This window comes from Nothobranchius furzeri, chromosome 13 (genome assembly GCF_043380555.1).
Source record: "Nothobranchius furzeri strain GRZ-AD chromosome 13, NfurGRZ-RIMD1, whole genome shotgun sequence".
Classification (NCBI taxonomy): Eukaryota; Metazoa; Chordata; class Actinopteri; order Cyprinodontiformes; family Nothobranchiidae; genus Nothobranchius; species Nothobranchius furzeri.
Window position 1 is genome coordinate 40,771,819 of NC_091753.1, and position 60,948 is coordinate 40,832,766.

The window sequence follows — 60,948 nt, forward strand, 5'->3', positions numbered from 1 at the left end:
TAATAAATAGTAAGTAAATAAATACCACAAAATTATGTTTAGAATTAGCTTTTTCAATGATTTCATGAATCTGGCACTATATTTTTTGTCCCTGCCTGTGATTATATTGCCAAAGAAAGCCAAGACCCCTCATGCATGCACTATGTGCATGCACGTGTAACAAAAACAGCATGCTGAGTGTGCGGCTCTGTTTTCTAATAACACTCTAGCAACTTTTATTTGCAAACATCATCTTCTTCTTCACTTATGCATAGATCCTTTCTGCATATCCTATTTGAATACCAGAGCACCTGCCTGTTTGTGAGGCCATCAGTGCAGCGCTAAAGATTTCTATTGAGAATCTTTTCTGCACCTTTCCCAAAGTAGAATCTGCCCATAAATAAGCTTTTAGCGAGTTCATCTTGCAGATTTTAAACAAAACAAACTTTTTTGGTTGTAAATCTGTGTTACACGAAGTAGCACAAACATTAGGTTGACATACCAACACTCAAAAACCTGTGTTATTTCCAAATCTGCTCCGCAGTAGCGTGCTATTGCAATGTGCTGCTCTGTTCTGTGGCTGACTATAAAACTTCCGCAGACAGCTCAATCTGCACACCCATCAAATGCTTTGATGGACTCTGTCACACCATCTGTCAGAGAGAAATCTGAGGAGAAAAGGATAGCACAAAGAGTAGAAAAACGCAGAGAAAGATTCATATATGCATGATTACGTACAGACAGAAGGAAAAGACAGACAGAGGATTAGATGGAAAGATTCTGAGCACAGGAGGGAGCTGGCTCACAGAGGAAGCTGAATATAAAAACAGTCACCATATTGCAAACCCTCATTTGCATAGATGCTCAGTCAGCGCCATCCCAGGCTTTGGGTTTGTAGGTAACTAATGACGGCAAAGATGGAGAGCAGCAAGACTGTCATCCAGCTGAAGCATCAGTGGGTGAGGGAGAAATTCTTCTGTTGCCATCTAGTGGACAGTTGAGCTACTTCACCCACATTATTTAAAGGGGCTGACATTTCAAAGGATTCATGCAGTAAAAAAATTAAAATAAGCTTTTTGTGCAGGTTTCGTTCTACAATACTCCGTGGACAATACAGAGGAGTGGAAGGATGTTTTCATCAGCTCCAGTGAGCGGTCCTTTAAACTGGACAACCTGCGGTGTGGGACCTGGTATAAAGTCAAGTTAGCAGCCAAGAACAGCGTTGGAGCAGGACGCATTAGTGAGATTATTGAGGCGAAGACTCACGGACGAGGTAAGAGGGCAGAGCAGAGCATAAAAGACAATTCTGGATCGTTATAAGGTAATATAGTGATTAGAGATTATTTGTTATTTTTAATGTACATTTATTAAAACATCACATGTTCTGTGATGCTCTTTCTGCTTCAGATATTTAGTTACGTATTTTCAAAGGTTTATCCAAGAAAGCTCATTGTAATATAGCTTTTATTGATTAATGTTTTTTTTACCTACAAAACCTTTGATTTGATTATTAAAAACATTTTTAATTGAAATTTCTTCAGGAATTTTTTAAAAATAAGCTTATTTTTCTTGACATATTGAGAGAAAGAGTCGTTATCTTGTGATCTTGGGGGAAAATTCAACAAGAGCAGTCAGGCTAAGTATGACCAGTGTCTAACATGGGGCCTAAGACACTTCTGCACTATGGGTCCCCGGAAAAACAAAATTAAAAAAGCGCTGTTTTCTAATTTTGCTTGTTTTGTGCCATGGATTTCACGTATGTTGTCCGTGAATTTTAAAGACACATTTTGATACCAAGAACGTGCTTATTTTTGAACGGGGGGGGGGGGGGGGGGGATTTTAGGTTCTATGTGAAATTAAGTCCAGGACTACAAATGTGCTTCATGAAAGTGACGTCATCGCACCAGACACAGACAAACTGAGGGAATAAGGCTGTAAGTTCAGCAGACTTCCCACCGGAGGAAAGAACCACCATAAATCTGGTCATGTGGTAAGTAGCAGATCCGTTAGGGGAGAGGAGATTATGTGGTGACGCCACATATGCGACGTGCAGATTTCTGGTGTGTAGTCATGCTAATTACAAACTTTGATATGCTGATGAATCTCAAAGTACATGGCTGGCATGGTCGAAACACCCAACATTACTTTTCATTTAAATGAGAGTACAACATGTGTGATCCAGGGCGTAAGGGAAAGCGGGTTAGAAAATAGCTTTTTTAGCCCCGTTGACTTGCAGTCATTTTTTCGTTCTTCCGGGGACCCATGATGCGGAAGTGACTTAGGCTCCCTAAAATACTTGTTTCAGCAGCAAAACACAGAAGTTAAACACAGGAGGAGGCCTCAGGTTTCATCTTTCCAGCACCTTTAATGCAGCTCTGAACCTAATTTCCAAACAGTTTCAGTCTAAGTCACACCTCTGATCAATACTACCATCCCAACACAATAGAGCCTAATGACTCCAGCGACTCATCTGGAGATGGGGAGGAGGGGTACTCATAGCTTGTGAAGAAAGAACAGAAAGCTACAGTTTATAAGCTTGACCCGTCCATATTCCAGTCAAAGTTGACAAAGCTCCTCAGATGAGAAACAAAACGGCTTCAAGAAACCAAAGAAGTCCAGTTGCCTTCCTTCAACCCACTTTGGATTACCATGACCTATATGAATGAGAACCTTCACCAGCACAGTTTTATATATATATATATATATATATATATATATATATATATATATATATATATATATATATATATATATATAAATAATCTGTTTTCACAGAACTTTAAATATCTTTGTTTTCATCAGCTTTCACAGTAAAGCGTCATTACTCACTGATGTGGTTGTGCAGGGCCGGTTCTAGATGGGCAAATTTGAGGGGGCAGACAGAACTACGAAGGGGGCTCATCTTAACAAATGATGCTGTACCGGTTTGATTTAGGGATTTAATATGAATATGACAATGGATGTATTTGACTGTACAGTCCTGGAGTGTATTTGTTGTGTGTGTGAGTTTATCTTTATATATTTTTTGCTTTCTTTTCCCACGGTTTAAAGCATGATATCACAACTTGCAATTAGACTGTTTGTGAACAAACAGCTATAATTTTATTTTGCCTTTTTTGCTTTTTCAGAGCCCCAATTCAACAAGGATCAACCCGTTTTTACCTACATTAACTCCAGCCACGCCCGCCTGAACCTGCAGGGTTGGGCCAGTGGAGGATGCCCAATCACTGCCGTCACACTAGAATTCAGACCAAAAGGTGGGTTATTTGTTGGAGATGTACCTAAATTCTATGAAAAGCCATTTATTTAAATGTTAAAACATAAAAGCTAATAAAAAAGAAACTAGAGTTGATGTTAGCTTGTGTATTTGTGCAGGTACGTGGACCTGGCAGACTGTACGTACCAACGCCACCTCAGACGTGTTTCTGGCTGATTTGCGTGAGGCCACCTGGTATGAACTGAAGATGAAGGCATGTAACAGTGCTGGATGTGGAAACCAGAGCTCCCAGTTTGCCACACTGGACTACGATGGCAGTAAGTAGAATATTTGCTTTATTTGTTAAAGAAAAAAAGTTAGTTTTTACTGTTTTAGTAAGTTGCCTTCCTGTATGTGTACAGGTACTATTGCTCCCATTAAATCCCCCCTGAAAAAAAATGACGACGTGAAGAAGCTGTTCTCCATCGGTTCTCCGGTGATTCTGGTCACTCTTGGTGTTGCACTACTCTTCATCATCCGCAAGAAACGCAAAGAGAAGAGACTAAAGAGACTAAGAGGTGAGCACCGATGAGGAGAAGTCCCTTTCTGAGGAGAATAAAAGACAAGGCAGCCCTATTATGTACAATTCATTGTGCTTTCCATTAGCGAGAATAGCACAAACAAAAAGTAAAATGACAGCGCAATCAAATACACAAATTAATTTAGATCAAATTAAATACAAAAATGACAAAGTTAAAGTTAAAGAGTGAGCAGTTACAGTGCAGAAGGCGCAGCATAAAAAACATTCATTCAAAGGCTGATGAATCCATGAAGGTTTTCAATTTTGATTAAAGTTACTAGAGTTGGAGCACATTTGAGGTCACGAGGAAGCTGATTCCACCTGTGCATAGTAGCTAAAAGCAGCTTCACCCTGTTTGGTTCTGACCCGGAGTTCTATCAGCTGACCGTTTCCTAAAGATTTCAGAATATATACTGAAGGAGTATATATAGGAAGGAGATCTGACATGTATTCTGGCCCCATGCCTTTGAGTGATTTATAAACTAGTAGAAGCACTTTGAAATCAGTTATGTAGTTGACTGATAGAGATTTAAGAACCGGAGTGATGTGCTCAGTTCTCTTGGTTCTTGTTTGCAAAGAACTTCCAAAATTCTGTAGAAACACTAAAAAATTTTTTATATTATTTAAAATTTTCAACAAAATGCTTCTACCTTTGACTTTCTTTAGATGCTAAAAGCCTGGCAGAGATGCTGATCAGGTGAGTTTTCTGCCGTTCAACACAAAATTGAGGCTCACATCCAAAAGGCTTCCCTGCAAACGCATTCAGCATTTTCTCACCTCAAACAACTACGTTTTTTTTTATCTCTAAATCAGCAAAAACAACCGCAGCTTTGACACGCCAGTGAAGGGACCTCCGCAGGGCCCGCGGCTACACATCGACATCCCCAGAGTGCAGTTGCTAATTGAGGACAAAGAGGGCATCAAGCAAATTGGTGAGAGAAAAAGACATAAAGTCACACTTGTTCACCTATTTATGCAAGATACTGAATTCAAAAAAGTTTTGTTTCAAATGTATATTTAACTAGAAGACTGTTTTTTTTTTTTTGTTTGTTTGTTTTAGGCGATGACAAGGCCACTATCCCTGTGACAGACACAGAGTTCAACCAAACTGGGAATCCTCAGAGCTTCTGCACTGGTGTTTCTGTCCATCACCCTGCCCTCATCCAAAACACAGGTCCTTTGATAGACATGTCTGACATCAGACCAGGAACCAGTATGTGTTCTCTCTCATCACTGTTCATTCTGCTACTGTTGCACAGAAGCCTCTGCAAATGCTTTAAATGTCACAGATAAAGTTATCGGTGTAAATTCTGCATATCTTCTCAAATCATGATCTCATTTCAAGTTAAAGTTAATGGGGTGACACAGTAGTTGTTTTTATTTTGTTTTTAGGGAGGTCCATTTATTTATTTGGGCTGTAAACACTCTGTCCAAATGCACATTCCTTTTATTTCTTCATCCGTTTGCCACCAGACCCGGTATCGAGGAAGAGTGTGAAGTCAGCCCACAGCATCAGGAACCGCTACTCCAGTCAGTGGACTCTGACCAAGTGTCAGGCTTCCACACCAGCTCGTACTCTCACTTCAGACTGGCGCACAGTTGGCTCCCAGCATGGCATCACTGTCACAGAAAGTGACAGCTACAGTGCCAGCCTCTCGCAGGACACAGGTTAGCGCAAGGGTGAAATGACACTTACAGCCATTTACATATAACTGTGCGGAGGAGTGAAAGCCATTTTAGGAGCTTGATCTGTAAGAGGCTTTTAAAACTTGGACAAAATGTTCTCACCTTTCTGGTTCCACAGATAAGGGGCGCAACAGTATGGTGTCCACGGAGAGCGCCTCGTCTACCTACGAGGAGTTGGCGAGAGCGTACGAGCACGCCAAGCTGGAGGAGCACCTGCAGCACGCCAAATTTGAGATTACAGAGTGTTTTATCTCTGACAGCTCATCTGATCAGATGACCACAGGTACCAATGACAATGCAGACAGTATGACATCTATGAGCACACCGTCAGAGCCTGGGATCTGCCGTTTCACTGCATCGCCACCCAAACCCCAAGACTACGATCGTGGCAAGAATGTAGCCGTGCCCATCCCACACCGCGCCAAGAGTGAGTTTTCCTTTTACTCCCAAAAGCATTCGTTCTTGAAAAGATGAAACTGATTTGCAATAAAGGTCAAACTTGTGTTAAAACCTCACAGAATGAAATGTTTTGGAGAGTGGCTGAATTAAAATTTTCTTTTCCCTCCAGGCGACTACTGCAACCTTCCCCTCTACATGAAATCCGATCCCTTTTTCCGAAAGCAGTCGGAACACCATGACCCATGTCCAGTGGTTCCTCCACGCGAAGCCTCAATTCGTGGCCTGGCCCAACGGGCGTACCACAGCCAGGGTCGTCACGTGACTATGGACTCTGCAAAGCAGCAGGCTCTATCCATGGGCCACTCTGGGCTATCCAACCTCACTTCCTCTACGGTTTCCTCTGGAGGAGCATCAGGAGGCGGTGGTGGAGGGAGTGGAAGTGGAGGAATGTCCGCTAGCTCTAGTAGCTCCACGCTTCCCCAGAGGACTCTAACCCTGGCTGGCTCCTCTGCTGCTGTGGCTCAGAGTGCAGCCGCAGCTGCTGCAGCTACTGCCGCGGCTGCAGGGGCGTCATCCTCCTCTGGTGGAGGTGGAGCAGCAGGGGCCACAGGTGGGACCCCTGGAGGTGCCTCCTCTTCTTCCTCCAAGATTGGAGGGTCCAGAGACTCTCTCCTGGAGAGCAGCTCCTCCGGCTTAGGTAGACTACAGAAGCAGAGGGATGGGGGCTCAGGGGCCTACTCCAAGTCCTACACACTGGTGTAGCCTGCCATGACCGAGGCCTGTCACTGTAACTCTTAATGCTGGACAAGCCAGCGCTTGCCTGGAGTCTGTGGTAAATCGGGGTGAGGAACATAGACATGCACAGCTTAGCCGTCAGTGCCTGTGCTGTGCCAGCCTGCAGGGAGCTGCTTGCGTTCCCGTCAACAATACTGTTCGAAGGGGTCAGAGTTGGACCTCCACAGTACAGGGGCTTGCCTTTCTTTCAGCCTGATTGCTTTCTTTTATTATTGCCGTTATTCTCTCTTGTTTTTGATCACCCTGGAAATCACTTGCCAAAACGTAAACAAGTTACCCGTTCACTCCACTTTTTAGTTTCCTGGCAAACGACTCAGTACTTATGCACAAAAGGCTTTCTACGCGCACTGTCTTGTTTTCCACATCGAGACAGCTCTAGAATGAACCAGGTCACAAGGGACATGTGTTAAGGTTTTAGGTTTTTTAAATATGTAACTTTTCGTGGTGTCTGAGGGAAAAGGAGCTCATATCACAGCATTGTGCCTCGGCAGGGTGCTTTTACTGTATGCATAAACCACTAGCCTTGGTGTTACATTGGTTCTGCAAGGTTCCACCGCAGATTGGTCCAGCAGAGGCAGCGAGGAGGACTTTTGTCCTGTTATACATGCAATGGATGCCACAGTGTAGTGGTCATAAAGGATTCCTTTTAAAAAGACAGACTTAAAACAGAGAAATTATAAATGTTGAGCATCAACGAGTGATTTGAGACGTTTTGTTTTCGGCCACTTTTGTGTTTTTTTTTTTTTTTCAAACGAGGATGGAAATATAATCTCATGTGCACTAAGAAAAAGTTAGAACGGATCCAGGAAGCTTCACGAGCCTGCGTGTGCACGTGTGTGTGTGCGTGGGTGTATATGTGTAAATATATATGTATACATGTGGCAGGCACACACTAACAATGGACCTTTTTAAATTCAATCTGTATAATGAACTCTTGGGCAGAAGTCTGTGTTAAAAATGAAGCCCCCTCCCCCGCTGTTTGTTTTATAAAAAAAGAAGAAAACCAGAAAAAGAAATGGGGAGAGGACAGTAATGATGATGGTTTTACAATAGGTTCAGAATTTTTGAAATTTTTTTATAACCCTAAGTGACGACGTGGTATGGAAAAGGCTAAATTCTAAGAAGAGGGTTTAGAAGAGAGTATTTGCAGACTAGAGACGGGTTTTTCTTTCTGTTTCTTTGTTTCTTTGTCAAATCAAAGATTTTAGAGACTGTTTTATTGTCCATTTACCACCCCTTCCCACTTTTCCTTCTCCCATCCATTATATGTCCAAATAGAGTCACTGTGACATAAGGCTGGCACATTGACTTGGCAAAGACAGACAGACCTAAAGGAACGTGTTTTTGCACAGACATGCAGAAATACCTTTAGGGTACTCGAGTTATAATCACACAGAAAGGTGAGATTATTACAGAAAGCTGTTGCTAATAAAGACTTTTATCTATTTAGTCATCCCTACTAAACAATAGTTTAAAAGCTGGCATCACACGTCTGTGTTCAATGATATCTCTGTAACATTTAGTGTGGCATCGACGTCAGTGATGCTGGCAACCTTTAATCCATTAGCAGAAGAACTTTTATCACAATGGCTTTAAATCTCCAAATTTAGATCAACGTTCTGATTCAACCTTTATTCATACACGTATGTCACACTGAGAAGCTATCTCGTTTTCAAGAGGGACCTGATTTACCCTAATACCACTAGCTAAATGCTATACTTTGCTCCGTCTGATTCCCACATGGCAAAAAGGAGTGAATTAATATTATAAAATCTCAAAAGTCTTCGCTTCACTTTTGAAGCAAGTCATGGGATGGTTAAATGCCTTTCCAGCTTCTGAGAGGGTAGAGATTTGTGTGATTTAATTTTAATTTGTGTACTCTTTCATAAGAGTACTATTGCTGGCAATTCTGTTAAAACCTGGTGCTCATTTAATTAGATTTAATTTTTTCTTGTTTATTTTTTAAGTGTAAGTTGTGGTGTATTTCAATAACCGCCACAGGGGGCTTAAAGGCTGGCAGCACCCTCCTTCTTGCCCTAGGTGGACACATGGATTTAGAGATGTGTATGGAAAATCCTGTTTGAATATTTTGGATAAAACAACAGACGCTGAGATTAGAGTCAGAGGGGTCAGAGCGATATGACTCACTTCAGAAATAAGGGATTTTTACATGTATTTATCATCAGGCACGGTACTGTATGTTTTACTTTTTTTCTTCTTCTCCCAAAGCTTACTCCCATAACAAAGACCGTTCCAAATGATAAATGTAATAACAGACTAAAGTAAATTCTCTCAATAGAAAAAGATATCATATATGTTTGTTTTCAAAAGTGTGTACATATATATTTCTATTTAAATATAAAGCAAATATAAGAATATTGAAAAAGCAGAGACATATAAAAGCTGTTCTAATTGAAATATATATGAAATATCACAAGACAATCGCTTAGAGTGAACCATCTCACGAAAGAAACGGCGAAAACCAAGAAGGGAAGTTTAAACAGGTAGCACAACGATGGATGGAAAGAGGAAGTGATGTGAGAGAAAGGTAATAGAGTAAACGAGATTTGAGAGATGAGACAATGACAGCCCCCACCATTGTGATATTGTAAAACACAAGCACAGTAAAGGAGCAGAAAGTGTGTACTGCTGATTAACATTAGTCTCAGTGCAGAACGTGTGGTGTTGACAAAGAAGATGGCCGATACAGTAAGTGTGTCATGTTGTAATGTACGTCCCAAAGGTGCGTTCGCTAACTCAATGTCATTACCCAACTCTAATTAACACATAAACAAACCTAGATTTATTTATATTTCCCATCTGCCAGTGAACATACAAACAATGGAAACTATACCTGCAGAGATCTGTATTCATTGTTTCTCTTTGTTTTAGTTTGATAAAGATTCACTTCCCATGATGCCTTTCATTTTGGCCTTTATGTTTCAATTGTTGCAAATGCTTATCGAGAGAAATAAAATGTGAGTTTGGGAAAAGAGTGAGGTCTGTTTTTACATCCAAAAACAAGGGCTTCCCTACTCCAGTTGTATGAGTATTAGTTTAGACTGATTAAATAAACTTCTAACCAACCCGCTTCCCCTGGTTGTTTAGTGAAGTTGATGCTGGTCAGTTCTTCTGAATTTGAATGCCTTTTAATGACCTTGATCATATTAACCCACTGGTTTCTCTGTCAAATCAGTTGAGAAAAGCTGAAATTTGTCAGAAATTAAAGATTTTATATTTGATCTTCTGTCTCTTTCTCAAGAATAACCAGTAAACGTGTAATTTTAGGAAAATAACTCACTTTTCAAGAAAAATACATCACTAAAGTAAAGCATTTCCAAATTCATTTATTATAACATGCATCTAATCTTAGGTGGAATGTTCATTGAAATCATCAAAATACTATAAAACCTTTTAAATCGTACCCCCTCCCAACCTTTTTTACATGAATTAGCCAATCACAACTTCTCATTTCCCTCCTTTTTAGCATTTATCTCACCTTGATACAATTACTTCTCCACCCTAACTGAATACTTGTGTACATAGGGAGGTGTTTTGTATAAATGAGTACTATTTTCGACATCTTCACTAAAAACCAGGGCACAATGTAAGTTTTGGACTGAATTAAACATGATGAAGAAACAATAAAAATCCATAGAAATAAAAGAGAATAACTGTTTTTTTTCCCATTTAGGAACCAGTTCAGTTTTGCTAGAGTGGATCTTGCATATTTAATATATTTATCTCATTTTTTTAATTGGGCCCTTTGGTTGCGGTGTCTCAGCTTTAATTTGTTTTCTATCAAAATTTTTCTCTTTGTTGTTTTTTTGGTTTGTTTGTTTTATTCTTTGGGGAGAAGCAGCAGCAGCATTGCATGTTCTGAACATTTTGTTGGTTATAAAAGGAAAAAGGGTGATTTGAGCTATTTGAAAAAAGGGTTCCTAAAAACAAGATTTTAAAAAGTCTAACAGTTTTTCTTTGAACTTTTATGCAGAAACATTTGCTTCGATTTACAATTGCTTGTGTTTAACTCGACATTTTCTTTGCTATGAAAACAACACAAAAGCAGAAAAAAAGAGTACTCCGACACCTTGTGCAATAAAGCTATCTTTTTATAAACTGTGATGATATTGTTTATTCTTTCTATTAGATGTTTTATCCAAAGTAAAATGTAAGAGGATGAAACTCACCTTCAAGTAGAGATATGGTGGCAGAGGAGTCAAAAGTTCGCCCAGGCTCGATCCCTGCTCAGTCTGCTGCTGTCGTGTCCTTGAGCAAGACCCTTAACCCACCTTGGCTGCTGCTGGTGGTTAGAGAGACTGATGGGGCAAGAGCATGGCAGCCTTGCCTCTGTCATTGAGCCTCAGTGCAGCCTTGGCTGCATTTTAGCTCATCACCACTAGTGTGTGCATGTGTGTGTGTATGTGTGTGTGTGTGTGTGTGTGTGTGTGTGTGTGTGTGTGTGTGTGTGTGTGTGTGTGTGTGTGTGTGTGTGTGTGTGTGTGTGTGTGTGTGTGTGTGTGTGTGAATGACTGACTTTATTGTAAAGTGCTTTGGGGGGCTCCATGGCTCTGGAAAGCTCTATATAATTATTGCTATAGTCTAATCATGTATAATGTAAAAACATTGTTAAACTAAAGTACCCACTTGGACCCCAAGGTCCCAAGGTCAAAGTGGGTAACACCCCCTAAGGTGGTAGAGAACGAGAGAGCCAAGCTCCTGTGGGACTTTCAGATCCAGACTGACAAAATGGTGGTGGTGGACAAACAACAGATGACAGCTGATGTGGTTGATGTGGCAATAACAAGTGATGCAAGATCAGGAAAAAGGAACACGGGAAACTAGAGAGGTACCAGGGCCTCAAAGAAGAACTTGAGAAAGCCTGGAGAGTGAAGACATTGATGGTGCCCGTGGTCATTGGGGCACTCAGGGCAATAACCCCCAAATTGGAGGAGTGGCTAAAATAGATTCCAGGAATGACACCAGACATCTCAGTCCAGAAAAGTGCAGAACAAGGAACAGCTAAGAAACTGCAGAACCCTCAAGCTCGAGACCACCAACAGAAGATGAGATGACAATTTTTTATTATTTGTATGTATATATATACATAAATATATATATATATATATATATATATATATATATATATATATATATATATATATATATATATATATATATCTGTGATGGACTGGCTCTCTCTCCAGCGTGTACCCCGCCTGATTGCCCATTGCTGGAGATAGGCACCAGTCCCCCCGCGACCCTACATAGACAAAGCGGGTTCAGACAATATATATATATATATATATATATATATATATATATATATATATATATATATATATATATATATATATATATACATATATATATATATATATATATATATATATATATATATATATATATATATATATATGTATATATATATGTATATATACCTATATATATAGTATTAAAAGCTACTTGTTTCTTTTTTTTTTCTTTTTTGTTTCTTTTTACTGATGCTGTTCTGATGCAACTGGGCCAGAAAACAGGCTTTGCAAATGTACAGCAATATTCCATCAATTAAATTAAAGAAAGGTGAAATTGGTTTCTTGTTTAGATGTTTAATTTCAGCTTTAAATAAATCAGGCTGTCTGCATGATTATTATTGTTATGGATTGTATAAAGAGCTAAATTAAAAAATGAAGCCTGTGGGTGGGAGCACCTAAAGTTGAGGGTCATTGGTCTGGTAAGAAGAGCTCATATCATCACGTACTATGTTTAGCGCCTTGGGCTGCCCGACAGGGTTGCGGAAGGCGCTATCTAAATAAAGCTTTGATTGATTGATTGTTCACCCACTACTGTACATCAAGCTCCACTCAAATGTGGAGTTTACCTTTTAAAACACTAGAGGGCACTAACATGCAATAAAACAGCAGTCTGACAGATAGTTTAATTCAAATGTTTTGATCAAAGTGCAATAAGTTTGTTTTAAAGACAACATGTGTTCAAATGCTTTCTGCCACGATTAAATATTCAAAATAAGTCAAATATAAATACACAATCACACTTTAGAACCGTAGCAGCACATCAAACTACTCCACAGACAATAAAAGACAGTTTTCTTCACAGGAAGATTATAGCTTTACCTTACAGTTTAGTTTCTGTCTCAAGTCATGGGAACTAAAGTGAATGGATGTACATTGAACCCATTGTAATGTCTACACTCTCTCCACCAGCTTCCCGTTTTCTCTCAGACTTGCTGCACCAGCTCTGACATCCGTCTCTGTTCATCTATTTGCCGTTCTTCTGCTTCTTCTGTTGGAACTTCCTGAAGTGGCTCTGGATGGTAGAGGCGGCCTTTTCTACTTCAACGGGGCTGAGCGGGGGAACTAAAGGCGTGGTGCACGTGCCATTAGTGATACTGGAGCCTGAGCATTACAACAAAGAGAGAAATTATGAGACTTTAATGAAGGTATGGTCTGAGTGCCAACATTTTAATTTCCTGATTTTTTTAGACCACCTTTATCTACACAGGACGACGACCCCACTTCTCTCTCCACGACCTTTCAGAACACGGCTGAGTCAAAACTAATTTTAAAAAGCAATCACGATGCAGCTGACTTCTCGATGATCTCCTGCACCCTCTCACAAACATATGCACGCTCGCAATCAGATCCTGCAGAGGCACAACTCTCAAACCAGAGACAGCTTTGTGCTAAAATATCACATCAGCCAAGTAAGATGCTATTGAATGATGATGTTTCAGACTGGATATGAGATGAACCAAGCCAGGCCTGTGCCAGCAGACCCCTCATCATGGATTCTCCACCACATGTCCTTTACACTCTACCCAGGATCTTGGTGCACTTCTACAACTACAATAAAACCACTGCAACCGCACTACAGTGGATGTGTTCAAAGCCATCATAGACATATCACACTTGCATCAGTGCACATGAAACTTCGCAAAAACCATAGACGTTTCGGCTGACTTTTAGCATCCTGTAGGGCTTGGGAACGTGTCACCATCACTGATGCACACGCCATGTTGGCAGCCCCCGAGTTCATACTTGTTGCTTGTTACTCCAAACAACAGCGTGCTCAGTCTCGTTCTTGCAGCTTAATTTAATCTGGTATTCATTTGATCGGTTTTATTACGCAACCCTGGTAAATCGCTGCTGTGTTGTGGCTGTATTGGGGTTTCCATCCTGTCTGAAGTTGGCTTTGAACAGAATGAGATGCAAAGTTCTTAAAACCTAAATCTGATGGCTATTTTGAGGCACTGGCTAAAATAGTAGTACTTACTCTTTCTGTACACGCCTATGCTGTTCCTCCTGAGACCATCAAACTGCAAAACAAAGAAATAAACTGATGTTAGAACACATTCAAACTTATCACACACTTGTTCACATACTTGCTGTTGCACTGCATGTAGTACTAGATGATTCCACTAGGAGGCACAGTAGAGTACTCAGACCAGATAGAGAGCCAGCTGGGGTACAACCAAACAAATATGGCATCGATAGAAGAAATCACTAACTGGTTAAATTTGAGGTCGCGGCAGACAAAAAGACAGCAGCGGTATTGTAGCATGAAAGACCTCTAAACCAGAGGCGGAGTGTCTCACTCATTTTGTCAACTCCGCCTACTGGTTACTCGTATCTCAGCGTTTAAATGTGTCATGTTAATTTTGGGGGACACACACACAACAAGTTATCATCCCGCAAATCATCAAGTTACACGTGGCAGCCATTTTTCACACGCGTATGCATCAGCAAACAGCAAGCATACAGTATTTCCAACTTAGAGATCAGAAACATAGTTTACCACACCTTATTTTGCAGAGTACTTTGTAACAGAGAGCTAATGGTCATTGTACATGACTGACTGCGCCCGTGTGTCCTTTTTATCTAGAGCCTGAACATTGACCTCAAACACAAATCCGCCCTGATTGGGATTACAGCTCAAGCAGCGGAGCGGCAGGGAAGCGACTGAGGCTGAAGACTGGGCTGACTTTGCATGCTTACCTGTGAAACTGGCAGCATGCCAGCATTCAGTCCACAGCAGCGCCTCTGTGACATTGACAAACAAGGTCTGGGCTTTCATGAAGCTGTAAAGGTGACCTGTGGCCAGTCTGAGATGGTTTATTTAGGTTACAGTGGGATTCCTGCTAACAGACTTGTTCAGTCACTTTCTCGTTTTATGTTTTTCTGCTTTGAATCTGCCCACAGCAGCTTCTATTTTATTAAATATTATGTTCAAAAGGAACTTTCTTGTACAAAATGTACAAGTTCAGACAGAATTACTACTATTTGTGTCGCAGGAGTTGAGATGTTTGCACTTTAGGGTGAACTGAAATCCTCAGTGAAAGTCTGAGGGGCAGCCAAACACCTGAGAGGCTGTGAGGCATAATAAATCCTCACACAAGGATTTCCTGATTCTCTGAAGGTCACAGGTCTGCCAAGGCAAAACTAGTTTTTATTTTTGGTGTTATTGTTGAGTGTTCGGCCGCCAAAAGTCACATTCCTCTGCTTTTGCATGCGGCTCCCCTTTGAGATATAAACGCACAAGCAGCTTATAATATGCTGAGTCATGGGTGACTGCTGAACTTCCCACCAACTGCGTCTCACAGATCGTTTAACTAGTTTATAAATAAACTTTCAGCCACGCTGACTAGGAGATAGGTGAAAAAAGTCTCAAAGAGCCTGAATTTCACTGAATTCTTAGAATCTAGGAACACCGACATCTTTATGTGAAATCACCTGTCTGGGTCTTGCTCAGACTCACCTCTTCTGCTCTACTGCTCTTCCGGCTGAGGGACACAGAGTGAACCTGCCAAGGCAACGGCTGAGAGACCATGTAAGGTAAAGGCTCTGGTTTCCGTGCAAACTGGAATCCTATCTGAAATATTTAAAAAAGAAGTCTGGGTTAAATTCATCATATTTTGAAGATTAAACCAATTCAATGTCTGAAGTCTTTTTTTATAACAATCTTACCGATTTCACGACGTTGACCATTACATACATGGCGGTTAGCATTGTGATCAACATCGTGTCCACTACTCCCCGACAGTCGTCCTGAAGCTTCTCCCTGGGTATCTCTCTCCTGCCTCAGTCCTGCTGAGACAAAGTTTAATCCACGGGTCCGAGCAATCAGGAATGTGATGCAGCAAGAGCCGCTTGAGGAAACAGTGTTGATTATGTCCACTTGCACATACAAACACTTGCACTTCACACTCAGTCTCTGACACAGGAGGGTAAGACTGCTAAAGAGCTTTGCAGGACAGAAATAGAGAAGCTGTAATCTTTCCTCTGCACTTATCCCTCAGGTGTGCGTACACCATTAGTAGCTGCTGTGGCAGGTACGTTTTTTTAGGCATGTAAAAGAAGGAAAGAGGAAAATGTCTATAATCTGCCGTGCTAATATTGTTTCCCCCTTCTAGTTTAAGTAATTCCTGGAAGTTTTTCCAGTCATTTTAATCCTGGTAAATAAGCCAATTTTACACTTCAATTTTTCAAATCTGTTAAAAATCAGAAGTAACGTCATTGTGAAAGATTTGTTTCCTGGAAGGTTGTTTAACCTGGCAATCTGAGTAATGTGTTTTTAGTGAAAATAAACAATGGTTTTATTTTGGTTGATATGTACTGGTGCTGGGCTGCGCAGTGATGTAGTGGTTAGAGCTGTTGCCTTGCAGCAAGAAGGTCCTGGGTTCGCTTCCCGGCCTGGGATCTTTCTGCATGGAGTTTGCATGTTCTCCCTGTGCATGCGTGGGTTCTCTCTGGGTACTCTGGCTTCCTCCCACAATCCAAAAACATGACTGTTGGGTTAATTGGTCTGTCTAAATTGTTCTTAGGTGTGTGTGTGTGTGTGTGTGTGTGTGTGTGTGTGTGTGTGTGTGTGTGTGTGTGTGTGTGTGTGTGTGTGTGTGTGTGTGTGTGTGTGTGTGTGTGTGTGTGTGTGTGTGTGTGTGTGTGTGTGTGTGTGTGTGTGTGTGTGTGTGTGAGATTGTTTGTCCTGTGTGTCTCTGTGTTGACTTGCGATGGACTGGCTCTCTGTCCAGGATGTACCCCGCCTGATTGCCCATTGACCAAGCTCTTCTCCTGCCAGTTTCTGAGGATCAGCTTGTCTGGGCTCCCACTCCCACCTGCCAGCCAGTTTTCTCTGGATGGACCTGACTTATGCTCTTCCCTCCACGGGTGATGAGCCCTCATAGAGGCAGATTCTTGTTACTTCTTTGGGCAGAATGCAGCCAACCCCCAAGAACCAATGCTCAGCCACCAGGTGCTTGCTGATGACCTCCCCTCCATAGCTAGGCTCCAGGAAGATTCCTTACTTCCTCATTTTTGGACTGATCCCTGCACGTTGAGGTTCTGACCCCTCCCATAAGGTCAAGGGACTGCTGTCCCAAACAACACAGCTCCCATATTCATACCCAAACATCTCCATTAAGGTGGTGATTCAACAGCGAGAAACATAAACCTGTTATTATTCACAAATAATTTTTATTTTCACTTTTAATGTAATTTTTCAGTAGTAAGTTTTCTAGTAAACTTGAATAAGTTAGTTGATTCTGAACAATAACGTCAGAGGAATTCCCAGGAAAACTCATGTTGGAAGAAAAAGTGGGTTAGAGTAAAATATAAATAAAGTTATTATTTCTTCAAGATAATGACACAGAGCTGAATCTGAGAGATCGCACATGGCAAAGGGTTTGTGTGCGTCATTGTCTGGATCCTTTCCTCTGACCCCTGCAGAGAAATGATAATCCGTTTGGCAAGAGACCGAATGCCTGTCAGCTGCTGTGTGAACAAGCCTAACTCAGCCGTTATCAAGATTGAGTATTAAATCAGTCAAGGAAAGAATGTGTGCGTAAATAGTCATGTAATGTGCTTCCCTGATGCGTTCAGTGTGGGCAGGTTGATGAACATTTTGTTCTCGTAGAACGGGAGCACATGTGTGTGTTTCGTCACTCAACAGATGGATATAAAATCAGTCCTGATGTGAAGAAATACGACATCTGTTCATCATCATTCACAGACCAGGTTGATAAAGAATGAGGTAAGAATGCAACAATTAAAAAAATCTATTTTTTTTATCAGAGATAAACGTTTAACAACACGAAATAAAGTATTTTTCTTTTTTTCTCTTTTCTTTCTGCTTTGAAGTGAATATTTACAAAATACAAAAACTGTACTTTTAAATTATATTTTTCATTCAAGACAACATTTTTTAAATCTAAATTTTAACATAAGAGCATGAAATTATTAAAAAAAAGATGGATGACAACATTTTCTTTGTATTCAAATAAAATCTTTTAGTAAAATCTTCACACGGTAAGTAATTCAGATATTTTTCATATTTGCAGCGCAGGAAAAACTTTTTTTGCCATTTTCCCATTATTGTTTTAGTCTCAAAAACTCTCCAAACTTAAATTGTTACATTTTCTATCAATAATCTTCAAAAGCATAATTTAAATGTACACCAGATGCATTCATGTAATTATATTTTAAAAACCATTTCAAAGAGCTGTGAGTTTAAAGCTATCTTTTGTGTTTTATCCTGTTTTATCTCAGCCTGCAGGTATCAGAACATGATGCTCGTTTTGTTCATGAGAAGATCTTAGTGTAGTGAAAAGCTGAATGAAAGAGGAAGAAGTTTAGCCTCCTCCACACTTTTCTATAATGAGCCAGTCCCTGGAACAACAAAGGCTTTCACATTGTTGCATTGTTAAGCCCCAAAAGCTTTTGACCCTGTTGAGCTGCCTGTTGTGAGTCAGTAGCTTTATGATTTATTTCTCATCACAGGGTTCCAGATGGTTCTCCACACTCGTGGTGATGTCCCCGAGCAGGGAAGGAAAAATCCATTTAAAACAGAGAACAAAGCCGCTCAGAGGGAAACAAAATGTCACTCAAGCTTACAAAAAGGCCCAGCAACTGTTTTTATTATGTTGTTTTTATTTCTGAAGTTAATGCGTTATGGTTGTTATGCTGATATTTTAAACATAATTGACAGACTAGTTGAACAGAAGTTTCAGCTGCTCAAAAGACCAAAAAGTCTTAAGGATTTGTACTTTGCACCGCATCTGCATAAATGTGTATTTTAATGATGGGAAACAAACAAGCAGAAACTAAAGCCTACTGTTCTGTTTTTATCATTAAAGTATTCAAAACTGCAGTAAATCTGGTTGCAGGTTCCTGATTTAGTTTTCTGGGACTCTGTTGTAGCAACAAAATCCATCACAGAATATAAAATCCAAGAAATGTGTTTGTGCTTCTCCTAAATCTCAATACCAAAGTCAATGGTGCAGCCAATGATGTTAATTATGTTTACGACCAACCAGATAAGGAAGAAGCTTTGTGGAGTTTCAAATCAGAACATCTATTCAAAAATGTATTGAAGCACACGCCTTTAGTGAGCCTTGTAGCTCAACTCTAAATAAGCTCAAATGTGTCGTGTACTGATGGAGGGTGTGTTTAGTTTCAAAGAAAAAAGTGTGATGTTGACTGGTTTTATGAGATTATCTATTCACAATATTTGGTTTGGTGGTGGCAAGTGTAAATTCTGGTGGTTATAGCACCTCTGTTTTGTTTCCAAGTAGGGATGCAACGTTACCACTATTTTCCAAACCGATACGATACCGATACTTGGATTTGAGTAATCGCCGACTCGATTACTGATACCGATACTTCTACCACACAAAAAATGCTATGAATTGTATTAAAGGTTTTATTTTCTTCTCTGCTTTCAACCCGAAAGGACTGTGGGGTAGATAAAAAGTAACATTTATGAATACAAATTATCACAAAACTAAAATATTAGGTGAACAGAAATGACAAGTTACAGTGAAGCCACTTTTCAAGCAACTGCATTGGTATCAGTTACTGGTATCTTTAACTTTTATCGATACGATACTGCTATCAGTATCAGTATCGGTGTCCTATACTGATATCAGTATTGTATTGTATTGCATACCAGTATTGAATTGGTGCATCCCTATTTCCAAGTATAGCTGGGAGTCTGAACTTTAATGCAAAGATTTGTTCATTATGGAGATAATGGCTGTTTTGTAGCAGTAAAATGACAAGCAAGTCAACCCACCCTTTCCTTCATTCCACTGACCTAGAAGAAGAGATGTTGACCAACTTTCACTCTAAGCAAAAGGCCCAATTTCAGCAGCTTTGGCCTCCAGAAACTTGATTCATAGCTCTGGCTTCCATGTTTATGATGCGCTCTTTAGATATCAGACCGAAACACTTTGAAGACAACAAAAAGCAACAATAATTAGAAGCGCGGTGCAAATTATAGAGGAGCAGATAAATGTAGCTCACCAGCAGATTATTCAGCCAGTTACATTTAGATCAGCTGGAAAACGTTGAAACACTTGGAAGGAAAAATGTGTATCAATCAGATCAGATTATCTCAGTTGCCCCAAGACCATCTCTTTAATGTAGTGAGAGGATGAGAAATAATTAGAAGAAATTAGATGTGAGGCTCACAGATCTTTCCGTTGTGTCCAGTGACGACTGCTCTCTGTTGTGTTCAAGCTGCCCTGACAGTGCAAACTTAAACCACAAGTAAGCTGCAGGAAATACCTGACACGGTGAGCATCAGCTCCATGCACAACGCAGCAACTTAGATGGAAAAAAAAATTAACAATTACTGGAGGTATGCGTCTTCCTCATTGAGTATGTTTATATGTGTCCAGAAGTCACGGCTATGAATGAAAGACAATGGCCTTTATTTTGAATGTATGTTCTGGTAATGTTCAGTGAAAGATCAATTGCCCTGCATCCAACATGCCTCCATCTAAATAGGATAGGTTATCCAGAGTTATCTCTGTAGTTATGCTGCTATAGGCTTAGACTGCTGGAGGATACATTGACCACTTTTCACACCCTACTACTTTCTTCTACAATCTGCTCTTTAACTGTATTATTTCCTGCAATTTCAGCTGTTAACTTAATTTTTCTCTAAGTGTTTTTCTCCCCAGAAGAAGCTACATTGGTGTTCTGCTGAGCTGTGGTGGCCTCATGGAGGGGGCCATCATCTTGAACACTGTTGCTAACCATTTAATCATACTCCCTCTCCTGATAATAACTTTTTACTTTCCTTGACATTGAATGTGCTACTACTTGTTTACCCATTTAATTATAGGCTCACTAGGATAAATACAATAAAGTTTATCTCTCATCAAATAGAATATTTACTAAGAAATCACAATGTAACCATAGAAACACTGCTTGGTGTGTGTGTGTGTGTGTGTGTGTGTGTGTGTGTGTGTGTGTGTGTGTGTGTGTGTGTGTGTGTATGTGTGTATATGTGTGTGTGTGTGTGTGTGTGTGTGTGTGTGTGTGTGTGTGTGTGTGTGTGTGTGTGTGTGTGTGTGTGTGTGTGTGTGTGTGTGTGTGTGTGTGTGTGTGTGTCTGCTCTGTCTTCTCGATCCCCAGTGAGTCATGGTGGATGGCTGCTTATACTGAGCCAGGATCCTCTGGAGGTTTCTTCCTGTTAAAAGGGAGTTTTCCCCTCCACTGTCGCTGAATGCTTGCTTAGTATGACGATTGCTGTAAAATCACTGACACCAGTCAGTGACTTGATAAAATTTGCTGGGTTCCTTATATAAGAAACTTTTTTATGATTGGCTTAATGAACTGAACTGTACTGGAACGTTTATTAAGTGAAGAGCCTTGAGACGACTCTTGTCGTGATTTGGCATTATATAAATAAACTTGAACTGAACTGAATTGAGTCTCCACAAAAAAAAAACAAGCCTGGAGGAGTTCTGCCTTGTGAGGAAGTTACTAATGCTAACAGTTAGCCTCTATTAGCTGAGACATTTTCTGCTGTTTTCTGGATGCTAAAATAACAACAGCTTTCCTTGTTGTGAGTCCAGCTAAGTCCTTTAGTGTGACGTAGATCTATCAGGCTCATCAAATTCTAGAATTTCACCTTCTATCAGAAGCTAATGCAGAAGATAGGTGTAGGAGTCCATTTTTAATGGTCATCCTGCATGAAAAATGCTGAGTGACCAAATATAGAAATATTTATGTTTTTTAGTGATCCACATCTTGAATAATGATGTATGATTACTCAAGATGAGGCCTTATAGAGTCTGACTGAAGTTCACCAAACAAAGTGTATTTTTAAATTGCTAATTAGTCAGTCACATGACAACAACTAGATAGGTTTAGGCAACCAAAGGTGCTGAGATTCAAACGCAGTGTCAGAATGGTTGATTTACTAGGATTTTGGCCCACAATCATCCCTACCAGTTTACTGAGAATATTCTCAGAAGAAAATATCAAGTGAGCAGTGGTTGAACATATGCACATAAGTGATTCGTTGATGTTCCATTTGTCACCAACATCTTGCATTGATGATTGAGTCTGACCACCATATTTTCATAACCCATTACCTATACATACAAAAATACAAATATAAAAATCCTAATTTGCATCTAAACACCAGATTAAAACACCCGTAAGAGAAATCCCATTAGAAAACTTCCCCCACCCTCTCCTTCTGGCCTCAACTGGAACCTTTAAATGGTGCTCGGACCCCCAGGGAAAGATTTGCCCGAACACCCTGGTGAGGAAACAGGAAGAAATGTGAGTGAACACACTTTCAACTTTACTTCTAAGGTCTAGTCCACACGTAGCCGGGTTTTTTTAAAGTCGAATATCCGCCCCTCCAAAAACTTGCATCCACACCACCGCGTTTTAAAAACAAACTCTGTCCACACGTACCCGGATAAATACGTTGTTAAGGACATGCCAGACCTTCGTCTGTGGTCTTCCTCTAGGAGCAGTAATTCTGCTTGCAAAAACAAACAAGCAAAAAGCGCTTGGACACTTGATAAAGCGAGCGCAGCTCTGAGGGCATCCATGCTGTCGGCTAGTGTAAACACAGGTTGCACACGTGATGTCAGCATTGTTTTGTCGCGGAAAGTGACGTTGCGGACCTTAAAACTCTGGTTTTGTCTGTCCACACGCAGACACCCAAAACGGAGAAAACGCAGATCTTCACTTTGGCCGGAGTTTTAAAAAGATCCGTTTTCGTGTGAAAATACTCCGTTTTCGTGTGGATGACAGGCCAAAACGTAGAAAAATATCTACGTTTTGGCAGATCCCCGGCTACGTGTGGATAGGGCCTCAGTTTAAGACTGAACTTTTGTGCATTTTAACCCCATCGCTTTCCTACTTCCTGAGAAACCCTTTTGTTGTTTCAGGTAACACTTTCCTCTCTCCAGACTACTCCACATGGCTTAATGAGGAGCAGCTGTGGTTCTCCTGAACAAAGGCCCATCAATCTATAAACTCTTCAATAAATATCTTAAAACATTAGATGTACCACTGCCTTCTTTCACCCACAAATGCACTTGAAAAGACAGTGATAATAGGGGGTCAAGTTAAAGTGCTTCTATTTCACAGTGTAAGAAACATATCAGTGACAAAATACTTTACAAACATGAGTAATGAAAGTCCTCTTCATTACAAGCTCATTGCACCAGCTGGGGTTAAATAACTTGTTGCCAGCCAAAAGATAATCGCCCATGCACTATTCATCCAATAGGAGGCTCCTACCTATTTGCTTAAAGTCCAGGTGGTTTTTGGCCGGGCAGTGTACTAACAGTCATGCAATACTGGCAGCTTGTTTTAAACTGTTTCACACACCTATATTGTCAATGCTGAACACACAAACAGTTCCACACAGACAATGGAGAAATGCTCTATGGATTAAAGACCATCTCACTGAGTGATCTATAATTGCTTTGAATCCCACATGAAGACAGGGAAGAAAGGAAGAGGCACTTTTGCATACAAGATGTGACTGCAGCTCACTAAAATTAAAATCTTATAAATTCAATTAATCTAGAATATTGATTTCATTGAGATGCTGTCCTGTTAGTCAATACTTCAAAAGCATTTAAGCTCCAAAGTACAAGTCCTTCAATCTGACTCCTCATATTAGTTCAAATATCAAACCTGATTCCATTTAAGGTGTTCATTGCTTTGACAGATTTCTCCTCTGACTCTGTCACCAGTAGCCAGCTGTCACCACACACAGCCTGTGATATACGGCTTCAACCTCGTAGGGGTGGGGGGGAACAGACTGAAGCGTTACACAACATCCAACCGGAAAATGAAAAGGGAAGATTTACGCACATGCTAGATGATTTCATGCCAATTGTGATTGAAAACATGCTGGGAGGAAAGGAAACATCATACTGAATGCACATTCTGGTCATCAGGAATTTAAAGCAGGCGCATCATAAAACATGCAGAAATGTCAAGGTGTGCATTTTCACAAAATACAATGCAATTTCTCTAAATAGATTACAGTAATTTCTGGAAAGATGCATAGACGTGTTGAAAATTAATTAAATGATTCCCAGTTGTTGAAACATAGTGGTGGCTTTATAACTCACAACCATAAAAACCAGGTCTAAAATACATGGGAGTAGGTGTAAGACTCTGGGAGACGCCATGTTTCCTTGTACAGGAGCCTGTGAGGACAAAACGCTTTTACTGATTTGTAACAAGCAGTTACAAAACTTTCACCATTCATAAACATTGATTAACACATTTACCTCTTCACTTGTTGCCACTGATGAAAAGGAGTTTGATGTGCTTGTCATTTTGATGGCGGTTCAACAAATTCACAAAGTACTCATTCGTTTTTGACCCTAATAGCCATCCGTTGGTGAGGTCTTACTCAAACACAAAAATACTGCTTGTTTGCAATGATTTAGGTATGTACTGCCCTCTATTGCCATGGAAAATACACACTGTCACTTTAAGGGTGTTGCTAATGCATCACAAACTGGCACAACCATTAGAACATCAGATAGAACCACAGGGAATAGTTTTACAGTATCAACGTCTTCGATTACAGAAAAGTAGGACTTATCTGCAAACATATAGATTTGTCACTCTGGAATTGTTCTGAGGTAGTTTTTTGTTTGTTTATTTGTTTGTTTGTTTGTTTGTGGAGAAAAACACAGATGTGGTGCTAAAGCTCATTTATAACTTGGTTTCATCAAATGGTTGCACTTAATCATGATTGTTTGTGAAATAAATCAAGAAGGCTTGTTCCATGAGTTTTATTTGAATATTTTAAAGCATGATTGAAAAGCAATGTCTGACTTATATTGCATAAATTTAATAGAACTTTTATTTATTATCACTTTTGTCAGATTCAGTATTTTTCAGTGACCATTGTGTGTTTTTTTTTATTGACAAAACGTTACAGTATTGTCTATATACTGTAGGGTCTCAGACTGCACTCTCTACATTTCTGCACAAGTTTAACCCTCTCAGGCTCAAAATAAGTTTTGATAAAAGGACGAACAACTAAGTCCTTCAGGGGTACTTCTGAGTTAAAAAATGCTCATGAAATACGTACGTGGAGTGACCAGAAAGGTAGGTTTTAACTGTTGCAAATCTGCAACGCCTGCCTCCAGAGGGTTAACAATGCAAATGAGTCTGCTAATAATATATTACGGGGCATTTAAATGAACACAATGTTCGGTCTGGCTGTCTGATAATCTTACACAGACATTACAATGAGTCAAATGAAAATAAAATTACATGAAAATTCATTTTTTTAAATGTTAACAGAAAAGAAAACGGGATTCACAAACAACTTGTCACTGTGTTTGCTTTTAGATGACGTTAGTCGTTTGCTTATAGGCTTTTATTTGTTGTAATCCTTGACATGTATTCAGCTCTTGGTTCCACAGTTCGTTTTTCATTTTCAGTCTCTTACACTACGTTGAAACTACATTTCAAAGCTTGATTTACATTTTTGCTGAGACTGTTGTTGTTGTGAAAAGTCCTGAAAAGACCCACACCGCTGACATAACATCACACAGATGACGGCATGCTTACTGAAGTCAATACCGACGGTAAACATGTCAGTGTGAGATCCTGCTGCTTCCCGCCTGCGGTGTGGTAGAATTATTTTGTCTGTCAATCCTCGGTGACGTAGAAACGGGATGAAATGACTTTTCCTACCGAGACTGTTTTGCAAAACCTCAGTTACATATTAGGACCACATGTGAATGTGGCCTGGGTTGGGACTGTTCAAACCATCGTAGTAAAATCTGATTTAGGTCACATTTAGGCCAGGCAGAGGCAATAAGATGTGCTTTCCAGGAGCAAGTGCAGCAAAATCTTCGTGACAGCATAAATTAAATACAAAAAATACATTTAGGTCAAATTAACTACACAAATCAAATTCAGATTTAACAATCTGATTATAGGCCAAGTGAAATGGTGAGCAGTTACAGTGCAGAAGGTGCAGCATAAGAAACAATCATTCATAAGCTAATGACTGCATGAACGTTTCTCATTTTGATTTGAAATTTAGGCAAAAAGGTTGATTTTGACCACTTCTGTGTTTATAACAAAACCTTATTCACTTTTTTCATCTTTTACACTCGACCTGCATCATTCTAACTGCTCAGCCGTTCTTAGTCAATTCTTCGGGTTATTATTCTGCTTTTGCAAGACTGTTGTTGTCTGTTTGCTGCTCTGTTTAGAGGTTCAGTCATTTAAAGGTTCAGTAACTCAGAGTCAGCATCTCCACTACCTCAGGACACACATTTGAACCAGTGCAGGCATTTCAACAGAAGCAGTCACAACCTAGATGACTGAGTGGTACGTTTCTAAACGAACCACTGCATTCAAGTTCTGCAAAGCACTCTGCACTCACCACATTTAAACTAGGAAAAGGTAGGGAAAGCACAGGTGCATTAATGAGGGCTGCATTTTGTTTCGAGGATGTTCTGCTCATTAGCAGTTTCATAGAATGATTAGCAGCTGCAGAAATGGAATGCAGCCCTCATTAAGGTGAGCTACATTTATCTGTTATTTCTGTATTACATAATGCCTGCCTGTTCACACACACTGGTGTGCTTTCATCACTATATTTTTAGTTTGAAATATGTTTACATTCTCAGTTGTCCATCAATAAGCATTTGCAGGGGGACGAGCAATGCCTCATCCAAGGACAACTCGGAATGCTGCAGATGCTAGAAACTGCTGATCCTTCTGCCATCGAGCTATATCTGTCCTTGTGAAAGAAAATTACATTTTCTAGTAAATCACTCACAACCAAAATTTATGCTGAAACTTGTTTTGTAAAAATGACTTAAAGAACTAGCACAAAGACAGTATTTATGTTGATCAGGAGGAAAATTGTTTATCAGCAGCAGCAGAAAATAAAATCAAAGTGAAAAGGGCTAAAGAAAATAGCAAAAGTCAAAACTAGCCAAAATAGCTTTTAAAAATAAAGGAATGGTACCTACAAGGGAAATAGAGAGAATGCAACAGAAACTTGGGTTTCAGAAATCGTCACCGATGTTGAGCAATAAAAAAGTAAAACTTTGGAACTTTTTCCTGCCGTTAAATATTTTTTCTGGACGATAATGTCTCTGACCACTAAGCAAAATGCCCTAAAACAGAAAATCATGAAAAATGTGTCTACCTAATGATTACATCTGCAGCAGCAGGATCTAATGTACTTGAAAATGAATAAAGGCACGGTTTAAAAAGAAATGACAATGACACGACTTCGCTGATCAAATGATACGAGAAGTATGGAACCTGAATGAAGTGCTTTAAATATTTCAGAGTGAAGAGATCAAACATCTTGGATTTTTACAGGTAGAGGTAAATGTAAGGATTGTTTTCTTTTCAGACAGCTGCAGCAGAGACAGATAAAAATACACCAGGTTTGAGCATAACAGCAATGATGGGGGAGAACTTCTACATATTCCTCAATTCTCTAAAAGTATTAGGGTTTTATCCTGGCTGGGCACCTCATGTGCCTACAGACATGTAGAGGTCAAAACCACAAAGGGTTGTGAAGTCAATCTAATCTGCTCTGAGTGTTCGCTATTAAATGTTCCTTAAGGGGCAAAAGTCTGTGACATTTAGCGTGGCAGACACACTGCACTGTGAGATTCTGAAAATATCACCACTCACTGTTAATCAGATATTCCTCACACTATGAAACAACCTGGTTTTACAATAGAAACGTCAAAAACAACTCCATGTTTAGATTGCACCTTTAAAAGACTCTTAGAGAGGCTCGTTGTTAGTGACTTAAGATGACGTTTGTGAAGATCAAACCAACCCCGAAGGCGTGGATGGCCCATAAAACAGGCAGGCTGACCCGTTGGTTTGTGCTTGTTTTTTCTAAATGGCACCAAACTGAACCATTCACACCTTTAAACCAATTCACTGATGTGCCCATTGAAGGAGAAGGAGTGCAAAAGCTATTACGGGAACATTTTGAAGAGGTGCAATGAGATTGTGAACTTAAAAATAAAACAGTCATGAACCGATGCTGATGCAGGATTTTACTTTTCCAAGATGTGGAGAAATCAAAGGGATACTAGGCAGTTGTTATTGTTTATATCACCCCCTAGTGTCCGTTATTTATTCAAACTTATCTCCTCGCTGTGCGTTTGTCTATTTAACACCTTAATCCATCGACTGAAATGTCTCCTCATCTTTCATTAGTGTCTACAGGATTGGTTCAACGCTAAATCAAACATAGCAGCTGTGTTCACGATGCAGGAAATGTGTTAGAAGCAGACTGCAGCTCAACCTTGTCAGCTCCGCTCTACAACTCCCTCCACCAGCAGGGACCAGACCGGTGTTGTGCCAAAAAGAGCATGCCTGCCGATATGTGCACCCCGTTGAAAAAAATGCAAATTGCAGAAGCAAACGATTAGAATTATGAGCGATGAGTTTTTTTCAATAGATTCAGAATGTGAACATGTTTCTAATCCATGTTTCTCATGAAATAGTTTTATTTTTGACTAGAAATGTGATGAAATATTGTTGAAATAATTAACATTTTTGACACGTTTCTTTTAAGTAAGTCATGTTCTAGTGAGTATTTTTTTTTTTTGTTCTTGCTTAAGCCGTGACCCCGTGAGGAAAGTTGACCATTGAGCAGTATTGATGGTTTATCCCTTGAGGTCCACGTGGCAGGGGTGAGGTGGTGATCACTCCTCACCCCTGCCACATGGACTCAAGGGATAAAACATCAACCCTGCTCAATGGGCAACTTTCCTCACGTGGTCACACTCATTAGGACAGTGGGAGGGTTAAACTATTTGCAGTTAGTTTTTAAAATGCAGCAATCTGACACACAAACCTTTTAAAGATTTGTCATTTCTTCAAATAAAACTTGTAAGCAGTCATTTCTCTCATGTGCTTGCCCATAAACCTTCATTTTGAAAGGAAGTATGCAGATAACAAACATGTTAATAGTTATAATTTATTAAAACACTGCCTCGTTACTCATATGTGTCTGGAGATGCAAATTTGGGGCAGGCTCTTATCGGCACAATACCAGCTCTACTGAAACTGTAAGTCTGGTATTCTGGCCACTGAGGGCGGTGGAGGCCTGAGTGACATTTCATTAAACCTGTAAATGGTCATTTTAGCATACTGGCTCAAGAAAAGGGTTTAAAAATATAAAAAAGTTTCCTGTAGTATGGCTTTCACAAATAATGAACTTGGAGTACTTCTAATACATTGAGCAGAAGAATCAATTACACCAATTCACACCTTCATGACATAATCTCAACATCTGGTTGACCTTTACCACCCTCAGGTGGAAGTGACATTACTCACGGCTCAGAAAATGAATGGCCCAAGATTCTGCACTTTCCTGTTTTTATCTGAGAAAGTTCCTCAGACGCAAAACTTTATGAAACCTTAACTCCTCCAGCATTGTTGGTGGATGACGTTTGTCAGGGTTGCAGGCGAGCTGAGAAAGTCTATCGTCACAACTTGTAAAAGTCCACCCACGTCCAACAAACATTTTTTCATGTCTGCAAAAGAAATCAGATCCCCTTTTCCACAAGTTCATAGATTTTTGTTTTTGTTTGTCTGATGAAAAACCATGAACATGATTTTGTCAGAATACAACAAATTACAGCATGAGAGCATTTCATTCTAGTTTAAAGGGATTATTTAAAACAGTATCATCCTCGAGCTTGTTTGAAAAGATCTGAAGGATAAAGAAAGGTCGGAGAAATTTCTAAGCTACTAAAAAGAGAAGAAAGTAAATAAATCTGAACTGCCTTACAAGGCAGAATCTCACCTGAATGGAGTTCAGCAGCGGTAAAATTAAAGGTAGAAAATAATAATAACAATTTAACTTAATATGCATGACAAACTTAGACTAATCTGGTCTTGCACCAATACTCCAATTAACGTATAAATGAAGCCATCAAATTAATGTAATAAAAAGTAACTAAATGGACTAAGGGAATGTTAAAAATAAGCAAAAACAAAATGTTTTCAAAGAAAACAATTTTTAAAATGTCATCTAAAATCAATCAATTAACTATTTTAACTAATTTACAGTTGATTAAAATGTGCAAGATTATAATTGTAACATCCAGAAAGTGTCATTTTTCACCTACATATTTTACCTACTTTCCACCGGTCATCTGCAGACGTAATTCCATTCTCTAAAGTGGATTTTAAATTCTATCTTCCAACAAGCCAGAAGGATACTGCAGTGCTTGTTGACATTTCAGGGGGACAAGATGTCAGCCTATGTTCCCAAACAAAGCTTTCTTTTGATAAGACTGCAGGATTGCACACTCTCATGAAAGGATGAACTTTCATAATAAAATCATATATTGAAATGAACAATAGACCCTTTTACTGTTTGTAAACAATATGACGTCAGCGAGAATGCGCGCGCAGCTTGGCAACAGAGAATGGCGTCGTTTCAGGCTTTATCAAGCTACGCTGCGGGGTTATCACCGGCAAATCTTGAATGTTATATTATTAAACTCACTTTAAAGAATGGCAACAGACTCCTGGATCCCTGTGGCATTACGGAATGGGTGGAAGATGTAGGTGCGTGGCCAGATATCCAGTGGCCCGATATATATACATTTTTAGTGGAGAGGCCCAGTAAGTACACACGTGAGAAGCTACGGGCATACAAATCGTTAGATGCATACAACTATGTTGTCTGTGGCCACGTACAGAAAGTAAAATATCACGACATAGACTCTGAGTTTTGCGTCTTGAAGGCAGAAGTCCTTCCTAGCCAAAGACAAGGACACAAGACTGCTATGTACGAGGCTTGGGTCATAGTAAACAAACCAGAGAACTACGTCTTCACAGCCAACTGTACCTGCATGGCAGGGTGAGTATAGCATAGGTTTCTTTTTTTAGCGTGCTCAGAGTACAATCGTGTTAATTTTAGAAAAATACAGTTTTACTAATATGCAGTGGGAAAATACAGATGAATTAGAATGAAATGTTAACTTGAAGCATGAAATAAAGCGTATAAATTTGTTTAATTCTGTCATTTTTATGTTCCAGACTTGGGTCATGCTGCAGCAACGCAGCAGCAATTTTATTCAAAGTTGAGCTTTGTGTTAGGATGGGAAAAACAGAAAAGGCTGCAGTTACATCTCAGGCATGTGCATGGAAAGACCTGAGCAGGAAAAATGTAGAACCAGCTCCACTGAAGAAGATCAGTTTCCACAAACCGAAGAAGTTTTGCATACAGCTCCCAGCTGCTTCCGAAACTGTCAGGAGGAGCAGTGTCACACTAAGAGGCATGTAACGAATGACAAGTGTAATCTAAGTTCTGGTTTGTGGTTGCACATTGAATGTATTATTTCTTAATCAATTGGTAATAATTTATTCTGTGTCTTTAGATGAAGGAAAAGATAGAAACATAAAATGTATTAAAACTGCATTCTAATTATGTCTTATTACCCTTTCCCCAGCCTTGACAGATGATGACATTCTGGAACTAAAGGCAGTGGAGCCAGAAGCTGCAGTCCGGACAAGCATGGACAGCAGTGACACAGATACAGCTTCATCAGACACGGATACAGGGGAACAAACTGGCTTGCCAGAGCCCTTGACTGCTTTATTTGACACTACACTCAGGGAGCTCTCACCACAGCAATTAAATGTAAAGTGTGAAGAAACATTTCAAAGACTAAAAACTACAACACAGCATCATCAACTAGAAAAACTACAATGGGTAACAAGGAAGCAGTCAAAGTCACATGACTGGCATATCCATAGGGCTGGTAGGATCACAAGTACAAAATTTCACCATGTGGCCACAACAGACAAGCTCAGCAAAAATTACATTGCAGGTTGACATGGTTTTTATGAAGCCCAGCATATCTTTGTTGTAGGCCACCATATTCCCTCCTTGGAACAGGGAGGTCCTTTTCAGCTTTAACACAGAAATATGAAAAGTTAGCAAATGCAGCAACAAGTCCACACAAATATTTTTATTGTAACAGAAAATACAAAATCCTTACCGGCATGGTGAGCCAATGATGGTTGCTGATCTGTATTCTCTGAAGCATCCAGCTGATTTGATGGCATGCAAGACGTTTCATCCCTTCTCCTTTTCCGTTGATACCTTAATGTAACAGGTCTAAGTTACTTAACAGTTACACAAGTCAAGAGCCAAGATATAATAACACTGAACATCATGAATAGCAAGAATTTCTAAATATTAAATATATCTGTGATGGGAAGGTGTAAACATTACCTATCCATCTTTGCATGGGGGTTTGGACTTCGCTTTGTGTACGTAAACACAGAAGGCACAAAATCAGGACTCGAGGAGTCCAATGACACCTCACCTGTAAATAAATAGACTGCTTAAAAGCAAACCAGCAAACGCAACTTACTTTATTTAATAGAACACACGTTAACCAGCTTTCTGGTGTAATCTTAGTACATAATTACCTTACCTGATATAAAATGGGCGCTACAAACTCGAGCATTTCGGATTGTGTTTTCAGTCCAGTTTTCATCAACCCTTTTGATGGCCTGCAGCCACAGACGCCTCCGATTTTGTTGAAATGGATGTGCTCCCTTTGGAATTCTGTAAAGTTTCAGTCCACTGCTTGAAGAGAAGCGATTCTGGCATCCATACACGCAACAACCCGACATTTTTATGTGCTCAGAACTTCGAAACAAAGGGTTTAAAACGCTGTTTTAGTATCGAGTGTGAATGAGGAAGCCTTCACTCTCGTTGCCAGGCTGCGCGCGCAACTTTTGATGACGTAGGTAGAAAAAGGGTCTATATGGTTAAATGAAATGTTTTGATTAATCTGTGCTTAGATTAACAAGGATGAAATGAAATATGTGACCCATATATTTCATCAGCGTACGTGACTGGGCAAGGACACACTCACCATATCTCCATGATGCAAGTTAAAGTTAACATCACTGCACATAGATATTTTCTGATCCACAAATCAGAGCTCCTGTATCTGAGGGAGGTGTGTATCTGAGGTTGGTTGGTAAAACCCCTTTACATGTCAAATTCTGGTTGGCCATGTAATCATAACATGGCAATTGTTGAAACAGAATCACTTGCTGAGTGAGTCAGTTAGTTTGAGCAGAACTCCGGACCAGCCAGCTGGAGCAAAACTCTTTGAACCATCAAAGCTTTCGAGAAGCCAAAAGCTGCCTGCAACGACACCGAAACTTGCTCCTTCAGCTATTCAGAAACAGCTTTTCTAGATGCAAACTAGTTCCAACCCGTTTTGCCTGGTGACATCTCTGGACTGGAGTAGTCGGTGCTGCGGTTAATCTACTGAACCTCGGTGCCCAGAGGTCATCCGACATTCCTGACCTCCGGATTCGCGAAGAGGGTCTCCAAAAAGGTAACACAGCATAATTGCGTCTGATGTCGTTTTGATAAGATAGTTTAATGCAGACCTAATTCTTGTCACACCCAGAACATAGTTTCTTCTAGATACAAGGTTCTGATAAACATCACACACCATTCCATGATCATACATCACATTCCATCCACTTATATTCATCCATCACATTCGTCTTATTTATAACTTATCTTGTTTTAATTTGTTTAGAAAATACATTTCTTGCTTTCTATAAACTTGACTTTGTCTGAATTAATACGAAGTGTGTTATGGTCACTGAAAAAGCAAAGAATCCTAGAATCTTCTGATTAAACATTCAAAGATCCATCAGATTGATGTCCTATAATTATATAGAATATCACATCTTATTGGTCATAAGTAAAAGTAATATATTAAGCTTAAAAGCAACAATATGATACCCTCTTTACATAATAATTCACACAGTTATTGAATTTATTTTTCTGGTATGTTTTTGTTGTAACAGACGCAATAAGAATTTACATAAAACGTTATGAAAGCTGGTCCATTTTAAGAGAAGACAACTAACATAAATATGAAATATCTAAATGGAAAATATTCAGATAAATAAAAATAAAAAAGAAAGAAAAAGGAGGTAGAGCTGTCAAAGCAACTTTTATGATGTGGTCAGACTCAGTTCTGAACAGCAGTGTTTGTCTGTGGTGCATTTTAATATTTTCAAACATCTTCTCTGGTTTCTTGTTGGATATCATTAAAATGTGTTTAATTCTTACATGCAAGGTTTTGATTTGTTCACTATGAAGAAGCTCATCACACGTGGCTTTCTTTGTGATAGGGTTCAAAAACACACTCCAAGGGCCAAATGAGGTTGCTTTCAAAGTAAATAAATTGGGATTTCCAGAAATCCTTTGAATAATACAACTTTTGCTCACATTTCTCCTCTCTCTACATTCATCTCAGTATTATTTTTCATTTTTCATAAAAATAGTTAAGGACTATGACTAGATAACAAATATATATATGTGTGTGTGTGTGTGTGTGTGTGTGCGTGCGTGCGCGCGTGCGTGCGTGCGTGCGTGTGCGTGTGCATGTGTGTGTGTGTGTGTGTGCGTGTGTGTGTGTGTTAATATGACATGTTATGAGACATTAATTTGAACACTGATGGATGTCTAGTTTTTACAGCTTTACTTTATCTGTTTTGTTAGTAATGGAGGGCTTTTTTTCTTTGCACATCCTTATTAGGTAGAGCAATAATTCTCGACCTAATTGCATAAAAATAATAATGCCTTATTAAAATGCATCTCAACACATCTTCTTGATTGAGGAAGTAGAGAAGGAGTGATGGACGCGGTGAGAAGAGAGCAAGCAGCAGATGGACATGCTGCAGATGACTTTGTCCACATTGAACAATGCTGGTATTTTTAGACCAACAGACGTTTAGATATCCTGGAGTGCAGGGACTATTTACTCGTAAAGATGGCAGCAACAGGATGTTGCTCATACATTGGGTTGTTTTGGATGTCTGACATTTGCAGAGATGACTGCTAGAGCAAACTGTTCTGTCAGGTTGAAGCATATTTACAAAGGAGCAGCGAAAATAGCATTACTGTATGTTTATTGTTTATTTGGCTGGTCTGGTTGTGAATAATCATCTGATATGAAGTCACCCCTTTACATTCTGTTATCAAATAAGCAACCTAATGCTGTTTTTGTCTAATGAAATTATATGTTAAATGTAGCTAACTGCATAGTCTTAAAGGTTAAATCTGTCACGCCTAAACAAGTTGGTTGTCTTCATGACTTTTTTTGAACAATTCCCTAAAGCCCAACTAATTACAGGCAACCGATGTTTCACAATCAAAGTCCTGATTGGGAAAAGGCCAATAACAGAAAGCTGTGTTCTCACGAGTCGCTGAATTCAATACTTGATCTCATAATCTAAAGTTGTTAGATTAGAAGGAACCGAAGCTCAAAATGCTGCCAGTACTTGAATTGTGTGTTTAAAAAAAATCCTTATCCACAAAGTCGATTGATTCCTCAACGTTTTACTGCAACAGCAATTGCTTGAACCAAATGAGAAACTAGTTGTGTGCTAAAAGCTCATCTGTCAGTCTGACTAAAGCCAAAGCCAGAACCTCACTGTTAATCATTGTTTACAACCATACACATTACAATAAGATACTCATTAAGGTTAATATTCACCTCACATAAGAGTTTTAAAGATTCTCATTCACAAAGTGTTCAAACTCTTTGTATCTGAAGAAGGCGTGGCTTTCTGAGGGATGTTGGTAAAGACTCAAACGTGTCAAACTCTGATTTGCCTAACTTGGCCAAAACTTATAACATTGTGGTTTAATAGAACAAGAATTACTTCCCGATTTATTCAGTTTCTAGCTGACTCTCGAACCAGCCATTTCGGGAACAAGCATTTTTGAGACATCTCTTTTGACCTCCAGTCAAAAACCTCTCTGCGACGTTGCAAGCTGATACAGCCAAACAGCTCTTTTCAGACCTATGTCACCTGTCAAACATCCACCTTAGATGCAAATAAGCATTCCAGCTTCCTGCCTTCACCTGGAGGGATCTCAGACTGGATGGGTCCTGTCGGAGCTATCTACGGGCTCCTGATATCAGAAGTTAACTCCACTGGCAGTGGCCAGCACGACCCCCCGGATCGAACGAGAACCTCCACACAAAGGGTGCGTAGACATTGGCACAGATTGTGTTGGATAGTTTTTAAATAAACAACTCTCTAGTTATAAACAACAACAAATTATTTTACAACCCAGACTTCACAATCTCTTTCAGATATAAATAATTGGCTTTGCTAAACATCTAGCTTCCATTACAACATTTCACACATCACATTAAATCACTCCATATCCAGTACACCAAATCTCATTATTCATATCTTGTCATGTATAAATTATTGGTTTAGGAAAAATAATTACATTCATTTTATAAACTATACCTGACTCTGAATTAATACGAAGTGTGTTTATGGTCCCTGAAGAAGCAACGCCATATTAGATGCCAAGTTTCCTTCTACGGGAACCCATGAGAACAAAATACATTTACTGATTAGTAACAAAATGGTTACAAATTTTTCGTCATTCTTAAATGTTGTTGTTTAACACATTTACCTCTTCACTTGTTTCCAGTGATGAAAGGGTGTAGCGTTCAGCAATGGTCAGTTTAGGCACTGTTTGACCTTTCACCATCTATTCAACTTCTGGTCAGAAAGGAGACGCAACATTGCTTGTGTTCCCTTTAAATGAGTCTGCTTCACACCAGCTGGGATTCTCTGCTAGTCTGAAAGATAAACAATAACTTTCTTTCCCCAAGGTCCCATCTGTTTGCCTCCAGAAGAAAGAACTCCATTTTGAATCAGTTGCTAAATTCAAGAATGATTTAATTAATAAATATGAACTCCTTCTATGACTTATAATCCAGATAATCATTAAATAAACATTTGTTTATTACTACTTATAATATTATAATAAAATGAAATGCTTCATTAATCTGTGCACACTGAATGGATGTTAGATTATGTTGTCTACTAGAACCTGCAATGTGTTCACCATGTTTTGACGACAAAGGTCCCACACCTGCATCCACACAATAACAAGTACAGTTAAGTTAAATCCGTGACACATACTTAACCTTTTACCCAGATCAGAGCCTTTGGATCAAAGAAGGCGTGTTTCTGACATTCTTGGTAATATCCTCAAACTTGTCAACTTTTGGTTGGCTACACAATCATAACATCATAACATTAAAACCAGATTACGCTGGTGATTCTTCAGTTCAAGAGAGAAGCTTCAGGCTGGCCATCTGTAGCAAAACCTCTTTAACCATCAAAGATTTTGACACGTTGTCAAAACCTTTTTGCATCTACAAAAGCTGAGACAGCAAAATAGTTCAAGCTGAAACAAGCTGATATTGTTCTACTCCTTAAGAGTTATTCCTGAGATGCAAGCTGATCCCAACCTGTGCTGCCTGGTGACAACTCTGGACTGGAGAAGTCGGTGCTTGCGGTCAATCTACCGGACCTGGGTGCCCAGAGGTCATCCGACCTCTCTGACCTCTGGATCCGTGACGAGGGTCATCAAAAGGGTGAGGTAGAAGAACACAGAGAGATTGCGCCTGGTGTGCTTCTGATGATATTAACTTCATAGCTTAAGCAATCCAAATTATTTTTCATCTGGAGATGCCGCTTTCAGAGATAAGGAAGTTCTGACCCACACTATGTTCACACATAGGTTCCTACATCACATTTAGCTTCATCCACTCACAGTAAATGCTTAGTTCACTTGTCAAGTTGTAATGGTTATAAAATAAATTCTTACTTTTATAATCCTGACTCTTTTCTGAATCAAAACGAAGTGTGTATAATTACTTAATAAAGCAAAAATCATATAATCTTCCGATTAAGCCCTATAATCTTCTGATATTTACAATAAAGACCAAGCAAGGTAATATTGTATATTTATACAGAATATCAAATAAATAATACATTTGCCTCTGCTACAAGGGAGTCTGATGCGCTTGTTATTTGGCTAAAATTTGCACTCCCCAGGCTTTTTGACCCTAATGACTATCTATTGGTAAGGTCTTACTCCAACAAAAAAATATTGCTTGCTTGCAACAATTTAAGTATCTACAACCAGCTATTGCCAGGGAAAATACACACTGTCACTTCAAAAACACAAATGCACATGATAGGTTTCATTTTTTGTTTGTTTGTTTGTTTGTTTAACCACAGTGAAAATAATAACATACACTAGGGGGTGCTAAAAGCAAGGACACTGCAAAGTGTGCCTTTAAAATATAAATACATAACAAGTGTAATCATTATAAAATTATCATCCAACCATTAAAAGTTTTGCTCTATCCAGTCCTTTCTCAGAAAGTCAAGATGATAAACTCTCATGAACATCTTAAACCAAAGCTGAAGACCTCTTTTCACACCGTTTTTGTTTGAACTGCTTCAACATGCAGCTTTGCCTTGTTTTACTCCTTTTTGTCTTAAAAATAGCATTAAAACTTAATTCTGTTCTTGCGTTTTACTTGAAAACCATTGCAACTTCATTTTTAACATAAATAGAAATGTTCTTTCTGCCTGTTAATGTGTGGAAATTATGGCATAACACAACAAATATAGTTTAGCTGTGGTTTTTGACATTTCATTGATATTTCATCCATCTTCCCACTAGTAACCATACCTGTTGTAGGAATTTAACCTGCAATTAACCCCATTTACTCTGACAGAAATATTTTTGGAAGAAATGAGAAAACTCAGATTAAACTCACACCGACACAGATCAAACGGGCAAGCACAAAAGCAGAGGGCTGTCGCTGCCCAACAGGTGTGAACAAACACGAGCTGGACTGAAGAAAAGCTACTTCATGTTTTAGTATTCTGTAGGATTATCTGGTTTCTTTTGTTTTAATTTATTTTGCCTTCAAGTTATCTGTCTGTTTGGAAATGTTCATGAAGGTAGTCACATCTGCCATGTTTTAATGGTATTCCGTCAAAAGTAATGCAAACATTTTTCCTGAATTGGGCTTTAAGTAACCCTATCCTGATGTTGAAATGTTGAAAGTCACACAAGTGAGAGCATGTAGTAAAAAAAAGATTGTTTTTTTGTCACTCCCAAGGCTCTGCCCCACTCAAGCTGAGCTCTGACAGCTGCAACCTCACAGAAAATGGCTGCACATTGCTCACACCTGTAACATGTGATGGGCTTGTTTACACCATCTTATTATTTGCATTGTGAATCAGATGCTGTGAGAACAAATGGTGTGCAATACGTGATGCTGAAATCAGGCGCAGTTCCGTTCTAATGAATCACGCCATCTGTTTTGTTCTCTGTGTATAAAGGATTTTATGAGAATACTCTGAAATAAAATGACTTTTTAAAGTCAGTTTATCAAAAATAAGTCATAGGTAGACTCTTTTTTTTAATCATCAGAAGTGAATTAGTGACCTCAAGGAAAAAAGAGCCTTTAATATACACTCATTGGTCACTTTATTGGGTATAGCTGTCCAACTGCTTGTTAACGCAAATGACTAATCAGCCAATCAGATGGTAGCAACTTAATGTATTTAGGCACGTGAACATGATCAAGACGATCCGCTGCAGTTTGAACTGAGCTTCAGAATGGGGGAGAAAGGTGATTTAAGTGACTTTAAAAGTGGCATGGTAGTTGGTGCCAGACGGGCTGGTCTGAGTATTTCAGAAACTGCTGATCTTCTGGGATTGTCCCACACAACCATCTCTAGGGTTTATGGAGAATGGTCCAAAAAAAGAAAAAAGAAAAAAAAAATACATCCAGTGAGCAGCGGTTCTGTGGGGGAAAAAGACCTTGTTGAGGTCAGTGGAGAATGGCTAGACTGGCTCAAGCTGATAAAAAGGCAACACCAACTCAAATAACCACTCGCTACAACCAAGGTAAGCAGAAGAGCACCTCTGAATGCACAACACGTTGATCCTTCAGTGAGATGGGCTACAGCAGCAAATCTCACCGGTTGCCACTCTTGTCAGATAAGAACAGGAAAACTGGAGCCACACTTTGCACAGACTCATAGAGGAAGAATAGAATATTGAGAATATATTACCTGGTCGGATGAGTCTCAATTTCTGCTGCAACATTCGGATGGTAGGGTCAGAATCCGGCGTCAACAACATGAAAGCATGGATCCATCCTGCGTTGTATCAACGGTTCAGGCTGGTGGTGTAATGGAGTGGGGAACATTTTCTTGGGACACTTTGGGTCCCTTAGTTCTAACTGTTCATTGTTGAAACACCACAGTGTACTTTAGGCTTACTCTAGGTATTGTTGCTGACCATGTCAATCCCTTTGTGACCACAATGTACTTCCAGCAGGATAATGTGCCATAACATAAAGTTCTAATCATCTCAGAATGACTTCTTGAACATGACAATGAGTTCACTGTACCCATGTGGCCTCCACAGTCACCAGACCTTAATCCAACAGATCACCCCTGGGATGTGGTGGAACGAGAGATTCACATAATGGATGTGGAGCCGACAAATGAGCAGCAACTGTGTGATGCCATCATGTAAATATGGACCAAAAATCTCTGAGGAAGTACCTTATTGAATCTATGACACTTTATAATTTGAGTGTGTGTGTGTGTATATATATATATATATATATATATATATACATACATATATGCATATATTACTGTATACATGGTAAAAGGTTAAGAAGAGTTCAAACTGATAAATAAATGTTACCTCTATTAAAAGCACCATGGCATATTTTTATCATTAGACCATGGTTATGGAAACTTTTTTCACTACAGTTGAAATTTGTTGAATGACGGTCACGTAGGCATTGTAGTACAATATTCTATCCAATCTGCCCGAAATAGTTTCTTTTTCATCTTAAAAACAAGCATTTGTGCAATCACAAGACCTTAGATGCCTAAAAATCTACATCGTTCAAATATTTTGCACAACACTTTTTATATTTTCAGCTTATCTCTAAAGCTAAGATGTTCTTTGGCAAACTTTTGCAGTAATCAGTTGCGTAGGAACAATTTGGAGATCAAATGAATGTCAGCTTATACATTAGTGAGCAAACGCTAAAAGCTTTCTCATATGTCTGCAGAGAACAAAGCTATTCTAGTTCTTTGTCTTTGAGATAATCTATGACCCAAAGCATGAACTCATGTCAAACATGTTATATTTAGAGGCTGGGAAAGACAACGCTGTAGTTGCTTTTAGGAGAAAATACTCAACATCTGCTTGTCGTGCAACCAAACATGCATTTATGTCCCCCTGATTATATGTTTATCTTTACCATTCAAATCCAAGCTGTCAAAATGCTTCCAATCCAATCAAGCCTCCAGTTTTTCTTTCAGTATCTTTAAAAAAAATGATTAAAGAAAATAAATACTTCTGCAAAAATTTCCTCTGAAAAGCAGAGCATTACATATCTATCCGTGTCTTTTTGACTCGGAGCTCTTGTGGTTTGCAGCGATGGATCGTTCCGCTGAGTGCTCAGTCTTGTATTGAATTGGTCCCCTAAATTGCTGTCGTAAGAAGTGGTCCAAAAGACCCCACAGAGCAGATTTCTGCACTCGAGTGTCAGATTTTCATCACACACGCGGTATTAGTGATAAGGAGCCGCGAGATGAAGGAATCAGTGAGAAGAAAGAGAAAGATAAAACAAGAGGTGCTATTTGGTGCTGCTTACGTTGCAGCCACTGTAGCTGTATCAGCAGGGGGTGGCCATCTTACAGACGGTAGAAGAAGCTGAAATTATTAGGGAAATGTCAACAAAGCTTTGTAGGAATCAGCTTTTCATCATGTGAATTTTTGTGAAAAATGTATTTTAATTATGTGGCATTAACTATGGAGTGGGGCAGAAGCATCAGTGCAAGTGTCCATGACTGACAATTCCTTATAAAAGCTTGTAAAATTCAGCCAATTCTTTGCACGGTTGTTTATTCCCTCCCCCTTGTTCCCTCCACAGGTGGGGGGTGTCTACAAGGCAATCAAGGCTTTCAAGCACAGCACGGCGATTAGGCTTCTCTCTAGCCAAGGTAAAATAATAGACGCCTGTTGCTGTTTCTGTATGTCCGCAAAGTGTGAAAGTGCGAGCGTGAATGCAGACGCAATAAAGGAGCAAACGTGGGAGGGTGAGCATTTTGTGAGGACTTGGGTGGAGATAAGAAAGGTGAGTCCCTTCTCTCTCCCCTGTCCTCTGTCACTCTCACTCAGAGCGAAGTGAGGAACACCATCTCCTCGTCTGACTCTTCACATCTATCTAGGGTTTGTTTAGGCTGCAGGAAAGCTGCAAGAAGAAATTTAAAATCTGGAGAGAAGAGGAAAGAAATTATAGAGCAAAAGAAAGTTGAATTGAAGTGCAAAGAGGAGCTTTTTCTAGTTAAGGTAAGATTTTCTCTATGCTGGTTTAATGCATGCACTTAATGTGCAGAGAAACAAGTAATTAAATGCGCATTTTTTTTATCCTGATTATGAAGCAAAATTTTTTGAAAGTTATTTAGATGATTTCCTACATATAAGTGTTATTTTTCATCAATTTCAGGGCATATGTTATATGTTATGAGCTTTTTAAATTGTAAGATTAAGAGAAAAAGAATGTTTAATTATTGAGGTGCTGAAAGACTCAATTAGAAATGACGGTAAATGTTTCTAATTTACAATAAACGGCAATTAGTGGCATTTCTTAGGTTTGGGTGTTTAACAAAGGGAGATTGGAATTTTTTTAAATGAGCAGAAAAATAAAAGTATTTGCATTTAAGTGAGAAAAAATGAATTAATGTACAAATATGTGATGATTGATTTATGTAAACTTAATAAATAAACAATTCAGGTTAGGAACTAACTTCTAAAATGTTATATTTTTCACCCAAAATACTTTTGGATTTTTTTTGGACAAAGATTTTGAGAGAAAATTTTAAATTATATTACATAAATAAATAAATAAATAAATAAATAAATAAATAAATAAAACAGGAAATGCAGAATAAATCTGTTTGGATAAAATAGGTAAAGTGGCATATAAATTAAGCTGCATCAATATGAGCTGAGCAGTCATGTGAGTATATTGAATAAAGGAGGTAAATATGAGGTTTTTGTTGTTTGTCTTGTAGTTTATTTGTTTGATTAAGCTAAGTAATATTGCAGACAAAGCTGGTGTTAGAAAAATCAATAAGCACAAACAATAATCCAGCCAATGAGTAAAAATCCTAAACAGTCAGATCTTTATACACATTTGGTGCAAATATCATATTAATATTTTCATTTATTTGGTAAAGTGTGAATGTTTTCACGCAGTTATTTTTTACAAGAAAAAATAATTATAAATAAATGAATTAATTAATTTAGTTAAGATAAACAGATTTATTTTTGTATTTATCTTTTTTTTTTTACTTAAAAAAGACAAGAAAGTTGTTCCTGGTGATACTATTAGAGAGGCTTGACCTCTGTTAATGAAATGGTCAGGAGGCGATAATAGCATTTAGCCAGTTGATCATTAGCCCTGCAGAAACGCCAGGGCTGCAGTGGGACATTCCTGATTGGAAAACACAAAATGTCAGCATCTGGCTTGGAGTGTTTTGCATTTTTACTGACAATTATGCATTGTGTCTCGCAAAAACCAGACTGAAATAATGAGGGACACCGTTAGTTTGCCTCTTTAGAATTCCATGGAATCACCTTTGCCCTCATTTCTGTTTCACATTTGTCCAGTCTTTGCCTCCAGCTGCGTGCAGAAGCCTCAGCGCTTTTAGAGTGACTGACATGCAAAATTCATGCAAACTGCTCAGAGTAGGAAATGTCAACAGAGTCGGGGGGGGGGGGGGGGGGGCAATACTGAATGTGAAGTAATATAAAGAAAGGAGAGCAGACTCAACTGGATGAGAGAGCACCTATCCTTCCTCTTTTGCATTTTGAGGGTGCTCAATTCTCATCACGCTTCACAAATTAGCCGCAGGGTCTGGATGATTTTCACAAAGGCCATGGCAACAGCGTTACTAGGCGAGGGTGGGATCCTTCGGAGCTATTAGATAAGGTAGACGTTGGGAGACCAGATGAGATCAGAGCACATACCCGTGATGGGGATTACGCACGTGTGTTTTACAAATTAGGACCTGAGGACACGCTGCAGTCTGCTGCTGAGTCTAGCTAGCTCTGCATTAGAGAAAGTCGTGGTTGCTGACAAGTTTCAAATTGAGCATGGAGAATTTTCTAACAGGATCTTCAAGCTGATTGTGATGATGCTACCATACACAGACTGAGTCACTGAAGGGGATCCATCTGTTTATAAATTGATCATCTATCTGAATCAAGATGGTTTGATTTGGCTGCAGCATCAATCTTAATCCAGACTTCATTACCGTTCTTCAGGATTTCTGCACAGACAGAACAGTCTGATGGGCAGTTAATGGACTTGATTTATTTCTAATTGAGATCATTAACCTTAAAGGAAAGTAGAATAAAACATTCATTATTAGCCACATTGGTATAGAATATATGTAAGGAACTCATTTCATTAACTTTTGGTGGATTTTATCATGTGAGCGCTAATCTTTTAAAATTATTAATGTTCTAATAAGTCAAACGTTATAAAGCAGAACTGGAATCGATCTGGTTACAGTCACGAGTAAACAGCTAAATGCATGACTCACAAGTATCTGCTCTACAGTTACCAAAAAGAACAACATACAATTATGAGAACATGTTGTGCTTCTCTCAATGTTCCCTAATTCAAAACCCAGAGGGAGGCTGGCGCTTTGTTTCTACAGACAGCTATGCCCTGCATGGCATGAATGGCACCCGGGGAGGCTTTGATCACGGTGTCCTCTGTAAACCCTGTGATGCTATCCACAAAATCACATCGCTGGGTAGAGATGTTTTTGAGTAAATATTAAACTTTAAATTGATGCCATATGCAAAGATGGTGGGTAAACGAGGAGCAGAAGGGGGCGGGGTGGCTTTCACACCTTTATTGGGCATGTTGCAGAACATTCTGCACACACCGTACATCAAATGTTAAGGCAAGCCATAAAGGATTAAGAAAAGCTATGAAGCCACTTGAACAAATGTTTATTCCACTGAAAAGTCATGCAAGCAAGACAGAAAAAGGGCTTAAAAGACAATAAAAGATCAACCATCCAAACAAAAAACCAGAGTTGTCATTCACAAAGCTCACCTTTCAGATGTAAAAGCTAAAACCTAGCTGTCTTGACTTCAAAACAATATTTGTAAAATATACAGTCAGCCACCTGAAGAAGAAGAAGAAGAAGAAGAAGAAGAAGAAGAAGAAGAAGAAGAAGAAGAAGAAGAAGAAGAAGAAGAAGAAGGTATCTTTTATATAACACCTCTCAAAATAAAAATCATGAGGCACTTCACATGAACAAAATTGAAAACTAAAAAATAAAAATGATTAAAAACATCATATAAATGGGAAGATGTGCTACTGAGTTTCTTTCTTTCATTTACTGCAAAAACCTTGAGGTAAATTCAATTATAGGAGTTATTTTAACATCAATTTGTTCTGTAGATTAACTGGAGCCATAAAAAATGGTTACTCTGGACTTACTATCCAAAGAAGGTCAGTGACTAAAAAATGTATTCATTTAAATACAGAAACTCTTACTGACTGTCTGTCAGTCCGTCTGTCTTTCTGTTTGTTTCACTGTCTGTCTTCATTTACATACAGAAACTCTGTTTGTCTGTCTGACTGTCTGACTGTGTCTGTCTCACTCTCTGTCCATCTGTCTCACTGCCTCTCTGTCTGTCTGTCTTTCAGTTCTTTGTTTTTTGTATATTCATTGTTTTTGGTCTTGTATACCCCATTAGTTTTTGGAAGTGAATGTTCAAGGGAATTCTTAAATATCTTTTATTCAGAAATAAATAAATAAATAAGAGCCTTACACACATGAGTTTTGTGAGATGCTGATCACTAGAGAAACTGTTTTAACAAAAAATTGTTGTACGTTCCAACATTCGACAGTAAGAGCCTTTTACGAGACAGATAAAGAGTTTTCATGTTTACTAGCACATAAAATCAGACCAGCAAAAAACACACAGGACTAATCACCATAGAAAGAATGTGCCAGTGTAAAAACGTTATTATTTTTATTTAAAAATGCCATCAACACATAACTTGTTTTTTATTATTATTATCATTTGTTATATCATTTTTTTGGCTTATTAGAACATCTGAAGGGTTTTCTGCTTGTTTGACATTTCTAATTGTATTGTTCTGCATAGAAGTGTGACCTGCATGAAGCTATTTCAGTGCATCGTGACTGTTTAGTGACCTGTTTATGACAGACTGAGCTTCCTGTGTTCATCATGCTGTTGGAAACCATCAGCAACAGACTGACGCAAGTTAATGTAGTATTTATAGAACTGGATCGGCTTGTGCAATTTGATTAACTTTTTCAATTTATGTGCATTTGAATTGCATTTCTACACACACACACACACACACACACACACACACACACACACACACACAATCTTTTTGGTTGCTACATCAATTATCTTTATTGGAAACGCTGATCTATCGCTAAAGGTCACGCATTTTTTTGAAAGAGAGAAGTTGACATTCACAAAAAATATTAAGCTTCATGGACAGAGAGTTATTTACTCTGTAGCCATTGCACCTGTTTGCTCTTTTATTAACTGCCAAAACCTAAAGGCCACATGTTGGTGGGGAGCAGCTATGTCGGCCCTTCGCTTCATCAGCATGTGGCTTCCAAGTAACAGAGAAATGTCATCAAAAGAGATCAAAATTCAACTGCAGTTAATTCCTAATGTTTTTTTTTACTTTTGCCTCGAGAAAAATAACATGTGAGCAAGTAACTGATACATTTAGTTTCAACTACATTTCGATCTAAACCATTTAACGTTTTGACTAAATAAAGGTTAAGTTTCTTAAGGCATGCCCTTGACAAAATATCAGAATATGTGAAGAAGAATAAGTTATTTATTTATGAAAATTCTGTAGGCTCCTTGAATTTGTTTTCTGGCGCCATGTTGATGTTTCTTTTCTCATTAGGCTCCCCTAGTGTTTGGGAGTAATATTACAACAGCTTCAACCAACATTCTGATAGCAATCTTCTTCCTGATCAAGTGAATAATCTAATGAAGTAGTAGTAGATCGCTTCATCAAAGATGCAATAATAGGATCAGATATTGTTAAAGGCATCCTGTGCAAATTTTTCTTATTTTAAAATTGTTTTCCTGAGCCAGTATGTTCTAAGATGACCCTTTAAACAACACATTCTCACACCCGAAGCAGCTAACACTGACAATGGGTGACCAAGCGTTTGTTTCTGATAAGCATCTGGAGGCGCCGCAGGGTGCCAGAGCGTTGCTTTACGATGGCCACGGTAAAATGGAGATTTCACTGAATTGTGACTTTTTCTCTCTTGCTATTTAACCTTCCCCTCACCCCTTTCCTAACCTTAACCCACTTGCGGATGCAAAATTTTTGTTTCTTGTTGTATCGTCCCTCTCAAACACGGTTAACAAGAAGTTTAGAATGAGAAACTGGTTTATGATTAGGATGGGAATAAGGGGAAGGTCAAGAGGTTAGAGCAGGGGTGTCAAATATGCAGATCCGGCCCGCAAGCGAGTTAAGTCCGGCCCGCGAGATGGTTGTGTAAACTTTATTTTCCTACTTTACAATGTAGAGTGAAAATGAACTTATCTTTGTGAGCAAGTTTTCTCTGTAATGAGTATAAATAAAACAAAGCTGCGCTCAAGGCTCACACAAGAACTTGAATCACATCCTGAAGTTGGCCACCACTCAGGATGTGACTTCTGATATTGATGCGCTGGTGAAAGCTAAAAGATGTAAAGTAAAATGAGTCAAATATACTTTAAGTGCTGCATGAAACTGATCTAGCCATGTGATCTGTAAGCTCTTTGAAACTCTAAGGAATGTTTTTTTTTAATTGATTGATTTTTTTTAGTTTTTTTCAAATTTTCAAGTACACTTCAGGTGTCGTACTTGTACTATTTTGGATACACTGTCCTCAGGCTCCAGCTTTGTTTTATATTGCTTGTATTAAAACAAAGAAAACAATCTGAAGTTGTTTTTAATTTACTGGTCCGGCCCACTTGGGACTAGATTTCCATCAATGTGGTCCCTGAGCTAAAATGAGTTTGACACCCCTGGGTTAGAGGTTAAATGTCATTGAAATGTTTGTTTTCCTGCGGGCTTCGGAAACCAATGCTTTGGCACTGTGTGCCGCCTCCCGACACATTGAGGCTGCCAACTCATCAGAAAGAAACGCTCGGTCACCCATCGTCAGTTTTAGCCACTTTGGGTGTGAGAATGTGTTTCTTTACATGGTCATGAAATATCACTCACACCCCCACTGCCACCCTGTGGCCAGATTACCGCACATGGTTCGGTCCCTGTTGGACTTATTAGTAAAGTGGAGCTGACAGGCCTGGTGCTGGAATACTGAAGCCTGAGGAGACATTTCAGCTGTTAGATTAGCGTGTTAAAATGACAAATGCAGGGTGAGAAGAGGAGTTTCACTTTCGTCTTTGCAAAAGGACACTAGGGGGTGCTAAAAGCAAGCCAAAACTACTTGTATCTTTTTATAATAGAGAAAACAGTTCTACCTCTCAGTTTTATGTATTATTTGTTTATTATAACAGATTTATTTACTTTTTTATCTGAATACTTTCAGTTATAACTTATACTGATCATGGACTAAATCATTGTGAATCTGTTTAAGGTGCTTGTGTATCTTTAATAGATGGTATGTTGGCAGCGTATTAAGCTACCGTATTCATCGTATCAGCCAAACAGACCAGACACGTATGACTATAAAACTGTGTTTCTTTGCCGAACACACACATACATATATATATTTTTTTTTTCTCTCTCTCTCTCTCTTTGATGCTGTTAAGCTGGATTACTCCATAAATCTAACAGCTGCACTCAGCAGCAGCCAGAAATAGGAATTGGCAGCCATTTTAGAGCACAGCCACCATTGACTAAAATGTGTTAATGCATGATACATTGCAATGCAATCATGTGCAACAAAAAATAAATACATAAGATGAAATGCTGGTGAAATGATGCTTTCTATGGTGAAAAGTTACAGGAACTTTTAAAATATTTTTCATTTCCCAAACTCAAGATAACTACTGAGGAATGATTAGTTTTTCATGACAGCTTGGAAAACACAGGATATGCAGGTGAGATTCATCATGAAAGTCAGTCTTGCATGAAGATCCATCTGTCCATGGGTATCACTTTTTTGTAATAAGTAAAGCCGACTGAACACACCGTGCTGTGTGATATTTGGAAATGAGAAGAAAAACACAATAGTTCATACAGGATCAAAATCCAGCAGAGTCAAAGTTTTGTGACGATTTTTGAATAAATCAACAGAGCAATCTGAATATGTCACTGAGTGTGACTTTACCCTCCAGATGGTGCTATTATGGCATCGGACATATAGGAGCTTAAACTGTTAGCCTGTAGTTACACTGTAATTACCAGTGAAATGTGCTCACTACCAGTAATTTATTTGTCTCTCATTTTTAAAAAAAATCTGTTTCCCTCTGGGTGGGAATTAGTCCGCCAGCAGAGGACTTTATATTTTAGTATGTTGTGCATCAGCATGATATTTAAAGTTTCGACACATCAGGGCTTTGTCTGAAGTACAAAACATTGCATCATCAACTAGATACAACACGTATAAGAAATATAAACCAAGATATAGAAAATAACGTAAGCACTTGTGCAATCAACTTTAAGGTTTTACCGAGCAGCATGAACAAAATAGTTCGAGAGAGAGAGAGAGAGAGAGAGAGAGAGAGAGAGAGAGAAAAAATGTCCACAGCTTCTCTGAAAATCAATACAAAGCACAGGAGAATATAGAGGGAAAGATAAGGTGGGTAATAAAAATCTAAAACATTTACAGATGGGCATAATATGTTGTACAGAAGTTCTAAACAAACCAAAGGATGTGATAGACTTTAAAGCAGCTGTTGTTCCAGTCCATTGGATGTCGCTGACTTGTCAGTCAAACTACTGGAAGGACTTTAAAGCGACAATATGCAAATTTTGCATGTTTTAAAATAATTTTCTTGAGCCAGTGTGTGCTAAAATGAGCCTTTACAGAGTTAATGAAAGATCACCCAGCCCCTATCGCCCCCTGTGGCCAAAATGTTCTACTTGCAACCTGAGAGATTCCAGGCTGCATTTTTCTGAGTTAGAAGAAAATTGAACTGACATACCTGGCACTGCAGTCTAGTTCCTGCATGTTTCCTGTATGTTTTAGATCATGAACACAGCTGATTTGTTTAATTTAGTGATGAACCACTTCTGTAGACACTAATGAAGGCTGGGGAGACGTTTCAGCTGTTGGATTCAGATGTTAAAAAGACCACAGAGACAATGAGGGGATACATTTTGCTTTTGATGTCATGAACAGAACTCAGAAGACCCGTGAAGATGCCAACACAGTAAAAATATATAAAAAAATCTTTTATTTTAGGCAGAGTTACCAGGAGGGTGAGGCTGGAGACAGAGTCGGTAGGCAGGCTAATGTCCAAAAGGCAGGCGGAATACAAGGCAGGGGTCAGGCACAGAACGAGGTCCGGAGGCTGAGATCAGGCAGGGTAGATGGCTGGAGAATTACTGGCAGGGCTGTAATAATGTGGCAGGGAACTGGTGGTTTGCTGGTGAATATATAGTAGGGGAAGCAGGTGTGTAAGAAGAGCTGATGAGTGAGGAGCAGGTGAAGTGGATGAAGCTGATGAGGTGTAGGTCAAGTTGCTGTGGAAACCAGGGCTTGGCTTGAGCTTGGTGAAGGGACCATGTGAGCTGAATGAAGGTATAATGAGGAAGTGGAGGAGGGTGAAGGACGGGAGTCATGACATTTGGTTCTACAAATGGACACTAGGGGTACTAAATTCAAACCAAAACTCTCTAGTCTCTCTTTAAAACAGTTTCATAATTTATTATTTATTTATTGCCTATTATAGGCTCTGAATATGTATAAAACTGAAGATGTTGATGTCAATGTGTGTGTTTCTTTTTTAATATATTTATTCAGAGGTTGGACTCCTGACACCTGTTTACACGAGGATCAGTGACCAGGGCCGTGAACAGGCTTATGTCATGAGGCAGGCTGACAATACAAGAATCATCTGCATACTTGATGATAGACCTGTTACCACACTTGCTCTGGTGCATAATTATGTTGAGAATAGACTATAAAGGTGACAGCACCATTGTGTTTGGGTAAAGAACAAGCTGAGTCCTAGTTTCAGACCCAGAGTTGCACATTCTCTGTCCTGAGGACACATTGGTGTCCTCCAGCAGCAGAGTCAATAGGGTGAACGATGTCTGGGTTTTGCTCCTTGAGCTCTTACTTCTAAACTCAGTTTAATATAAGTGCTACTACTTTAAATGTGTGCTGAATCATCTTTGAGATCCCAGAATAATCTTTGGAATGTGATCTTTGGACTTTACGTTCATATTAATTTCTTCTTCTTTTTTTATCTTTTGCTTTATTTCAGGTCTATCTGTTGGAACATGGATATCTTCCTGGATAAGAGTTTTGCTGTAACTCCAAATGGCAGCCATGAAACAGCAGGAGCTGAAGACAGCAAGGGCCAAGGACTCAATCACAGTGACCCGTTGGACATGTTCGTAGGCATGGAGCTTCTTCAGCGGTTCAGGCCTCTCTTCCTGCCGCTCTACAGCCTCGTAGTGGTCGTAGCTGGTGTTGGAAACACGTTCTTGCTGGCTTGCATCTTGGCTGACAAAAAACTTCACAATGCCACTAACTTTTTCATTGGCAACTTAGCTGCTGGTGACCTACTGATGTGTCTGAGTTGTGTTCCGCTGACTGTGTCTTACGCCTTCGACAGCCACGGCTGGGGCTTTGGAAGACCTCTCTGCCATCTGGTTCCCTTGCTGCAATGTGCCACGGTGTTTGCTTCAGTGCTCTCCCTCACTGCTATTGCAGTTGATCGCTATATTGTTGTAGGTAAGAACCTCACCATGAAGTCTGCTGAACTTTGGGCAATTTTACAGTATGTGTCACGGAAGGAATCGTGATTGAATTTGAAATCAGATTACCTTGATAATGTATTGCCATAGCAACATCAATTTGCACATCAGTATCCATAAAGACTATTTGGACTCCAATGAGTCATGGTCTGTCACAGTCCAAGAAGCATCTGTTCACGGTCTGCATGTTAATCAAATACTTACCTGATTTTAATGGACTTTCACTGCCTTTGAAGATCACATGAAGTTTTGTAGTTAGGGACTAAAACATAACTGAAGAAAACAGATTGTTGACAAATTATGTTTTATATATTTATGTTTAATTTTTTTTACATTATTTTTTACATTATTACCTTCATTTAGGTAACATCAATCAAAAAGAAGTTTGGTGTTTTGGTTCAAAAATGTTTTTATCTGTTCGTGCAACTGAACTCTTCAGTTTAATATCTATGATGACAGAAGTGTGTGTGTGTGTGTGTGTGTGTGTGTGTGTGTGTGTGTGTGTGTGTGTGTGTGTGTGTGTGTGTGTGTGTGTGTGTATGCGTGCATCAGTGCGAGTGTGTGTGTGTGTGTGTGTGTGTGTGTGTATGTGTGTCTATGTGTGTGTCTGTGTGTGTCTGTGTGTGTGTGTGTGTGTGTGTGTGTGTGTGTGTGTGTGTGTGTGTGTGTGTGTGTGTGTGTGTGTGCGTGTGTGTGTGTGTGTGTGTGTGTGTGTGTGTGTGTGTGTGTGTGTGTGTGTGTGTGTGTTTGTGTGTGTGTGTGTGCGTCAGTGTGTGTGTGTGTGTGTGTGTGCGTGTGTGTGTGTGAGTCTGTGTGTGTGTGTGTGTGTGTGTGTGTGTGTGTGTGTGTGTGTGTGTGTGTGTGTGTGTGTGTGTGTGTGTGTGTGTGTGTGTGTGTGTGTGTGTGTCATCGACATATGAATATTGGACAATGGGTTTTCATAGCCTCCAATAACACGTTTTTGAAGAAAAATGGGAGGTGGCCACCACCGCCATTTTGACCATGTCACAGGTTCCGTCAAGCCCAGACAATTCCACAAAAGGGAAGAGAGGTGGAGCTGAGGGTGGGGCTGTAAGGCTGGGATCAACTGACGACACCCGGTCGAACTAGCTACAAGCTAACCTGAAGCTAACCCAAAGCTAATGTGGAGGTGGGAGCTAAGCTAACGGAGGTAGCAACCTAGCTACAACCGGAGTTAACTGTGCACAACACCAGAGCTTCTGCGTCAGCGATACGCCGGGCTGACTGCTGGGTAAAACCGGTTGGAACACAGAGGTCTCCCGAGAGCTCCACAAGCCGGCAGCCGCATAGCAGACAAGCGCCGCTGCCAAGGCCGGATTAACCATAAGGGCAACTGGGCAATTGCCCAGTGCCCACGAACTCTAAAGGGCCCAGGCCCAGGGTAGCAAGGGCACGAGCAAACTACTGTATCTGTAATCTCCCGCTTTATATTAAACTAGGGTGACCATATATGGCCTAGTACACGTCCTCTTTTCCCCCGACATGTCCACTTTTCACTTTCTGTCCGGGGCATCCGGGGGGTTCTTGTATTGATGAAAATATCCGGCTTTTCATCCAGGGGCAGGGATCGAATTATGGGGGAGCTGGATATCCTACACATCCAGGGGAGCCGGAAAAAAACGTTTCTACCTATATTACATCATTTATGGACTCTTTTTAGCAGAAAGAGCAGCACAGCACTGATCGTTGTTGTGCAGTGCTCCAGGCAGCTGCGTCCAGCGCACGGTCCATTCTCAAAGTGGTGCAACCAAAAAAACTATAATTAGCACAAGGTCGTTCATGTCCGCACATGTTCTCTATTTTCTGTCTTATTTGTGCCTGAAGCGCTCTGCTACTGCGGAGCTCATCACCTGTGCCGCGGTGATTTCACCTCACTGACGCAGCATCGAAACGCGCTCTCCGCTTTGTGGTCAGGAGATCCCTTTGATCGGCTCAGAAGTAACTGATGAGGTGAAAAAGTAAGAATCCAGGCAGCAGTTTTTCTGGAGAGTTTAGAGGAGATGCAGGAAGATGAGAGACAGACAGGACAGGAAAATAGTTAAATAAAAACAAGAAAACAAAGTAAAATGTAGGTGGATTTATCTCCACTACAAGTTTTTACCTGTATAAAACAATAAGTTACACACATGTCATATTTATACATCTGATACAATTCAGATCACATTCAAAACTCAGTCACACACCCAGGGCTGTTTCAAGACATTTTGGGGGCCAAGGCTAAATGACCCCCTCCCTGACTTTGAACGTCAGTTGAGAGTCAGTCTCGTGCAGACTGACCAATGAAGAGAGGGCCTCAAGTTAAGACCCTCTCCTCAGTCCACACGAGGTGGGTCAAAGGTTACCCTGAGCGGGTTACGTGACATCAGGCATTCAAGTATTGAGTATATTTACTGCATATTACAGTAAAATATTCTGTGTGTGACCATATCATGGTGATCCTTGGGTCGTGATGATGGGGCCCTTGAATATTGTTGCCCAGGGTACAACAAAGTGTTAATCTGGCCCTGGCCGCTGCGATCTAAGATGCGCAGAGCTGCCGCTGGGGAGAACCGGGTGGAAAGGTTTCCATCCCAGAGCTCCACAAGCCGGCAGCCCGCCCAGCAGACAGAAGCTGCGATCAGACAGAGATGCGCCGGGCTGCGGGGAGGGGAGAAACGGGTGGAAAACATCGGTCTCCGGAGAGCTCCACAAGCCGATAGTGGGAACCCAGCTCCACCAACATGTTATATATCAACCCATTTTCTAAAGTGCAGCATTATGTTAAATGCACTGGGTTTTACCCTATTACATTTAAATTTCATGGTTAAACAGTACATGTTAAAATCTAAGCTCAGCTCGGCAGTGACCTAAAGTACATAAATAGTGGAGACTCCTTGGACGCTCTATTAGTGCAATTAATGCCACAGCAAGTCATTTTGTCCAACAATTGCACAAATAATATCCAAAAAAGAACGCACAAACGTTACAACTAATGGTCTAAGTTGAGAGACTGAAAATGACCAAACAGTTTTCAGGCGAGGCCGAGGCTCAGACTGAGGCCTTTCCACGGAGCTAGCTCTGTGGTGTCGTGGGTCTGATGCTCATTAATTATACAGAATTTTAGGCTTTTAATACACTTAAACCGAAGAGTGAGAAAAAAAATTCACCCCCCTCAGAGTTGTCATGAGTGTAAACTAGATCATTTAAACAAAAAACATGTTTTGGTACCAGGCTGTAAACATGTTTATTTCTGCTGTGAAATTGGTATTTTTAACATGGGAGTCAATGAGGATTTGCTCGCTTCTGACACCAGCTCCCAGTGGAGGAGGGTGGAACTGCAATTTATTTCATTTCCGTATTTGTTTCAATTTCTCACCTGCATTGTGGGGGTTTGATCTGTGTGTGTGTGTGTGTGTGTGTGTGTGCGTGCGTGCGAACGTGCGTGCGTGCGTGCGTGCGTGTGTGTGTGTGTGTGTGTGTGTGTGTGTGTGTGTGTGTGTGTGTGTGTGTGTGTGTGTGTGTGTGTGTGCGTGTGTGTGTGTGTTTTCTCCTTTGGTAAAATTTAAATAACATGAACCACTGCCTTTCATTCAGTTTAGTCTTTGACTAGACATTGTTCTTACTTTATCATTTGTAACATTGTTCTTGTTCCAGCACACCCAGTAAGGAAAAGGATTTCTGTGTGGGGCTGTGGTATGGTGACTTTGGGTGTTTGGCTTTTATCTCTGGCCTTGGCAGCTCCTCCATCTTTCTACACTCGCTACCTGGACCTGCGTCCAAGTGGCATCGACCTGGTGGTGTGTGAGGAATTCTGGCCCGATAGTGGCAATCTACGGTTGTTGTACTCCTGCTTCATTCTGATAGCCTCCTACATGATCCCGCTGCTGTCAGTCAGCGTGTCCTACTGCGCCATCACTGTGAGCCTGAAACGCTATTCAATCCCCGGGGAGCCCTCCAGCAGCCAGCAGCGCTGGAGTCAAAGAAGAAAGAAGACCTTCTCTCTGTTGGTGGCCTCGGTTCTGGCCTTCGCTCTGTGCTGGCTGCCTCTCCAGGTAAAATCAGAGCTGAAACAGCTAGTTGCAGAAAGTTATGCTTTTTAAATCAAAATGGTTTGGGTAAACTTTTTAGGACTTTTTTGAAAGTCAAGCTTGCATGTTACTTCTTTTTCTGTCTACCAGCAAATTATAAACCCAAAAGCAGAAAAGTGGCTTGAAATGAAACTTTTGTTGCCAGGAAGATCATTAGATTTCATGCATCATTTATAGAGAAGGGCCATCATCAAGTTCCCATGTGTGAAAAACCATTATTACTCCCTCAATGATCCGTGAAGGCAGCAGAAAGGTTTTGTCATTGCTGACTAGAGAAGACAATATAGTAGCTGATAAGATCAGTTTTGCTCTCACAGCTTATATGCAGACCAGAAATAGTTTATAATACGTTGCAACAACGTATATTTATATACATCTTTCATGAATATGTCTGTAGTTGTTAAGATATATGTCGTGACTTTGCAAAGCATTTAAAAAAATTAACTTCATAAGTCTAAGCTTGTATGTTGAAAACAAGGTCAAATTTAAAGTTTTGGTATAATTACGAATAATTACTAATATTCCCTTAGGAGGGACAGTGTGTGGGAGTTTGCCCAACCAATCTGCATGTGTTTTGAGGATTTGGAGAAGGCATCCGACCACGTCCCTTGGGGGCCATGTAGGGGGCCCTGTAGGGGGCCCTGTGGGGGGGTACTTCGGGGTATGGGGTACCGGGACCCTTGATATGAGCTGTCAGGTCCCTGTATGACTGGTGCCAGAGATTGGTCCACATTGCCAGCAGTAATTTGGAGTCATTTCTGGTGAGAGTTGGACTCCGCCAAGGCTGCCCTTTGTCACCGATTCTGTTCATAACTTTATGGACAGGATTTCTAGGTGCAGCCAAGGTGTTGAGGGGATCTGTTTTAGTGGCCTGAGAATTGAGTCTCTGCTTTTTGCAAATGACGTGGTCCTGTTGGCTTCATCAGACAGTTCGCTGGAGCGGTTTGCAGCATATGTGAAGCAGCTTGGATGAGAATCAGCTAATCCAAGTCCATGGTCTTGAGTCTGAAAAGGGTAGAATGCCTTCTCCGGGTCATGGATGAGGTCCTGCCCCAAGTGGAGGAGTTTTAGTATCTCGGGGTCTTGTTCACGAGTGAGGGAAAGCTGGAGCCTGAGATTGACAGGTGGATTAGTGCTGCGTCTGCAGTGTGTTGTACCGATTTGTCGTGGTGAAGAGACAGCTGAGCCGTAATGCAACGCTCTCGATTTACCAGTCGATCTACATTCCTACCCTCACCTATGGTCACAAGCTTTGGGTAGTGACCAAAAAAATGAAATCACAGATACAAACGGCCTAAATGAGTTTTCTCCGCAGACTGGCTAGGCTCTCCCTTAAAGATAGGGTGAGAAGCTCAGCCATCGGGGAGGTGCTCGTAAAAAACTTGCTGCTCCTTCACATCGACAGGAGCTAGTTGAAGTGGCTTGAACATCTGGTTAGGATGCCTCCTGGATGCCTCCCTGGTGAGGTTTTTTTGGCCACGTCCAACCGGGAGAATACCTAAAGGAAGACCCAGGTAACGCTGGAGGGACTTTATCATTTGGCTGACCAGGAATCGCCTTGGGATTCCCCCGGAGGAGTTGGCCCAAGTGGCTGGGGAGAGGGGAGTCAGGGCCTCTCATCTTAGGCTGCTGCCCCTGCGACCCGACCCTGGATAAGCAGCCAAAATTTTTACATCAGTGAAACATAAGTTTTAATATAGTTATTAAAAATTAGGAACAACGTGTAAAATTATTTGTTTTGTTTTTTTGACAAACTTTGTGTTTCTTCTTTTATTCTGCAGGTGCTCAACCTGCTGCTGGACCTGGACCCAGACTTCCTCATAATAGGGAAACGCTACATAAACGTCCTGCAAGTTTGCTGCCATTTAGTGGCAATGAGCTCTGCATGCTACAACCCCTTCATCTACGCCTCACTGCACAGCAAGGTCCGCATGCATCTGAAAGGCTACCTCTGTCCCTGCCACAGTCGTCAGATGGAAACTGCAGCCAGACCAACATCCAGGAGCTGAACTTTTAGTACATTGTCTGGAGCAACTCCAACCATGCAGAGCTTGTTTGTACTCACAGCATTCACCCGAATACAAATGTTAATGCTCATGATGTGAGAAAAAATACAGCACTGCTGCTGAACTTTCATTTTAAATCATCCCTCTTCGTGCTTCTCCAGCATTTTGTGATTTTGAGACGTTTCATCTTCTCTTGTGCCTCACCAGTACTAAGGCTTCTTATGAAGAAGTGTATGCACACAAAAACAGCATGATGATGAATTTGAGGATGACGACGAAGGAGAAATAAGCCATCCATTTGGTCTTTTTGTGCTGAAGGGCTGCTTTCGTGGACATTAAGCAGATCTGGAAGCTTTATAAAGCCCAGCAGAGGCAAAAGCCAGCCCTGAGGCTGAGCAGCGGTGCAGAAGACGCACGCTGGAGGCTGAGATCGGGGGTGGTTACACTGGTTAAAAGACCTGATTATACTTGCAGTAAACACTTCAGGGAGCTGGCTGAATAATGAATTCCTCTCATGGATTACAGGCCAAGAGAGAAAAAGTGCAAGTGAAATGATTTTTTTCCCTTTGGTAAATGTCTACTTTTCAGTATTTTTTTCCTTGACATACAATAATTGTATCCATTATGTTAAATGCTTGTTGATTTATTGTGGGGAATTTATTTTCTGTTAATTGGCTTTCATTTCTCAGTAATGAAAGCAATTCTATTTATGTTTTTGTATATATTCAGTATATATCGTCCCTTTATGATGAAGAACATCAAAAAATTGACGGTTGAAATGTGACACAAATGACACCCGGCCAGGCCGGCATTTCAAATAAAATGGACATCACAATTAACTGAGGAACAGTCAATGTTTTGTTTCTGTCTAACAAAATAAACAGACTTAATACTCAGCTTAATATTCGAGGCACGAGCAATGCAGTCACTCTTAAGTATCTCTGTGCTGACAGCACTCTGAATGACTTCCTATCAAACATGAATAACAATGTCAGAGCTCACATATTAATTCTACTTTAGGCCAGAACAAAGGTTAATGTCATCAAACTTGTTTGTAATGAGAATTGATTCTGTTCAGTTTTCCAGACAGTTGATTAGGACTTTGAAAAGGGTTTCGTTTTCCCGGTGTTAATTAAGATTTTTAAAAAGCATAAAAAGCAAAAACAAGCTTCATAATAAAAGCTTAAACACAATTTGTTTGTTCATGTTACCGGTAGAGGAGCAGAAATACCCAGCGTAGCGTTACTGAATTTGTTGCTCCCTATAGCCAATGGTGCTGATGCCCGCTCTCACATTTTAACTGTCAAATTACTCTGCTTCTTGCCTGGCAGCTGGTTTTCCATATTTATTTATAAAATTTCTCTGACTAGTTTTGAGACAGAATCCAGCTTTGCCGATTTAGTTTTTCTTTTTCATTCTAACGCTTTTTAGGATCCATACTTTGATTTGCAGAACAGGCTGTTTCTCAATCAACGTACCCCAGCCAGCACACACATTGGGCCCAATATGATATAGATATGGGCAAGCCGTGTGGGTCTCACCAGGGTTTGTTCGCAGTTTCCAAGGTGACCCCAAAACAGGGGCGTGTCCAGGGAGTGGCCTGGGGTAGCACATGTCACCCTTGGAATCTGATTGGCCACCCCAGGTGCCACCACACTAATTTCCCTTTAAATAGGCTTTTCATTGTCCACAAAGGCTTGGGGGTAAAGCAAAAAAAGCATAACCATTGGTGCCACCCATGCACAAAGTTGAGCCTCACCTGGGCCACCCCATTTTAAAAGATCTGGACACGCCACTGCCCCAAAAGGGTTTGCCGCAAAGAGTCAAACCCTCTGAAAACCCATATAGGGCCCGTTTAAATCCATGTGAGCAAAATATTTTTTGAGAAAACCCCTTTGGGGCTACTATGAAAACTACAGATAAACCCTAGTGGGATCCATACAACTTGCCCTAATGCATCCCAAATGGGGCCCACTTAAATGTGCTGGCTACGTCCTTGTGAAACATCATCAACGATGGCCCAGTTGCTGTTCCAATCCTAAGTATGTATCATGGCAAGTTTGCTCAAAAATTCCCTTTTGCTCAAAGTTTCCATTCTTCTGCAGACTTGGGACATCAAAGTATCCCACATTGCATTGCGTCGCAAACCGTTATACTTCTAACGTCAGAAACGAAAGCTAATAACTGTAATTTTTGATATTAGAAATACAAATAAAGAAATATGACGTTGTCTGTTATTGTAAATAAGTGCATGTAACCTGTCAAATTTGCTGTCTATATTTGGGTTTTCCTCATGATGTTAATTAGCTAAGCCTCTATCAAAATAAAAGCAGCACAGCTCTGTTTTGATGAAAAAGAAAAGTTTTACTCATTTAAAAGCAGTACATACTGCTTGGGTCCACATGAACCCAAGGGATAAACCATCAACCTTGCTCAGTGGTCAACTTTCCTGGCGGGGTCACCCATGAGGAGTGGAAGGGTTAAACAAAAATGAGCATCCAGATAACAAATGCAAACATTTAGAAATATTTAAAAATTGCTGAATTGTAAATGGGCTGCATTTTACATAGCACCTTCAAGGGTTCTACAACCCCCCAAGGTGCTTTACAACACAATCAGACATTCACCCATGCACACACACACATTCACACCCTGGTGGTGATGAGCTACAGTGTAACCACAGCTGCCCTGGGGCACACTCATGGAGGCAAGGACGCTGTACACTCCAACCACCACCAGCATGCAAGGTGGATGAAGTGTAATTCCCAAGGATATGACTGCAACAGACCGACCAGACTGGTGTGACCATATCAGTAATGTAAAGTCTTCATTAACAAAACAAAACATTTCCTACCATAAGCAAAATCATTTATGTCAGGTTCACTGGCAACGTGAGTGAGTGTGTGAGTGGTTGTTTGTCTCTGTGGCGGACCATCAACCAGTCAGGGTGTGCCCCGCCCCCACCAGATCACAGGCACCAGATCCCTATGATC

The 60,948-nt window shown here is 40.0% G+C and overlaps 3 protein-coding genes across 5 annotated transcripts in view; 2 read left to right on the forward strand and 1 right to left on the reverse strand.

The window, feature by feature from the left end:
* dscaml1 (Down syndrome cell adhesion molecule like 1) overlaps positions 1–10,758 on the forward strand; it is a 152,528-nt gene extending 141,770 nt beyond the window's left edge. Inside the window, exons 26-35 of one of the 2 annotated variants that reach the window (XM_015951485.3) lie at positions 1,064–1,252; positions 3,108–3,236; positions 3,355–3,513; positions 3,598–3,753; positions 4,422–4,452; positions 4,569–4,687; positions 4,816–4,968; positions 5,229–5,423; positions 5,560–5,868; positions 6,010–10,758. In XM_015951485.3, coding sequence (XP_015806971.1) covers positions 1,064–1,252; positions 3,108–3,236; positions 3,355–3,513; positions 3,598–3,753; positions 4,422–4,452; positions 4,569–4,687; positions 4,816–4,968; positions 5,229–5,423; positions 5,560–5,868; positions 6,010–6,602 — 2,033 coding nt within the window. In that variant the 3' untranslated portion in view covers positions 6,603–10,758. The remainder of the gene's footprint in view (positions 1–1,063; positions 1,253–3,107; positions 3,237–3,354; positions 3,514–3,597; positions 3,754–4,421; positions 4,453–4,568; positions 4,688–4,815; positions 4,969–5,228; positions 5,424–5,559; positions 5,869–6,009) is intronic. The other variant, XM_015951486.3, reaches the window with a different exon arrangement.
* A 1,801-nt stretch (positions 10,759–12,559) lies between these two features.
* LOC129163977 (uncharacterized) lies at positions 12,560–15,810 on the reverse strand. The gene is made up of 4 exons (XM_054743381.2): positions 15,620–15,810; positions 15,411–15,524; positions 13,929–13,971; positions 12,560–13,051 (listed from the first exon to the last, which is right to left on the reverse strand). The coding sequence occupies exons 1-4, from the start codon at positions 15,671–15,673 to the stop codon at positions 12,915–12,917; spliced, it is 348 nt and encodes a 115-aa protein (XP_054599356.1). The 5' UTR covers positions 15,674–15,810; the 3' UTR covers positions 12,560–12,914.
* Positions 15,811–41,696: 25,886 nt separating this feature from the next.
* si:dkey-202l22.3 (7 transmembrane receptor domain-containing protein) lies at positions 41,697–60,452 on the forward strand. Of its 2 annotated transcripts, none has more exons than XM_054743380.2 (4): positions 41,697–42,227; positions 51,366–51,838; positions 55,600–55,913; positions 57,731–60,452. In XM_054743380.2, exons 2-4 carry the CDS (start codon positions 51,382–51,384, stop codon positions 57,956–57,958), a joined length of 999 nt encoding a protein of 332 aa, XP_054599355.1. In that variant the 5' UTR covers positions 41,697–42,227; positions 51,366–51,381; the 3' UTR covers positions 57,959–60,452. The 2 variants fall into 2 exon arrangements, with proteins under 2 accessions (XP_054599355.1, XP_015806970.1); XM_015951484.3 differs by having other exon boundaries at positions 41,700–42,227; positions 55,516–55,913; positions 57,731–60,451.
* The last annotated feature ends 496 nt before the right edge of the window (positions 60,453–60,948 follow it).

Coding starts and splice junctions, on each gene's coding strand:
- LOC129163977 (XM_054743381.2), bottom strand. CDS start 15,673: ATGTTGATCACAATGCTAACCGCCATGTATGTAATGGTCAACGTCGTG. Junction 15,525..15,619: donor TGGTCAACGTCGTGAAATCG/GTAAGATTGTTA, acceptor TAAATATTTCAG/ATAGGATTCCAGTTTGCACG. Junction 13,052..13,928: donor CATAGGCGTGTACAGAAAGA/GTAAGTACTACT, acceptor TGTAATGCTCAG/GCTCCAGTATCACTAATGGC.
- si:dkey-202l22.3 (XM_015951484.3), top strand. CDS start 51,382: ATGGATATCTTCCTGGATAAGAGTTTTGCTGTAACTCCAAATGGCAGC. Junction 51,839..55,515: donor TGATCGCTATATTGTTGTAG/GTAAGAACCTCA, acceptor TTCTTGTTCCAG/CACACCCAGTAAGGAAAAGG. Junction 55,914..57,730: donor TGTGCTGGCTGCCTCTCCAG/GTAAAATCAGAG, acceptor TTTATTCTGCAG/GTGCTCAACCTGCTGCTGGA.